Source organism: Triticum urartu, chromosome 1A (genome assembly GCF_056163025.1).
Source record: "Triticum urartu cultivar PI428250 chromosome 1A, HENAU_Tu73, whole genome shotgun sequence".
In the NCBI taxonomy this organism is placed as follows: domain Eukaryota; kingdom Viridiplantae; phylum Streptophyta; class Magnoliopsida; order Poales; family Poaceae; genus Triticum; species Triticum urartu.
The window spans coordinates 473,389,763-473,459,777 of record NC_141873.1 but is presented as its reverse complement, the minus strand read 5'-3'; the positions used below and the strand labels follow the sequence as shown (position 1 = coordinate 473,459,777).

At 46.1% G+C, this 70,015-nt stretch overlaps 5 protein-coding genes across 14 annotated transcripts; 4 read left to right on the top strand and 1 right to left on the bottom strand.

The window, feature by feature from the left end:
• Positions 1 to 3,872: 3,872 nt before the first annotated feature.
• LOC125519996 (transcription factor TGAL5) lies at positions 3,873 to 12,228 on the bottom strand. Of its 9 annotated transcripts, XM_087525988.1 has the most exons (15): positions 12,009 to 12,228; positions 10,360 to 10,479; positions 9,602 to 9,723; positions 9,341 to 9,487; positions 8,710 to 8,825; positions 8,275 to 8,357; positions 7,863 to 8,090; positions 7,169 to 7,216; positions 7,015 to 7,074; positions 6,853 to 6,930; positions 6,727 to 6,772; positions 6,365 to 6,636; positions 6,013 to 6,252; positions 4,437 to 4,579; positions 3,873 to 4,350 (listed from the first exon to the last, which is right to left on the bottom strand). In XM_087525988.1, exons 1-15 carry the CDS (start codon positions 12,138 to 12,140, stop codon positions 4,257 to 4,259), a joined length of 1,929 nt encoding a protein of 642 aa, XP_087382114.1. In that variant the 5' UTR covers positions 12,141 to 12,228; the 3' UTR covers positions 3,873 to 4,256. The 9 variants fall into 9 exon arrangements, with proteins under 9 accessions (XP_087382114.1, XP_087382106.1, XP_087382109.1 ...); XM_087525980.1 differs by lacking the exon at positions 9,602 to 9,723 and having other exon boundaries at positions 7,863 to 8,045; positions 8,275 to 8,372; positions 8,710 to 8,828; positions 9,341 to 9,489; positions 12,009 to 12,227; XM_087525983.1 differs by lacking the exon at positions 9,602 to 9,723 and having other exon boundaries at positions 7,863 to 8,045; positions 8,275 to 8,360; positions 8,710 to 8,828; positions 9,341 to 9,489; positions 12,009 to 12,227.
• A 24,768-nt stretch (positions 12,229 to 36,996) lies between these two features.
• On the top strand, positions 36,997 to 40,569 carry LOC125519969 (cell division protein FtsZ homolog 2-2, chloroplastic). The gene is made up of 7 exons (XM_048684749.2): positions 36,997 to 37,850; positions 38,127 to 38,426; positions 38,996 to 39,086; positions 39,422 to 39,546; positions 39,803 to 39,895; positions 40,071 to 40,136; positions 40,216 to 40,569. Exons 1-7 carry the CDS (start codon positions 37,230 to 37,232, stop codon positions 40,339 to 40,341), a joined length of 1,422 nt encoding a protein of 473 aa, XP_048540706.1. The 5' UTR covers positions 36,997 to 37,229; the 3' UTR covers positions 40,342 to 40,569.
• Positions 40,570 to 40,844: 275 nt separating this feature from the next.
• LOC125519980 (uncharacterized) lies at positions 40,845 to 45,342 on the top strand. The gene is made up of 5 exons (XM_048684760.2): positions 40,845 to 41,203; positions 42,365 to 42,497; positions 42,610 to 43,260; positions 43,396 to 43,516; positions 44,800 to 45,342. The coding sequence occupies exons 1-5, from the start codon at positions 41,127 to 41,129 to the stop codon at positions 44,823 to 44,825; spliced, it is 1,008 nt and encodes a 335-aa protein (XP_048540717.1). The 5' UTR covers positions 40,845 to 41,126; the 3' UTR covers positions 44,826 to 45,342.
• A 482-nt stretch (positions 45,343 to 45,824) lies between these two features.
• On the top strand, positions 45,825 to 47,339 carry LOC125519989 (ferredoxin-6, chloroplastic). Its single transcript, XM_048684769.2, has 2 exons — positions 45,825 to 46,039; positions 46,651 to 47,339. Exon 2 carries the CDS (start codon positions 46,661 to 46,663, stop codon positions 47,114 to 47,116), a length of 456 nt encoding a protein of 151 aa, XP_048540726.1. The 5' UTR covers positions 45,825 to 46,039; positions 46,651 to 46,660; the 3' UTR covers positions 47,117 to 47,339.
• Positions 47,340 to 52,268: 4,929 nt separating this feature from the next.
• On the top strand, positions 52,269 to 54,855 carry LOC125519960 (glucan endo-1,3-beta-glucosidase 14). Of its 2 annotated transcripts, none has more exons than XM_048684744.1 (3): positions 52,269 to 52,537; positions 53,258 to 54,312; positions 54,581 to 54,855. In XM_048684744.1, the coding sequence occupies exons 1-3, from the start codon at positions 52,417 to 52,419 to the stop codon at positions 54,635 to 54,637; spliced, it is 1,233 nt and encodes a 410-aa protein (XP_048540701.1). In that variant the 5' UTR covers positions 52,269 to 52,416; the 3' UTR covers positions 54,638 to 54,855. The 2 variants fall into 2 exon arrangements, with proteins under 2 accessions (XP_048540701.1, XP_087382083.1); XM_087525957.1 differs by having other exon boundaries at positions 52,295 to 52,537; positions 53,189 to 54,312.
• The last annotated feature ends 15,160 nt before the right edge of the window (positions 54,856 to 70,015 follow it).

The following is a 70,015-nucleotide window of genomic DNA, read 5'->3' as shown; positions in this document are numbered from 1 at the left end:
ACAATGTCTCCTCCCCCCAGTATCCAATACCAAGGGAGCATGATCACTTCCTACCCTAGGGAGGGCAACCAGGGAAGACATGATCACTGCCTTTTCTCTTATACATTGTCAGAAATTTGTTTTTTTTCTATAGCCCAAAACAAAGCGAGATTTCTATCAAAACTTGCCACGGGTATTCAGAATGTGTATATGTAACCCCAGAAAAAAATCATATTTTTTTAAACTTCCAAAACACAAATTTCAAAAATGTTTAAATATAGAGAGCAGTGGAGCTCGGGTGCTGCAATCCCTCTCTCCATGCTTGTCCTCCTTTCCCCGCAGGTTCGCACCAAGTGCCCCCATGCCGGGAGTGAGCTTTTTCTGTTCTGTTCTAGGCCCCGGTCTGTGTGGTCACCATCCGTCAGGTGCAGCACGTACGCTACATTACATCTATCAGATGGGGCGAACAAGCGTGCAAACAGTAGCTGCACTAGTCTGTTCCATTCGCACAATGCCTTTGTTGAATAAAGCTCTCATGATTTCCCTAAAAAAAGCAATGTTTTATAGCACCTTTAAAGAAAAGGCCCAACTGGTTTTAGGCGTAAGTGTAGCTCTAGCTGATTCCTCCACATTTAGCCCCTCGAAAGCCTCTTCAAATTTGAACTCCTCGATTTTGACTTTTTGATGAGGAGTTAGCAAAAGGCGGTTCCTAGACAAACTCCTAAATTTACAACTTCCTAAATTACGCAAAATTTCATTGCAAACACAAATTGTAACTACTCAATCAAACAAAAATATCACATCATACATAGCATTACACAAATTTAGATTTTTTGAACAACACAAAACTACTTTTGAAACTAGATAGCGGCGTCGCCTCTGGCGCACGGGGGAAACCCTAAATGCGCCGCCAGCCGCCCCTTCCCGCTCCTCCCCCGCTTTGCCGCCGGAGGGGACACCGGCGAAGCCCGCGTGGTCCCCAGGGAAGGTGGCGGCAGGGCATCCTCGTCGTTCTCACGCAGATCTCACGGCGGCCGGTGGAGCGCGGCGCTATTCCGCCGGTGGCTGGCGCCTGCTGCCCGTGGGGCGGCGTCCCTCACGGCGGCGGGGCTGCCCCTGAACGACGCTTGGTGGTGGCCACGTGGCGGCGCGCGGGTGGGCCGGATTTGGGCTTCTGGTCTGCGTCCTCGTCGTGGCAGCGCTTGCAGTTGCCCTCGGCCATGAGGCGTGGTCCGGGACGGGCCGAGCGCCGGTGGTGCTGGCCAAGACGCACGCTGGCAGCGCCCTACTTCATCTCGCGTCATCTCACTGGCCAATGGTGGTGGTCATCTTCTTCGTCAGAGATGGCCGGCCAGAGGCTTGCTGATCGGATCTCGAGATCCATCATCTAGTCCCGGCTGTGAGTTGGGGAGACATGGTTGCCGGTGAAAACCGAGCCGTTCGCAGGCGATGGCGGCGTTCTACACCGTTACCTTGATGGAGGCATCGTCGTGTAACTACTGTTGACCTACTCGTGCTGCTCTAGGGGAAACTCTAGGATCTGGTGTTCCAGATCGGAGATGGCGGCACTGCGGTGTCGTTTATCTCTTGGGAGCATCATTTGTGAAGCAGCGCTAGAAGTCACAGGCAGGAGGTGGAGCGGCTTCGTCTTGCACGGAGCTTCGGTGGAGATGTTAAGTCATGCCTGACCGACAGGTGCTACGCTTTGTCATGCCTGGTCGGCAGGTGCTACGCACGACAGATCTTTCAAAGACTTCAAGCTGTGTCGGCTGGTGGTACTTGGCAGCATGGTGCTGAGGTGTATCAGTGGCGACCGCGACGTGCACAGCTGTTTGCGCGCAGGGAGGAGGTGCCGTTGGGCGCCGTGGTGGCGTCGACGATAGCTAGACCGAGCAAGGTTGATGCATCGGTACAGTTCTGAAGATGGAGCGGTGACAGTTGGCGCCGGCGGCCTCTGAGAGCACGCAGGACCGGCGAGACCCATGCCCGGCAGGCGTCCTGGATGGGTCCTCAGGTCTTAGATGTTAAGTTTGGCTGCAATGTCTGTTTGGTATTAGGCCCAGGCTATCTACGCCCCTTCATCAACTGGATAGGTGTAGCGACAGTTTGTTGCTTAGACGGCGGTTTCAGTCTTACTGTGGTATTACTTGTAAGGTCTTGTGAGAATAATTAATAAAATGACCATATGCATCGCTCAGATGCAGAGACCGGAGTCATCCTTCTTTTTCTTAAAAAAAATTGAAACTAGATAGCATGCTAAACTAATCAAATTCCTCCGCTAGCTTGTCCCAATCCACCTCATCGTCGCCAGAGCCGCCGGAGTTAGAGGAGACGGGTAGGCCTCGTACCATGCAAGTTCCTCAGCGACGTGCTCCATGTGCTTCGCTCTGAGCCCAGACATATAGGCCCCATCCATGCGCTCGCCTCAAGTTGCTCAAAGGCATCATGACTCTCCCTCACCTCGCGATAGGAGATCACTTGAGGATTGACGATGACGGTGTCCATGACGCCGCGACTGCCAAGGGGGGAGTTCACATTCGCCCGACTGCCGGCTCATTTACCTAACTGTGGTTTGGCGAACCTTCTAGAGGTTACGGTATGGTCTTTTTCGGTTTCGGCCATTTAGGTTACTGTATGGTCTTTTATCAGTTATCGCAAATTCCATCTTTTTTTTATCTCTTTTGGCTTTTTTGTTTTTCTTGTTTTCTACCCCCTCCGTTCCTAAATATTTGACTTTTTAGAGATTTCAACAAGTGACTACATATAGAGCAAAATGGGTGAATCTACATTCTAAAATATGTCTATATACATCCGTATATGATAGTCCATTTAAAATATCTAAAAAGACAAATATTTAGGTACGGAGGAAGTAGTTTTTAGTTTTAATTAAAAAATTAAATGTTCATGTTTTTCATAAAAAAATAGAAATCTAGAACTTAAAAAAATCAGTACTTTTAAAAATATTCACATTTATGAAACATTTCACAATTATTTTAAAAAATTGTTGCTTTAAAAAATGTTCGCTATTCCAAAAATAGTTAAAATCTCAAAAAATGCTCATTTTTTTAATAAATGTTCAAATAAATGAATTATTGGAATTCAAAAAATGTTCAATTTATTTTATTAAATACTCAAGTTTTTTTAAATAGTACCTGTAATGTTTGCGAGTATGAATGAAATTGCGGGCGTTTCTGAAGAATAAAGAAGGAGCTGTCACTATTTTTGGTAGGTTCTCTCTTCTCGGGTTGGTGACTGTTAAGGCCGTTTAGGGTATTTTTTTAGGCAATTCAGGCCGTTTAGGTAGTTAGATTAGACTCGGCCAGCAAGGCAAGCCCATGAGTTCTCACCTTTGTGGAGTCCGGGTGCAGGAGGGGAAAAAATTCTGATCTGAAAAAGGCTTTTCTGTGTCTTTTTAGCGGGGTTTGTTCTCCGGATCTGAACTTGACGCGAGTTTCAGCATGCCGCGCCTTTCCCCGCAGGTTCACATCGAGCGCCCCCCTGGATCAAGACCATGCCGGGAGTAAGCCCCTAAGCTTTGTTCTGCCCTTGTGGGTGGTTACCATCCGTCGGGTCGGGTGCAGCACGCCTAGCTACATCCATCAGGTGGGCCGAACGAGCGTGCAAACAGTAGCTGCACTTGATACAGACACTGAGACACAGCACAGAGCTGGCATGCACGGCCAAGGGTTCTTATTGAGCAATGTTTTCTAGCACCTTTACAGAAAAGGAGCAGCTCATTTTTCAGGCATAACCATAATCCCCGGATAATTTTGTCCTGGCCTCAACGCAAGTTGCAATATCGGGAAGAAAAAGTTGCAACATCGTAAATCAGGTAATGGTTTATTTTAGTGAGGGGACAAATTAGGTAACGGCTGGTTTATCTGACCGTGTCGTTTTGGCAAATGATCGGATCAGATTACTTGTTTATTCCTCCGCCCATTTCTCAAATGGAATGGCCTACTCTACTGATAATCATACAAACTTAACCCACGTCCACGTCCCTCACACCGGCCCTTGCCTTTTCCTAATCCCCCTCTACGCTTTGCACCAAATTTCCTGCAAAGGTGCTAACCCCTCCCTTGGTGCAGTTCAAGAGCCATAGGAACATCACAGGCGATGAGCCAGGCCAGTTAGTTTCTTGCCCTTGGCCGGCCTACTTTCTGCTCCTTTTCCCTAGCTAGTGATATGATATTCCCCTTTCCCAATATCTTAACGACGACGATGGAACAATGCTGCAGCCTCCTCGCGTTTTTTGTTGGCGGAATTTGTGCGATGCTTCAGAGGCCGGAGAACTGGTTTTGCTGAGGCTGCTGGTGAACGGACTGGAACTCTGTTGCTGTAGAGCTGACATTCTCTGGCATCATGAAGTTCCTGCAATTGAGAGAGTGTACGCCGAGGGTGAGATGTGATTCTGAGTATTATGCTGTTGCTGAGCGAGATCGTCGTGTTTGTCTTACTCGCGAGGGCGTGAAGCCCAGATGGAGCTGAGGGCGCGGAGGCGGCGATGGTACTCTCCGAGGGAGACGAAGCACCGGGCCGTCTGCCTGGTGGTGAGGATCCGCCGCATGTGATGCAGGGTCTGCTGTCTCAGATTGTCGGCCTTCACTTGCAATGCCATGTTGAGATATTAGGCCAGTGAAACGGGTTAACTGGCAACCGAGCTGACAGGAAATCTAACGTTTGTTGCACTATCTACATGATAATACACTTCAGAATGCAATGATTGGTGGCGGCAGCATCAGATGACAATGAAAGATGATGCAAAGCCAATGTTCCTGCTTGAGACATGGGCTAGTTGGAAGCTTCCTGCCGGTTGCATATTCTACAACTCTAGGGTGTGTGATGCCATTTCTCTCCGTGATCTACAATCTATGCTATGTAGTAGGATCTTAACGCAGATTATAATAAGAATATATAAAGGTAGTTTCGTGTTTCTTTTTAAAGCCTTTGGATGTCTAAACTGCTCCAAATATCTACTCCACCAAAGTAAAGTTTATCCACAAACCCCGGCCTAGATATCTCAAGTGGAGCAATTGGATGTCTCGATCTCCTTTTATTCAGATACGGGGGGAGAAGAGAACCTACAGAACGACAACGCCACTTATTTTTCTACTATCTCGTGGAGCAGCATGATCCTACTTTAATTCAAGGCTCCTCTGCTTCATCTCTAAGTGCTCAAGTTTAGGTTGTTGTGTCTCTTTCTCTATTACAACTCATGGACTGAACCCTTGCGATTTTACAAGTGCAACAAACATATATGGCATGCATGATCCAAACTGTTCTATATATATTTGTGCATCTGTTGAACAACCAGCAAAGATAGGTCGGGCCGGAGTGGATGCACAGACGTGGCCAGAAATGGGAGTAGGACACACGGAATAATTTATACAAGGCAAGAAGGTGAACGTCATATTCTGATATTCCTACTTGGGCTTTATGAAGAAAGTGATAGGTGTTTATGTCTCTTAAGACATTCGGTTTATATGTAATAATAAATAAAGAACCTTGTCCAAGACTCAACCAATTGCTCAAAATATTGGTCCACAAACATCAGTCAATATACTAGTTTATAAGAGACTAATTATGCAATCTGAAAAGTGCTAATGATGTTTATCTGCATGATCTAGCCAGTTGCTCAAACAAAGTTGACCATGGTGCACAACCACATCTTATATATCATTAGTACTCCCTCCGTTCCAAAATAGATGACTCAACTTTGTATTAACTTTAGTACAAAGTTGAGTCATCTATTCTGGAACAGAGGGAGTACCTTTTATTTATCCGAAAAGTTAGACAACATTCTGTAGGACCAGAATTTCAACAATAATAAATTAAGTGATTCAGCTTAATGGTAAATATACTTCCCATATTCAGTTTTCAGTTCCAACTATTTTAGTTTGCTCTGTTGAATTATTGTTCAGAAAATCAAAGGAATGTATTTCTCTTTGTAAGTTCAGCAAATGGTTAATCATGCAAGAACATGGGATTTTAACGGCAGAGTGCATGAACTGCAACGAAGAGAAAAATACTGACCTGACGATAAAAGCTCTCAAGGTTGTCGAGCCTGTCAAGAGCTAGAGCCATGAGACCGGTATAGTTGGCAACATCTGCACCGTCATTGAGAGGGCCAGCGCCCACCGCGTCGGCCAGTGACTGGTGCAGCTGCTTTAGCCCCTGCTCGAGCGCCTCCTCGGCCTGCTCTGATGACTGCTGCAGGTTGCACATCCCCAGCAGCTGCTGCTTCGTCGACGGATCAAGCTGAGGTATCAGCATCTGATGAAAAGAAAAGGCAAGACTCAGCATGTAACATTGCCTTAATCATCAAACAAAGGTCAGATAAATTAAAAGCACTACTGTGCATTCTTGTAACAACTTCGCGCTAGACCTTGAGGATTTCAGAAGGCCGGAAGCCGGCCATCCAGAGGAAGCACCGCTCGGACTGCGTCGCCCACATGCCGGTCATGAGGTGGAAGACGTCGGACCTGGCGAGCACGGCCCTCAGGTGGAACAGCTCGTCGTGGTGCCGCATGCAGTCTTCGACAATGGTGCCGAGGTTCGCGTCGAGGACCTGGGCCTGCAGAGCGCCCTGAATCTCCGCCATGTACTTGTTGTCTTCGTCTAACCATCGGGCGTACTCCATGTCGAACATCACAGCGGCTGTAATAGCAAATCAAGAAGTTGTTGAACCTGACGTGATAACGTTGTAAAGCTTGTAAATTGTAATGCTGCAAGGGATGAGATGCTTACCGGAACTCATCTCTCCGGGCGCGCTACATCCTCCCGTGAGCAGACCCTGAAACGATATATTAAAAGCGTTACAGCATATGGCAACGATAGTGGTGAATACTGTTAGCGGTTCTAGAGAAATGGAACCTGTGAGCGCCCTCTCTGAATCTCTTGCTCGATCTGCTGAAGCCTAATCCGGCCTGTTTCTAACTGCTGAACATAAGCCTGCAAAATAAGTGCAACTGTTTTTGTGAGAATGTGTTTTTTTTTCATCCAGTGATTTTTTCACTGATCGTAACTGTTTTGCACCTTTTTTCTCAGCCTGCTCTTCCTCGCAGCTTCTCTGTTCTGCGCCAATCGCCTTTCAGTCTAAGAAATAATAGATGTGCAAGTAAGAAGAGTATGGCACAATAATGAAATGCGGGGCCATGCAAGCAACAAACTGAAACCAAATGAATCTCACCTTGGGATCTACCAACTTGCCATCTTTTCTTGTGGATCCATGCTTTCTCTGCATCAGAGTGGTAGACTTGGAAGTTAGAACAGTGTGCAATGCTAGGTAGTTAACTAGTTATACAGTAAGATACCTGGAGCTAAAATTCCTGTAGGGTGTTGCTGCCCACCTATAATATAACCTATTCACTAGGAGCTTTTTTACCTGCACGTCTCTCTCTTAAAACAGTAGCAGTGTCTATAATAGTTCATCTTTGTGAACTATTGAAAGAGAATGTGCTACTACTATTGTGGTTGTTTTATGTTCCAAGGAACAGTTCAGGTGGTTATCATGTTGCTTCTATCCATCAAAAGGAGGGACATAAGATCACTATGATGTCGCCAATCATCTTTTTGGCGACTTATTTTTTTTGTCTTGGACCAGCCTTGACCATATGATATTGCCTACTCTCCAGCGCTTCTAGAAATATGCCATTTCCCAGTGCCCACCCAACGACCACCATGAACTCGGTTTTTCTATTCAAAGGCATATCTAGAACTGAAAGGATGCTCAAGCTCAAAGCACAGACTGAAGTTTATGCTTCTGAAAGCAAACCGCTTGAGGATGCATTGAAACGCTTAACGAAGAACTTGTCCAAAAACGTAAACAACCATAATGAAGACGACAAAGTATTGCATATATCAACGTTGACACTGTTACGTACCTTATCTTGGGCTCCTGCATGTTGCTGAAAGCTTGGTGCAGTGGCTGGTGCAGCCCCAAGTCCTTGACTGTAGTTGTAATCATCAATGGTCACCATCAACGCCTCCTGCTGGTCCTGCTGCTGCTGCCCAGAGTCGGTCCTCATGCTCACTGGGGACACCAACTCGGCCTGTGACATTGTGTTCTGCGCGGAGCTGGAGTCAGTGCTCCCTACTGACTGCGAGTTCCCCTGTGAAGCAATTAATCCAAGAAACAAGAGGAGGCCGGCAGGCAGACGAAGACAGTGAGCTAGCATGCAAGCAGTTAATTAACCAAGAGCAACTTCCCCCCCCCCCCCCCCCCCCCCCCCCCCGCTGCTGCGGTCAGAAAGGAACTGTAGGAGCCTGCGAATGATCTAGAGAAGCAGTGCTTACACTGTATGGCTGCTGTAGATGACTCATTGGCCAAGAAGGGAAGATCTCCAGCGTGGGGGGCCTAGCCGCGAGATATCCTGCCGCTGCTGCTACTGCCGCTGCTGCATACATACAAACGGAATTAAAGGCCTTGTCAATCGCCCTCTCCCACAAGAGGTTGCGAAAATGTAGGCAAAGAGAGGAGAGAGAGAGGCGAGGCGTGGGGGGTCGCGGGATCACACCATTTTTGCTGTTGCCGCACCTTGCCCAAATTACATGTGGTTAGGGCTCATGGCTGTGTTTGGCAAGGCAAAAGCCAGGGCGTGGTGTGCCTATCTATCTATGCCGTGTGCTGTGGGAAGGGAGAGGGGGGCAAGCCTTTCTCGCATGCAGGCGGTTAAGGTTCAGAGAAAGGGGGAGAAGAGATCGATCGGAAAGGCAGTTATAGTCTCTTACACTTGGTGTGGGCATCACTTTCGATCATGACAGGATCGATACCGGCAGCGCAGGTGCCATGGATAAGGGCCTCCTCCAACTCGCCAAAGTAAGCAGCGGCTGCCGGTTGCAACTCCCTCCTGGATCACAAAGCAGCAGGCGCACAGAATTTAGAGCCAGTGATACGGTGGTATATAGATAGGCATATGCAATATATGACAGAGCAGATAAAAACTAGTGAAGCTTTTTCAAGAATGTAAAGGCAACATGAAAGATTAGAGAGGTGGATAGATAAGGATGAGAGCCAAAAAAGAGGGAGGGTAAGAGGAAATCACTCACAGGATCCAGGCCTTAGGCATTAAGAAACTATTTGGTTCGTGGGAAGAGGTGTAACCCAATAAGCACAAGAGTTGGATATATATAGCAGCAGAGTTGGTTATAAAGGTGGTTAAAAAGAGGTGATGGGGGGGGGGGGGGGGGGGGGGGGAGAGGAGGCCTATATTTTATAGCAAGCAAGAGCCGGAGTTGAAAACTAGTAGATGCAAAAAGGAGCAACTTTAGCTTGTGTGTTGTCTTCGCAAGTACACTAGCGGTTGAAGAAACAGCAGAGAGAGAGAGAGAGATAGACTAGAGAGCGAAGGAGGAGCAGTACAGGAAGTTGGCAGGGGGAGGAGCATGGCCTTGGATTCCATATCCAAGAGCTTGGCCGAGTGGTACAGCTCTACCACGATCACTGGCCATCCCCCAAGAACTCTCTCCTTCACCCTGCTGCAGCATGGCAATGAGTGGAAGAACTCTACTCTGCAACAAGTGAACAGTAGGCCAGTGAGAGCTATGCATGTACGTAGGAAGTACGATGTATTCAAGTATACAGCGAAACTATAGATAGATTGGAGAAAGAAGAGGAGCATACTATATGATAGGATGTTGCCTCCTCTCCTGTCTGTCTTCTCCCACACTGTCAAATCGAATCGCCCTTGGAGTTTCACCTACCACTGTACCGCGAAGAAGATATTGTGTCCTTTTGAACATGCCCTACGAGCATGTGTCTCTTTTCAGATTCCACAGGCTAGAGAGAGACGGTGAGAGGAGAGTGGAGATAGGGGAAGGATGTGGTGGGGCTTTCTCTGTCAGGAGACCTGTCTCCTACTATACTGCCCCGTAACTGTAACAGCACTTCATCTCTCATTGGGCGCCCTCTGGCCTCGCTGCTGCGACGGCAAGTACTCCCAGCAAAAAGATCATTGAGGAGAGAGAAACAGAGAGACAGAGAGATAAGAGGAGGGAGTACACAAGACTTCTTTTTCTAAGTGCAAAGTAGGGGGTTTGAGCAGTTCTACAAATGCGTAAAAAGAATGTATATTTTGGGGGCGCATGAAATGTGCTCATTTGAGATTATCCTTACTTCCAGCTAACAGGTCAGCATCACTGCCTTGTCACGCGCCAAATACTAAAAGGATTTCCCCCTTGAATAGAAATTTAGTTTTAACGTTGCCGTTTTGCTCTGTTTGCAAATGCTTATGGATCGCTATCGATTACGAGAATATGTTTTATTGAGAAAGTTGCCCCTTAATTAATACTGCCTATTAGTGCTTAACCCTTTGGATAAAGTAGGGGCCACGAGTATATATGAAAGCAAGTGCGGTGAAGCGAAAGTGCATTTATACTCACTGGAAAGCTCTTGGCGTCTGAGTTCTGCGCAGATTTGCTTAATCCTTTGGCCACGGAGAGGCCGGGAAGATCATTTTGCGTGCCTTCCACCCCCTCAACCTCCGAGGACACGGTTCCTGTCTGATGCACTTGGGGCAGAAGAGAGAAATTTGCAAAGAACAATCAAGTTAGGAACAGATTGCTTGAAGCGCAAAGATGAAAAGAAATGGCAAATTCATGGCACAATCCTTGACCATTAACTTTATACTGTTCACTTCCACAATATGTTCTGTAACCAGGAACCATAGGCATCACATCACAGGAACAGAGCAAGTGATCCACACTTGATTTATATGGATATTACTGGTTATCTGGTCACGAATGTATACAAAAAGAATATCTGAATACCTATTTTCCATGAACAATCAACCAGTCATTTCTGTAAATGTGCAGCAGCCCTCTCCTTTTGGGGGGTCAAATACAGCAAATGCAACAGTCAGTTTGCAACTTTTCAAAAAAAAAGGCTCAGAATTTTTTTGCACAAAAGGTCAAACCTTGGAAGTGCATTTGGTTCTGAAATCATGGTACAAAGTACAAACAGAAATCACTGGTAGGTTAAATAATGGTAGCTGAACCGTGAGCACTGTGGCAGGCAACTGGAAGCAACCACAGTCCTCATCAAATCACAGGTTCAGATTTCAGAACTGCAAGTTGGGTATCATCATTAATAACAACATAAAACAAGACAGATAAAGGGATTGAACACAAAATTAAGAAGAAAATGGAGAATTTCAACTGCTTGCAACTTGTTGATGCCAATTCAGATTTCCTTCTTTTAGGAATCCAATTCAGATTTCTTATGCCAATAACATTTTCCTCAAAAGGACCGTTAAAAGTAAAGCCAGAGAAATCACGGCTACATGAGAATCGTCCTAGTGGAGGCTCATGTGGCTGGGTTAATAAACTCAACTAAGGTCGCAGTGATGATTTACTTTAAACATTCCGTTATGTTAGATAATTATAACCTTTTATGTGCTGACTTCTGGATGTATATTACTCCCTCTGTAAACAAATACTTGTATTTGTTTATGGAGGGAGTATACTAATTAAGATTGCTCCAGTGTTCCAGACTCTGTATCTGTAGCTCAGCTCGACACCTGTGATCATGTTATTAATAGACATATAAGACAAATCCAACATCTCCAGCTTCTGCCTCCTGTTATGCAAACTGCCGAGGCCACCATCGCATCATGTCATGTGCAGCATCTTGATGTGACTATGTGAGAGTAACACAGAGACAGACGATACCTATACGATTTTGTCATGTCACCCAATTCTGCATCACCGAACTTGTGCGGTTCTTCAGGTAAGTCAAACAGACAAACAGTTACGGTGCGATTTCCACGGTACTAAGAGGCCCAATGCATGCATCAACATTTGGTTCTACCCATTCGTTCACGGCCAATAAACCTAGTTCATCGGCTCATCCACCAGCCCGGCACTACGGATTCCGCACAAATAATTCGAAATTAAACAGCGGACACGCGGACAAAACGTGTGAGCCGCGCTGGCTACAAATCAGAGTATGGGAACCACGCTGATCCGCCTTCGACCAGGGCACCCCAGAAAAAATTGCTGCGCCGTGGGGAGTAGGAGGAGGAAGCCAATACCTTCCCGGGTGGGCGATGTGACGCGATCGGCGGCGAGATTATGGCTCGCATGCGGCGAGGAGCGGAAGCGCGATGATGAGGCAGACGATTTTTGCGGGGCTCGGCTATGCTGCGGGGCTGGCGGAGGCGCATACCGGCGTGTGGCTTTTGCGGGCGGCGCGGGGAGGGGGAGGCGGGGAGGAGAGAGACGCCGCCTACGGGGACAGTTGGCGGAGAGCCGGAGACGGAGCAGAGAGACATGTTTGGGCGGCGCCGTTTGGCCGTAGTGGTTTGTGGCTGCAATCTTGGGCCTCTTTGTTTCGTACGGCGTTGCTGTACTGGGCTCTTGGGGCACAACCGAGCCGCTATATCGGCCGCAAATTTTAACTTGTTATTACTTCTTTGAATTCAGATGTCTCAGAAAAAAAACTTCTTTGAATTCATTCTAAAAAAAACTTATTTGAATTCAATCTCTCTCCTTCTTCCTGTTCTCACAAAAAAAATACCCACCTTCCACTTTGCTGACTGCTCCAGCAACCATGTATTTTCCCTTAAAAAACTTTTTGATAGAAACACCAATATAGCATAGCCACACACCATCACACGCACGGACTCCGCAACACCTATTGAATAATGAAATCACAAAGCTTCAAGATTGAGATTTTGACCTCCTTTTAATCGCAATTGCAAAGGAGTACTTCGTTGTTACTTGATACCAGGTTTGAAAGGATTGATATAGTTGACTAAAGGGAGGGAGGGGGGTGAATAGGCAACTAACAATTTTTAGCTTTTCTTTACCAATTTAAACTTTGCATCAAAGTAGGTTGTCTAGGTATGCAACTAGGTGAGCAACCTATATGATGCAACAATAACGAGCACTCAAGAAAGCAAGAGATGCAACACAATATAAGCTTGCACAAGTAACGGTACAAGATAACTAAGAATGGAGCCGGTGAAGACGAGGATGTGTTACCGAAATTCCTTTCTTTTGAGGGGAAGTACGTCTCCGTTGGAGTGGTGTGGAGGCACAATGCTCCCCAAGAATCCACTAGAGCCACCGTATTCTCCTCACGCCCTCATACAATGCGAGATGGCGTGATTCCACTATTGGTGTCCATGGAGGCGGTGACCGGATCTTTACAAACAAGGTTGAGGCTCTCTCCACAACTGAATTGGAGGCTCCCAACGAAACCATGGAGCTTCACCACAACGGAATGTGGCTCTGAGGTGACCTCAACCGTCTAGGGTGTTCAAACACCCAAGAGTAACAAAATCCACATGAGAAAGTATGGGGGTAGCAAATATCCTTTGGTGGAAGTGTAGATCTAGGTATCCTCCTTCAATCCCTAGCAAATCAACAAGTTTGAGTGGCTAGAGAGAGATCGGGCAAGAGAGCTTGAGTGTCATTAATGGTGGAGTGAGAGAGGCAAGAGGTAAATGTGGTAGGTGGAAGAACCACCCTTATATACCAAACCCTAAAATCCAACTGTTACTGCGAAAACAGCCCCGCAGCGGTACAACCGCTCCTTGTCCTGGTACAACCGGGACTCACGGGTATGCTGCAGAAACCCTATCAAGCGGTATAACCGGGTAGACGAGCGATAGTACCGGTTGTGGAGAACAACCGGAACAACCGCCCAGCCACTGCTCAACCACCACTTTGAAACAGTAGGGTGTCACCCCTGTGTGTGGTGATCGAGCGGTATAGCACCGGTGCAACCACCTGGCCCTGGTCACTTGGGTGGCTAAGTCCCAAGCGGTAGAACCGCTTGGGGCACCGGTGGTACCGGTGTGCGGGGCACAACCGAGCCACTATCGCCCAAGTACCGCATCAAAACAAGAACCAGACCAGTTGTTGGGCGGTACTTGGCCTGTACAACCGCCAGAGACACGCCCCAGTCAAATTTAAGCACGGTGGCGGTACCACCGCCCGGGAGCAGCGGCACAACCGCTTGGTCATGACTGATGTCGTGGAATTGTCACGGCAGATGTCCTAGTGAAAGGACTTAGTCATGGAGCCATCGCAACTAGGTTAGCTTAAAGGGGTTAAACGGGATAAAGGACACAGGAGTTTATGCTTATAATATTATCAATTTGAGTTTATTCCTGCATACAAAGAAATCACAAGTGCCATGGCGGTTTACCGCAGGACAGGTCATAATATCCCATATAATACCACTGGTGACTAAAACAGTCCATAACCAGGGTCGGTTTAATCATAACCATATATAATCATAATAAAAATAGAATACCTGTGATATTTGCTCACACTATCGGCTTATCATACCAGCGCAATAAGGGTGACAACCCAAAAGATTGAGCATATAATACCTTGCTCAATTATCATATATTGTCGGCTTACAACGCCATGTACAGCAAGAGGTAATATCCCAAAACTTGGAGCACAGTGCTTCCAGGTATATAAGATCTTTATATACTGGCGACTTATAGTTCAAAGCCAGGCCGGGTAAATAAACACCGGATAATGTCATCATAAGGCATCATAACCTTCATTGATTTTCAACCATGTATTAACATGTCACAAGAGATGAACCTCAAAAAACTTTTCAAATATAAATAAAAAAACAAGGCTTTTCATAGGCTGCCAAGCCTAAAAATCAAGTGCTTTCAAAGGGCCGCACAGCCGCTGAGTTAAACCTTCATGCAAACCTTATAAGCCTGTCCTCACATGACCAATCATCGTTTTAACTTTGACAAGTTCAGGGTCTGTATAAGATTGACTTGTCAAAAGTATGGCGAGTCATTCCAGTCAATCTGGGCGGAGTGACATACTTAAAAAAGGCAGGTCAACCCGGGTTTTTAGGTGAATACACCTGGCTTCCAAGCCTATTACAAGGGTCATAAAAACTCTTGTCCGTTGAACAAAGAGCCCCCAAGTAACAATTTATTCCAGGTATATAAGCCGGATCCACAAGGATAGTCATAGCTATACTCAATGAGTAGGAAGCCCCCAAGTGTTTTATAATCATGGCATACAAGCCGGACCAAAAGGGTAGTCATAGCTATGCTCCATGAGAAGGAAGCCCCCAAGTGTTTTATAATCATGGCATACAAGCCGGACCAAAAGGGTAGTCATAGCTATGCTCCATGAGCAGGAAGCTCCCAAGTGATCATGACAATAAAGACTCATTATTCTCAAGAATGAAACAATAGAGGCCCTGAATTATCAGGGATGTCGGCTTTATTATATTCATCATAATATATACATTATCATAATATGTGCATCATAAGAGCCAGTGGCTCATGTGTAGTAAGGCCGAAGATGAGCAACATTCCATGGCCGGCGGGTCTCCTCCTCCGACGTGCGTGAGTCCTTGTGGTCTCGAACATCGATAAGGTAATATGACCCATTGTTCAGATTTTTGCTGACCACAAAGGGCCCTTCCCAAGATGGGGATAGCTTGTGCATATCAAATTGATCCTAGATAAGCCGGAGCACCAAGTCACCTTCCTGAAAGGTTCTTGTTTTAACCCGGCGGCTGTGATAACGGCGCAGATCTTGTTGGTAAATCGCCGAACGAGCCGCCGCAAGGTCACGCTCCTTATCTAACAGGTCAAGTGCATCCTGAAGTGCTTTTTCATTGTCAGCTTCAACATAAGCCGCCACATGGGGCGAGTCGTGACGGATGTCACTAGGGAGAACCGCCTCTGCTTCGTAAACCATGAAGAAAGTCGTGTAACCCATAGATCTGTTGGGGGTAGTATTGATACTCCATAACACTGAGGGTAACTCCTCCACCCAACAACCCGGCGTCCTCTACAAAGGAACCATAAGCCGGGGCTTGATGTCTCTCAGGATCTCTTGATTGGCTCTCTCAGCTTAACCATTAGACTGGGGGTGAGCCACTGATGATATGTCAAGCCGGATATGCTCACGTTGACAAAATTCTTTCATAACACCCTTGGATAAATTAGGGCCATTATTAGTTATAATGCTATGGGGAAAGCCAAAACGGAAAATCACCTTTTTGATGAATTGAACCGTCGTCTCCACGTCACACTTGATAACCGGCTTTGCTTCAACCCATTTTGTAAACTTGTCAGCCGCCACCAAAAGGTGAGTCTTTTTATCTTTGGACCTCTTGAAAGGCCCAACCATATCAAGCCCCCAGACTGCAAATGACCAAGCAATCGGAATCATCCTCAATTCTTGAGCCGGCACATGAGCTCGTCGTGAAAACTTCTGACAACCATCACATTTACCACTAGATGCTCAGCATCAGTATGAGCCGTCAACCAATAAAACCCATGACGGAAAGCCTTGGCTACGAGAGACTTAGAACCGGCATGATGACCGCAATCTCCTTCATGAATCTCTCGTAAAATTTCACAGCCTTCTTCATGGGAAACACAACGTTGAAACGCCCCTGTGACACTGCGGTGATGCAACTCTTCATTTACAATAGTCATTGACTTAGACCGTCGGGTAATCTGACTGGCAAAAGTTTCATCCTCAGGTAACTCGCCCCGGGTCATATAAGAAAAATATGGAACCGTCCCAGTCGGGAATAGCATGGAGAGCCGCCACCAATTGCGCTTCTGGGTCAGGAATAGCAAGATCCTCTTCTGTAGGCAATTTGACAGAAGGGTTATGCAGAATATCCAAGAAAGTATTAGGTGGCACCGGCTTATGCTGAGACCCTAACCAGCTTAAAGTGTTATCCGCCTCATTTTTCCTGCGATCAACATGTTCAACTTGATAACCCTTGAAGTGACCTGCGACAGCTTCAACCTCTCGACGATAAGCCGCCATGAGTGGATCCTTGGAGTCCCACGTGCTAGAAACTTGCTGAGCTACAAGATCTGAGTCGTCGAAACACCTCACCCGGCTCAAGTTCATCTCCTTAGTCATCCGAAGACCATGGAGCAAAGCCTCGTACTCAGTTGCGTTGTTAGTACAAGGGAACATCAACCGGAGAACATAAGAAAACTTATCACCTCATGGGGAAGTCAAGACAACTCCAGCCCCCGAGCCCTCCAATTGCCTAGATCCATCAAAGTGAATAGTCCAATATGTGTTATCCAGATTCTCTTCAGGCATCTGCAACTCTGTCCAATCATTTATGAAACCGCAAGTGCTTGAGACTTAATGGTTGTTTGAGGCATATACTTCAAACCATGAGGTCCAAGCTCAATGGCCCACTTGGCTACCCGACATGTGGCTTCCCTGTTCTGAATAATATCCCCTAAAGGAGCAAAACTAACCACAGTGATAGGATGGCCCAAAAAATATTGCTTGAGTTTTCGACTAGCCATGAACACCCCATACACAAGCTTCTGCCAATGTGGATACCTCTGCTTGGACTCAATAAGCACCTCACTGATGTAGTAAACCGGCCGCTGAACCGGATGCTCCTTGCCTAATTCCTTCCTTTCCACCACAATGGCTACACTAACAACTCTTCTATTGGCAGCCACATATAACAACAAAGGCTCCTTATCAATGGGAGCAGCAAGAACCAGCGGCTCAACCAATTGTTTCTTCAAGGCCTCAAATACTTGATCAGCAGCATCACTCACTACTAGAAAAAAGCCCTATTAGTGGTGCACCTATTTTCGTTAGTAATGGCGCACTATAGGTGTGCCACTATTAACACGCCACTAGTAACAGATAGTAATGGCGCACCTCTTGTGCCCCACTACTAACCCTTACGTGCTCCACTGGTATTCCCTCTAGGTGCGCCACTAATAGCCTTATAGGTGCGCCACTAGTAATAAAGAAAGGTGCGCCACTAATAAGGGCTGAAATGCGCCACTAGTAATGTATTTGGAAAACAAAAAAATCCAAATTTACAGAAAACAACCTATAAGGAAAAATAATTTAAAACAAAAAATGAAATAGAATCATAATTTTTATTATAGTAAGAATATTACAATGTCTTTACAAGTATCCAATAAAAGAAAATTTACAAGGAAATAAAAGAAATTCTAAAATTAATCTTCTAGTAATCTTTTCTTCTTTTTCTTTACTTTATCCCTGCAAAGAATGATAGAAATATGTGAGAATGAACATTGCAGAGAAGTGAAATTGAGCAATTATTTGCATTCGACATCGAAGATCTAAGATACCTTGAATCATAGACATGGGTCATTTCATGAAGCCAAGAGTCTTCCATTCAGGATGCATAGTTCCCTGTCAGAAGAACTTAATTATTCAGTAAACACAGTCCTAAGCTTTTTACATGAGACAAAACATAAGGTACATGCTTGACCTAAGCTACGACCACGCTAATCCTGCTAACAACACAAATGCAACTAGCTAATCAAGATTACTACTAACATAATTCACCGAAAAGAGTAACAGGTGATGCATCAAAAGGAATCTGGCCAGATCCGATCACATTAGACAAGCCTAGGTATGTGGATCCAAAACAAAGTGTGCGGATCTTTGATAAATGAAAGTTAAGGTTAATAATCTAAACTTTAATATTCTGAACTTTGTTATAGTTTAGCCCAAGGAGACATGTTCTATTCCTAAGAAATTAACTATTTAGTGACATAAACGTTGTGATTGATGTGACGATGAAGGTGAAGGAAATATGCCCTAGAGGCAATAATAAAGTTATTATTTATTTCCTTATATCATGATAAATGTTTATTATTCATGCTAGAATTGTATTAACCGGAAACGCAATACTTGTGTGAATACATAGACAAAGAAAGTGTCACTAGTATGCCTCTACTTGACTAGCTCGTTAATCGAAGATGGTTATGTTTCCTAACCATAGACATGAGTTGTCATTTGATTAATGGGATCACATCATTAGGAGAATGATGTGATTGACATGACCCATTCCATTAGCTTAGCACCCGATCGTTTAGTATGTTGCTATTGCTTTCTTCATGACTTATACATGTTCCTATGACTATGAGATTATGCAACTCCCGTTTACCGGAGGAACACTTTGTGTGCTACCAAACGTCACAACATAACTGGGTGATTATAAAGGTGCTCTACAGGTGTCTCCAAAGGTACATGTTGGGTTGGCGTATTTCGAGATTAGGATTTGTCGCTCCGATTGTCGGAGAGGTATCTCTGGGCCCTCTCGGTAATACACATCACTTAAGCCTTGCAAGCAATGCAACTAATAAGTTAGTTGCAAGATGATGTATTACGAAACGAGTAAAGGGACTTGCCGGTAACGAGATTGAACTAGGTATTGAGATACCGACGATCGAATCTCAGGCAAGTAACATACCGATGACAAAGGGAACAACGTATGTTGTTATGCGGTCTGACCGATAAAGATCTTCATAGAATATGTAGGAGCCAATATGAGCATCCAGGTTCCGCTATTGGTTATTGACCGGAGACGTGTCTCGGTCATGTCTACATTGTTCTCGAACCCGTAGGGTCCGCACGCTTAATGTTACGATGACAGTTTCATTATGAGTTTATATATTTTGATGTACCGAAGGTTGTTCGGAGTCCCGGATGTGATCACGGACTTGATGAGGAGTCTTGAAATGGTCGAGACATAAAGATCGATATATTGGACGACTATATTTGGACACCGAAAAGGTTCCGGGTAAGATTGGGACAATACCGAATCACCGGGAGGTTATCGGAATCCCCCGGGAGATATATGGGCCTTATTGGGCCTTAGTGGAAAGGAGGGGAAAGGAGCAAGGGAGGGGGCGCCCCCCCCAAGCCCAATCCGAATTGGGAGGGGGGCCGGGCCCCCCTTTCCTTCCTCCCTCCTTCCTCTTCCTTCCCTCTCCTACTCCTAATAGGAAAAAGGGGAGTCCTACTCCCGGTGGGAGTTGGACTTCCCCCCTTGGGCGCGCCACCCTCCTTGGCCGGCCCCCTCCTCCACTCCTTTATATACGGGGGCAGGGGGCATCCCAGAGACACAACAATTGATCATTGATCTCTTAGCCGTGTGCGGTGCCCCCCTCCACCATAATCCTCGATAATATTGTAGCGGTGCTTAGGCGAAGCCCTGCGACGGTAGAACATCAAGATCGTCACCACGCCGTCGTGCTGACGGAACTCATCCCCGACACTTTGCTGGATCGGAGTCCAGGGATCGTCATCGAGCTGAACGTGTGCAAAAACCCGGAGGTGCCGTAGTTTCGGTGCTTGATCGGTCGGGCCATGAAGACGTATGACTACATCAACCGCGTTGTTATAACGCTTCCGCTTCCGGTCTACGAGGGTACGTAGACAACACTCTCCCCTCTCGTTGTTGTGCATCACCATGATCTTGCGTGTGCGTATGAATTTTTTTTGAAATTACTACGTTCCCCAACAGTGGCATCCGAGCCTAGGTTTTATGTGTTGATGTTATATGCACGAGTAGAACACAAGTGAGTTGTGGGCGATATAAGTCATACTGCTTACCAGCATGTCATACTTTGGTTCAACGGTATTGTTGGATGAAGCGGCCCGACCGACATTACGCATACGCTTACGCAAGACTGGTTCTACCGACGTGCTTTGCACATAGGTGGCTGGCGGGTGTCAGTTTCTCCAACTTTAGTTGAACCGAGTGTGGCTATGCCCAGTCCTTGCGAAGGTTAAAACAGCACCAACTTGACAAACTATCGTTGTGGTTTTTGATGCATAGGTAAGATTGGTTCTTGCTAAGCCCGTAGCAGCCACGTAAAACTTGCAACAAACAAAGTAGAGGACGTCTTACTTGTTTTTGCAGGGCATGTTGTGATGTGATATGGTCAAGGCATGATGCTAAATTTTATTGTATGAGATGATCATGTTTCGTAACCAAGTTATCGGCAACTGGCAGGAGCCATATGGTTGTCGCTTTATTGTATGCAATGCAATCGCCCTGTAATGCTTTACTTTATCACTAAGCGGTAGCGATAGTCGTAGAAGCATAAGATTGGCGAGACGACAACGATGCTACGATGGAGATCAAGGTGTCGCGCCGGTGACGATGGTGATCATGACGATGCTTCGGAGATGGAGATCACAAGCACAAGATGATGATGGCCATATCATATCACTTATATTTATTGCATGTGATGTTTATCTTTTATGCATCTTATCTTGCTTTGATTGATGGTAGCATTATAAGATGATCTCTCACTAAATTTGAAGATAAAAGTGTTCTCCCTGAGTATGCACCGTTGCCAAAGTTCGTCGTGCCCAGACACCACATGATGATCGGGTGTGATAAGCTCTACGTTCATCTACAACGGGTGCAAGCCAGTTTTGCACACGCAAAATACTCAGGTTAAACTTGACGAGCCTAGCATATGCAGATATGGCCTCGGAACACTGAGACCGAAAGGTCGAGCGTGAATCATATAGTAGATATGATCAACATAGTGATGTTCACCATTGAAAACTACTCCATTTCACGTGATGATCGGTTATGGTTTAGTTGATTTGGATCACGTGATCACTTAAAAGATTAGATGGATGTATTTCTAAGTGGGAGTTCTTAAGTAATATGATTAATTGAACTTAAATTTATCATGAACTTAGTACCTGATAGTATCTTGCTTGTTTATGTTTGATTGTAGATAGATGGCCCGTGCTGTTGTTCCGTTGAATTTTAATGCGTTCCTTGAGAAAGCAAAGTTGAAAGATGATGGTAGCAATTATACGGACTGGGTCCGTAACTTGAGGATTATCCTCATTGCTGCACAGAAGAATTACGTCCCAGAAGCACCGCTGGGTGCTAGGCCTGCTGCTGATGCAACTGACGACGTTAAGAACGTCTGGCAGAGCAAAGCTGATGACTACTCGATAGTTCAATGTGCCATGCTTTACGGCTTAGAACCGGGTCTTCAACGACGTTTTAAACGTCATGGAGCATATGAGATGTTCCAGGAGTTGAAGTTAATATTTCAAGAAAATGCCCGGATTGAGAGATATGAAGTCTCCAATAAGTTCTATAGCTGCAAGATGGAGGAGAACAGTTCTGTCAGTGAGCATATACTCAAAATGTCTGGGTATAATAATCACTTGATTCAACTGGGAGTTAATCTTCCGGATGATTGCGTCATTGACAGAATTCTCCAATCACTTCCACCTAGCTACAAGAGCTTCGTGATGAACTATAATATGCAAGGGATGGATAAGACAATTCCCGAGCTCTTTGCAATGCTAAAAGCTGCGGAGGTAGAAATCAAGAAGGAGCATCAAGTGTTGATGGTCAACAAGTCCACTAGTTTCAAGAAAAAGGGCAAGGGGAAGAAGAAGGGGAACTTCAAGAAGAACAGCAAGCAAGTTGCTGCTCAGGAGAAGAAACCCAAGTCTGGACCTAAGCCTGAAACTGAGTGCTTCTACTGCAAGCAGACTGGTCACTGGAAGCGGAACTGCCCCAAGTATTTGGCGGATAAGAAGGATGGCAAGGTGAACAAAGGTATATGTGATATACATGTTATTGATGTGTACCTTACTAGAGCTCGCAGTAGCACCTGGGTATTTGATACTGGTTCTGTTGCTAATATTTGCAACTCGAAACAGGGACTACGGATTAAGCGAACACTGGCGAAGGACGAGGTGACGATGTGCGTGGGAAATGGTTCCAAAGTCGATGTGATCGAGGTCGGCACACTACCTCTACATCTACCATCGGGATTAGTATTAGACCTAAATAATTGTTATTTGGTGCCAGCGTTGAGCATGAACATTATATCTGGATCTTGTTTGATGCGAGACGGTTATTCATTTAAATCAGAGAATAATGGTTGTTCTATTTATATGAGTAATATCTTTTATGGTCATGCACCCTTGAAGAGTGGTCTATTTTTTATGAATCTCGATAGTAGTGATACACATATTCATAATGTTGAAGCCAAAAGATGCAGAGTTGATAATGATAGTGCAACTTATTTATGGCACTGCCGTTTAGGTCATATCGGTGTAAAGCGCATGAAGAAACTCCATACTGATGGACTTTTGGAACCACTTGATTATGAATCACTTGGTACTTGCGAACCGTGCCTCATGGGCAAGATGACTAAAACGCCGTTCTCCGGTACTATGGAGAGAGCAACAGATTTGTTGGAAATCATACATACAGATGTTTGTAGTCCAATGAATGTTGAAGCTTGTGGTGGATATCGTTATTTTCTCACCTTCACAGATGATTTAAGCAGATATGGGTATATCTACTTGATGAAACATAAGTCTGAAACATTTGAAAAGTTTAGAGAATTTCAGAGTGAAGTTGAAAATCATCGTAACAAGAAAATAAAGTTTCTACGATCTGATCGTGGAAGAGAATATTTGAGTTACGAGTTTGGTTTACATTTGAAACAATGCGGAATAGTTTCGCAACTCACGCCACCCGGAACACCACAGCGTAATGGTGTGTCCGAACGTCGTAATCGTACTTTACTTGATATGGTGCGATCTATGATGTCTCTTACTGATTTACCGCTATCGTTTTGGGGTTATGCTTTAGAGACGACCGCATTCACGTTAAATAGGGCACCATCAAAATCCGTTGAGACGACGTCTTATGAACTATGGTTTGGCAAGAAACCAAAGTTGTCGTTTCTGAAAGTTTGGGGCTGCGATGCTTATGTGAAAAAGCTTCAACCTGATAAGCTCGAACCCAAATCGGAGAAATGTGTCTTCATAGGATACCCGAAGGAGACTGTTGGGTAAACCTTCTATCACAGATCCGATGGCAAGACATTTGTTGCTAAGAATGGATCCTTTCTAGAGAAGGAGTTTCTCTCGAAAGAAGTGAGTGGGAGGAAAGTAGAACTTGATGAGGTAATTGTACCTGCTCCCTTATTGGGAAGTAGTACATCACAGAAACCAGTTTCTATGACACCTACACCAATTAGTGAGGAAGCTAATGATGATGATCATGAAACTTCAGAACAAGTTACTACTGAACCTCGTAGATCAACCAGAGTAAGATCCGCACCAGAGTGGTACAGTAATCCTGTTCTGGAATTCATGCTACTAGATCATGATGAACCTACGAACTATGAAGAAGCAATGGTGAGCCCAGATTCCGCAAAATGATGTTTTGGACCAAAGAGATCCATGTGAAGTAGCTCGAGTGGTCTTCTTGTGGTCATGATGTTCTTCGCGCGGTGACTTCCTCCAACTTGTTTCCCTGCTTGACAAGCACTACAAAGTCTATCCTTGTCAAATATGACATCTTTTATTCTAAGGATATGATCACCTTTAATAAGCTTATCAAGATTTCGCATACCAACATGACCTAGTCTTCTATGCCACAACCAGCCTTTAGAAGATTTGGTAATTAAGCAAGTTCTAGGTTGAGCCTTTTTAGTGAAATCAACAATGTAAAGATCTCCTCTACGTATACCGGTAAAGACCATTTTATGATTGTCTCTACGAAACACTTGGCAATCTACTTCAGTGAATAAGACATTGGAACCGAAATCCACAAGTCTAGAAACTGAAAGTAAATTGTATCCAAGGGATTCAACGAGCATGACATTTTGTATGGAGCTATCATGTGAGATGGCCACCTTACCAAGGCCAACCACCTTACCCTTTGAATTATCACCAAAAGTGACATATTTTCGAGGGCCGTCGTTTTCAGCAAGCTCACGGAACATATCTTTATCTCCGGTCATATGATCAGTACATCCACTATCAAGGACCCATTCCTTTCCTCCAGCCATGTAGCCACGAAGATTTGCCATAAGACCAAAATGCCTCATTGCATCATCAAGATCATAGTCACTATCATCATCTTCATCATAGTATCCATGTTCAGCATCATCTTGTGATTGATTAATTCCTAGAGAGGGTAATTCATTAGATAAATGATCATCACAATGGTTACCTTTATGAATTCTAATAGCTTCGGATATGATATCGCTAATGATTCCAACATTTCCTTTAGCACGCATGAGATTGGTAAGCTCAAATAGACAATCACCAAAGCTAGGATCACTAGAGTTCATCTTACTCAAGGCAATAGACTTATGGAGAATTTCGTCTAAATTTTTCAAGGAATAATCTGGAAATCGTTCCTCAAGAAATCTCCATATGGTGTAGGCACACTTGAGAGTAGGCAAACATCTAATCAAGTTTCTAGGCAAGCCTCTAATGATGAGCTCAACAGTTCTAAGATTGCGAATCATGTCAATATCTTCATCTAGGGTAGGGTGCAAAGGATCAACATGAGGTGCACAAGGGCTAGTAATGTACTTATTCAAATGATATTCATTGAAAATCTCAAGCATTTCATTTTTCCACTCATGAAAATACTCTCCATCAAGAATAAACACTCTATGTCTAAGACTCCCCAAAGTAGACACATCCATCTTCCTCCAATGGTGTTTAAACCAAGGCAATGGAGTCCAAAGCTCTGATACCAATTGAAAGGATCGAGAAGAGGTGTCTAGAAGGGGGTGATTAGACACTAAGTGCCAAAAGTTGCAGTTTTTAATATTCTTAATTTTAAGTGGAGTTTAAGCACAAGTTTAACAAACACAATACATATCAAGCAAGCATGCAATGAGTATATGAGCAGCAAAAAGTAAAGCATGCAACTTGCAAGAATGTAAAGAGAAGGGTTTGGAGTATTCAAACGCAATTGGAGACACGGATGTTTTTGTCGTGGTTCCGATAGGTGGTGCTATCGTACATCCACGTTGATGGAGACTTCAACCCACGGAGGGTAACGGTTGCGCGAGTCCATGGAGGGCTCCACCCACGAAGGGTCCACGAAGAAGCAACCTTGTCTATTCCATCACGGCCGTCGCCCACGAAGGACTTGCCTCACTAGCGGTAGATCTTCACGAAGTAGGCGATCTCCTTGCCCTTACAAACTCATTGGTTCAACTCCACAATCTTGTTGGAGGCTCCCAAGTGACACCTATCCAATCTAGGAGACACCACTCTCCAAGAGGTAACAAATGGTGTGTTGATGATGAACCCCTTGCTCTTGTGCTTCAAATGATAGTCTCCCCAACACTCAACTCTCTCTCACAGGATTTGAATTTGGTGGAAAGCAACTTGGGAAAGGTTAGAGATCAAGATTCATATGGTTGGAATGGAATATCTTGACCTCAACACAAGTGTAGGTGGTTCTCTCTCAGAAAATGTGTATTGGAAGTGTAGGTATGTTCTGATGGCTCTCTCCACGAATGAAGAGTGGGTGGAGGGGTATATATAGCCGCCACACAAAATCTAACCGTTACCCACAATTTGCCAAACTCGGTGGGACCGAATGGTTAAACTCGGTCGGACCGATTCATCAAACCTAGTGACCGTTAGGATTTTCGATGGGACTGAGATGCAACTCGGTAGGACCGATATGGTTAGGGTTAGGGCATAACGTAATCTCGGTGTGACCGATTACACAAACTCGGTGGGACCGATTTTGGTAATAAGCTAACCAGAGAGTTGGTCTGGCAAACTCGGTGAGACCGATTACACAAACTCGGTGGGACCGATTTTGGTAATAAGCTAACCAGAGGGTTTGCATTGTAATCTCGGTAGTACCGATTGCTCAAACTCGGTGAGACCGATTTTGGTAATGGACATACACAGAGAGATTACAATCCCATCTCGGTGAGACCGAGATCCCTATCGGTGAAACCGATTTGCTAGGGTTTGTGGCAGTGGCTATGACATCTGAAACTCGGTGGCGCCGGATAGATAGAATCGGTGGGGCCGAGTTTGACTTTTGGTTTAGGTCATATGTGGATGTGGGAAGGTAGTTGAGGGTTTTGGAGCATATCACTAAGCACTTTGAGCAAGCAAGCCATTGAGCAACACCTCATCCCCTCTTGATAGTATTGGCTTTTCCTATAGACTCAATGTGATCTTGGATCACTAAAATAGAAAATGTAGAGTCTTGATCTTGAAGCTTGAGCCAATCCTTTGTCCTTAGCATCTTGAAGGGGTTCCACATCCTCTAGTCCATGCCACTCCATTGTTGAACTTATCTGAAACATACTAGGTAAAATTGTTAGTCCAACAAGAGATATGTTGACATTAATTTCCAAAACCACCCAGGGAGCACTTGTGCTTTCAGCCACCTTCCTAGCTATTCTGGTATCAGATACAATATTGATCTTGGTTGCTCTGAGCCCTTTTCACACTCTGGTTTAGACATCGAACGATTACTTACCCATTCGAAACTTTTTGTACCATCTTATATTGCTCTCGACGATTTCCCCGAGTTTCAACTAGAGAGATACCTTGTGCCTTATTTCCTGAGATAACTACCGAAGATCAGTACTTGCAGACATCCTCCCTATAGTTTTCCCAATATGCATTTTGTAAGTATGATGGAGTTCCCGAAGAAAAGATGATGGCTTCATCATAATGACCTGGAGTAGAGAAATGAATCCATCAACGTAATGGATCAACCTCTTCGAGAAGAGCAACCAATAAAGAGAAGATCCATTAGAATTTCACAACCAAAACTTTCCCCCTTGCTCCCCCTCTTAAATCTCGGGACGAGATTTCTTGTAGTAGAGGAGACTTGTAACACCCCGAGAATCATGCTACAGTAACTCCACACTAATGATGCCAAGTCATCGTCATCATGCCCTCAGAAAAAAAATTAAGAATACTTCAACATCAATTTAAAATTTAAAATGCAAGTCAAATATTTATTTCTTCAAGTAGTAAAACAAAAATGTTCACATTGTCCTATAAATTCCCCTGACCATTTTCATGTTGGAACCAGCCTCATTTGAATTCCCAAAATCCCCCTGGGAATTAATTCAGTGCTTCAGCAACAATTCAATTGGCCTTTTCAATTTCTAAAAACGGTTAGACAACTCCTTTTGACTCCAAACTTTTTGTTCCATATCAAGATATTGTGCTAGAATTATGTGTCAAGTTTTGTTCAAAAAACAACTCAATTGAAAAAGAAAACAAAAAGAAAAGGGAAAATGCAGAGGAGAGAGAGAGAGAGAGAGAGAGAGAGAGAAGCCCTCCTGTCCCCTTTGGGCCTCGTCCCACATCCATCAGCCGGCCCGCCCCCCGCACCGGACACCCCCGCCTCCCTATTCCTTGGTTGCGCATCGCTACAGGCGCGGTTGCCACCAGACTCCCTCACCGGTGATGCCCCGGCGCGGATAAGGTAGCCCCCGCGCCCCCTCGAGCTCCCCCTCCCGATCTCATCCACTCGCCCACTCGTCCCCACGCCGTCTCCTCTCCGCCCTCGCCCCAGATCCCCTTCTTCCCCCCTCACCTGAACGCCGCCATTGCCACGGCCTCGCCGTGCGCGTGGCTACCGGCCGCCGCCCTTCATTCGACCGCGTCCGGGAGCTTCCTTATCGTCGCCTACGCCGACTGCGTACACTTCCCTGAGCTCGGAGCCCCTACCCCGTCTGCTTCGCGGTCATCTTCAACCTCCGCCCGCCTCGGGCCACCGCACGCCGACGCCGTCCGAGCCACCTCGACTCTTCCCCGGGCCTTCCCTACAACGACAGTGAGCCACCTCCCCTCCTCCTCCCCTTTAGCTCTCCCGCACGCTGTAGGTCGCTCCCACCATGGCGCCCGAGCTCCCGAGGAGCTCGCGGTTTGCCGCGCCCTGCCTTCCCTGCGCTGCTGCTGGCCCTCCGTGCGCGCTCTCCCAGACCCGCGCGCCCGAGGCCGCGCCTCGCCTGCAGTCGCTGTGCCCGGGCGCCGCCTCGCTCGCAGCCGCCGCGCTCTGCTACTTTGCTAGTTGTTGTTGCGCGGCCATAGCTGCTGCTGCTCCCTTCTCTCATTCCCCGCTTCTGCTCCCGATGTGCACCGCTAGCCCTGCCACCCCAGCGACCGCTCCTCGCTGTGCCGACGAGGGCCCGCTTGCAAATGGCCTCGCCTGCTGTCTGCCAGGGCCGCTGCTGCTCCCCCCGGCTACGCCTGCCCGCGCGAGCCCCACGTGCATGACGCGCCCTGCGCCGCCGCTCGCCGGCCATCCGTGCTGCGGCTTGTGCTGGCCGCCGGCGCCTGTGTGCGCTCGTGCGTGCCCGAGCACAGCCGTGGCTACAGTGGCTTAGCCTACTACCATATGGGGCCGACCCCATTTAGTTTAGGTTAGGTTTTAATTAGAGGCTAATTGTTAGGTGTATCCATGACAGGTGGACCCCACATATTTGGGTTAGGGAAAATATTTTTTGGAAAATAACAAAATGCTGACATGTGGGACCAGTGGCTGGTTTGACTTAGTCAGCCATGCTGACATCATCTTTGACTCTGCTGATGCAGTAATAGGAATTATGTATGTTAAATGATTCTAGAAATTCAGAAAATGTTTTAAACTTTAGAAATTCATAGAAAATAAACCGTAACTCGGATGAAAATATTTTCTACATGAAAGTTGCTCAGAAAAACGAGACGAATCTGAATATGCGGTCTGTTTACCTGTTGGATGCCACTAACTATCTGAACATGGAGCATTCCCCCTCCGGTCATCTGTTTGACACAGGTCTGGAACCGGGAATATATTCCCGGTTGAATTCCCCATTCACCTATTTCATGCAGCACTATGTTAGGTCGACCCTAGTTATGCATATCGTCTTGTTATGCTTTATGATGCTCTGCTTGCTTATATTTACTGTTTCTTCCCCCTCTTCTCTCTGGTAGACCCCGAGACCGATGCTACCCCTGTGACCAACTACGTCTCCGACGACCCTTCTTCCTTTACAGCAGAGCTTCCAGGCAAGCAAACCCCCCTTGAGCATTCCTATATCGCCCATTTCTTTCCCTCTCATGCTTGCATTAGAACTACTACTGCTTTCTGTATGATCCTATTCTGATGCATAGCCTGTTTTGTTACCTGCTTTCATACTTTACCTGCTTATTCTAAACTGCTTAGTATAGGTTGGTTAGAGATCCATCAGTGACCCCCACCTTGTCCCAGTTGCCCCTGCTTTTATGTTCCATGACTCGATCAACGTGATCGACGTCCAGGCCCCGACACTGCACATCACCCCCTTAGTTGTACGACTCTGCAGAGTTACTATCGAGTGCCGAGGGTGATACCTCATCAGCACTTCTGATGTTAACCCTGTAGTGTAGCTATTCGGTTGTGGTAATCGAGGGTGATTCCTCCTTCACCACTCCTGAAAATGACTCTGTCGTGCAACCCCTCAAGTGTGGACCTCGAGTGTGATTCTTCGATAACATCAGGTGGAATTCCATCGAGGGTGATTCCTCAGGGTTCCCCTTGGTGTTAGACACACGGTTACTATGGTTACTATGACTTTACACTGAACCATGTTACTAAAGACGGGTCGACCCCGAGAGGTACCCGCGCGAGCTTAATTGCGAGTGATGTGGAGTCGGGTTGACCTAGAAGGTGCCCGCGAGATAATTATGAGGTGTGGCCAGGCATTCTTAGCCCTTGGCGCGAGTCCTCGAGACGGGGCGACGGGGTCACATGTTTCGTGAGTCTCTGCTTGTTACCACGCATTCATAATCCACTATGATTTGGATATTTGATCCGAGGGGCCTCTGGCCTGATAGCACTAACCATCACGTGGGCATAGTATGAGCGTTCTGCGTCGTATTCATCAGCCGAAGCTTAATAGACGTCATGCGACTGAGCGGCACGCGCCGGGTTGGACTACGTAAGCACCTGCCTTTTTAAGGAGGTAGCTAGGTCTGCTCACCGGCCGCCCAGGCAACGTGCAGGAGTTCTCGGGGCGATGGCCCAAGACCCCTGGGGGCATAGGTTTAGTCCGGCGTGCTGGCCTCTCTATTAAGCCTAGGTCGGGTTGCGACGTATTGTTTGGCCAAGGCCGGGCATGACCCAGGAAAGTGTTGGGGATCGTAGCAGAAATTTAAAATTTTCTACGCATCACCAAGATCAATCTATGGAGTAATCTAGCAACGAGGGGAAGTAGAGTGCATCTACATACCCTTGTAGATCGCTAAGCGGAAGCGTTCAAGTGAACGGGGTTGATGGAGTCGTACTCGTCGTGATCCAAATCACCGATGATCCTAGCGCCGAACGGACGGCACCTCCGTGTTCAACACACGTACGGAACGGAGACGTCTCCCACGCCTTGATCCAGCAAGGAGGAGGGAGAGGTTGAGGAAGAGAGTCCAACAGCAGCACGACGACGTGGTGGTGATGGACCTCATGGTTCTCCAGCAGGGCTTCGCCAAGCACTATGGAGGAGGAGGAGGTGTAGGAGGAGGGAGGGCTGTGCCAGAACTTGGGTGCGGCTGACCTCCCACCTCCCACATATATATAGGGGCAAGGGAGAGGGGGGCCGGCCCCCTCAAATCCAATCTGAGGAGGGGGCGGCGGCCAAGGGGGGTTGCCTTGCCCCCCAGGGCAAGGGGGCGCCCCCCCGTTTAGGGTTCCCCCAAACCCTAGGCGCATGGGCCCTAGGGGGGAGGCACCCAGCCCACTAAGGGGCTGGTCCCTTCTCCACACACAGCCCATAAGGCCCTCCGGGGCAGGTGGACCCTCCCGGTGGACCCCCGGAACCCCTCCAGTGGTCCCGGTACAATACCGGTAACCCCCGAATTATTCCGGTGACCGTATGATGACTTCCCATATATAAATCTTTACCTCCGGACCATTCCGGAACTCCTCGTGCCGTCCGGGATCTCATCCGGGACTCCGAACAACATTCGGTAACCACGTATATCTATTCCCTATAACCCTAGCGTCATCGAACCTTAAGTGTGTAGACCCTACGGGCTCGGGAGTCATGCAGACATGGCCGAGACAACTCTCCGGTCAATAACCAACAGCGGGATCTGGATACCCATGTTGGCTCCCACATGCTCCACGATGATCTCATCGGATGAACCACGATGTCAAGGATTCAATCAATCTCGTATACAATTCCCTTTGTCCATCGGTATGATACTTGCCCGAGATTCGATCGTCGGTATCCCGATACCTTGTTCAATCTCGTTACCGGCAAGTCTCTTTACTCGTTCCGTAACACATCATCCCGTGATCAACTCCTTGATCACATTGTGCACATTATGATGATGTCCTACCGAGTGGGCCCAGAGATACCTCTCCGTTTACACAGAGTGACAAATCCCAGTCTCGATTCGTGCCAGCCCAACAGACACTTTCGGAGATACCTGTAGTGAACCTTTATAGCCACCCAGTTACGTTGTGACGTTTGGTACACCCAAAGCATTCCTACGGTATCCTGGAGTTGCACAATCTCATGGTCTAAGGAAATGGTACTTGACATTAGAAAAGCTTTAGCATACGAACTACACGATCTTTGTGCTAGGCTTAGGATTGGGTCTTGTCCATCACATCATTCTCCTAATGATGTGATCCTGTTATCAACGACATCCAATGTCCATGGTCAGGAAATCGTAACCATCTATTGATCAACGAGCTAGTCAACTAGAGGCTTACTAGGGACATGGTGTTGTCTATGTATCCACACATGTATCTGAGTTTCCTATCAATACAATTCTAGCATGGATAATAAACGATTATCATGAACAAGGAAATATAATAATAACCAATTTATTATTGCCTCCAGGGCATATTTCCAACAGAAAGTGTGTCCGGACGGAGCTAATTGAGCGTGGTGGGTAAGTTGGTGCACCCCTGTAGGGAAGAAAACATCTATCGATAGCTTGTCTACGGTAAAGGACGCTCATAGTTGTATCCCGATCGATACAACTAGACTGGATACTTGTGATGAGAAATGGATAGTATGGCTCTGGGATTGCTTTCTCGCAGGGGGTCGAGGAAGGATCTCTGGGCGAGGTTGATAACACTACTACTACTTTACATTATGTTGATCTGTACTCTTCTAAATGCTGCAAGATGCTTGAAGATGCTAGTCTTTCCCCTTCTCTTCTGGCATTCTATAGCTTAGTCCACAGATACAACCCATTCCTTTGATACAGATGCATACTTAGTTTAGATCTGATGTAAGTCTTGCGAGTACTTTGGATGGGTACTCACGGTTGCTTTGCTGCCTCCTTTTCCCCCATATCCGATTGTTGCGACCAGATGACGGATCCCAGGAGCCAGACAACACCACTGATGACTACTACTACCCTGAGGGTGCCTACTACTACGTGACAGCCGCTGACGACCTGGAGTAGTTAGGTGGCTCCCAGGCAGGAGGCCTTGCCTTTTCGATCAATGTTGCTTTTGTGCTAGCCTTCTTAAGGCAGACTTGTTTAACTTATGTCTGTACTCAGATATTGTTGCTTCCGCTGACTCTTGTGTATTCGAGCTTATGTATTCGAGCCCTCGAGGCCCCTGGCTTGTAATAGAAAGCTTGTATTATTTTAATTTGTGTCTAGAGTTGTGTTGTGATATCTTCCCGTGAGTCCTTGATCTTGATCGTACACATTTGCGTGTATGATTAGTGTACGATTGAATCGAGGGCGTCACAAGTTGATCAGAGCCGACTGCTTGGAAAACTTTTACTAACTTTGTTGTGTGGCTTACGAGCCCACATCACATTGGGGTGGTATTAGGATCTTTTTTTCCTTGTCTTTACTCTGGGAATCTGATCCCTCTTCTATTCAGGTTAAATCATTTTGCTAAACTCTAACTCTAGGTTCTCGTAAATACTTTCTCCCGGAGAGCCCCTTGCTTCAGATGATTGCTTGGTGTACCAGAAGATTCTGAAGATACTCTCTGGTGTTTTCCTGAGACCCTTGTACCCTTCGCCATTGCGATCCCTACCACCGATAAATCCTTATGGGTAACTACCTACATTTTCGTTCATACCTTCATCCCTAGTTGCTCTTGTTATTACAAGATGTCCTAAAATACTCTCTACCAAGTGTTTTTGGGCCCTAGGGCCCGATAACACTCCACCACTTGGCCTTTTTAGAACCTATTATTATTAAGTTCAAAGCTATTATTATTAATTTAACATATTCGAAAACATTTTTCACCTATATATCAATTCCTGGTATTACCCAGTAAGCCCCAAAACTCTTTCGATAACCGTGGACGTCCATATTGATCTCTTTGAATACACGAATGATATTCGAGTGAACATTTGATTAGCATGTGATATTCTCTTTGCTTCATGGCACTTTACAAAACCCGAGGTGAGATATATCGGTATCCTCTTGAGTCATTCTCATGCTCACTATACCGGTCTCCTCGTTACCTTTTGTTCTTCTTTCTCGTTGACATGTTTCGTCATCCCTGTGACCTAGCCACCTGTGTCTGGAAAGACGATGATGGACGTCCTCACACCGAGAGGGCCCTAAGAATGTATCTTCATCGTCGGAGAAGAAAATCCCACTCTTAAGCTATCTAGCGCCTTGTCAAACTTTCTGATGTACCTGTAAGTTGCCATTATAATCACCATGTTACAGGTGATGTTTGAGAAACCCCAAAGTCCATCATATAGTATGAAGTGACTACGATACTCTCATGGGCTAAGGAATTAAAGCATATGTTAACTCTCTGTGTTATAACAATTGGCTTGTGATGATAGTATCTCAAAGTATAACAAACAAGTTGGGTCAATTCAATATGATTGTTCTTCCAACGTCATATTCTCAAAGTTGTTTTGGGAGCCAGAAAACATGGTCACAAACAACACTTGAGCTAGTCCTAGAGGCAAGACTATGAATCAGGTTTTGTCGTTTATCACTCCACATGTGCATATGAGTTTCCACTGAATCGCATATCCCAGGATCATAGCAGTTATAACATATAATATAAACTCTTAATTATAAACGCGGAAGTAAATAATGCAATATTATTGCATCTAGGGCATATTTCCAACACTCCCTTACTATTCGCTCTAGTAGCTTTACTCCCCACTTTAGCTCCATTTGATCGTCCTTTTTGTATGTAGAATCGACCAAGAAAGTTTTTATAATAAGTACCTTGTAATAGGCAGTTTGAACTATTGCTTGGAGACTTTATATTTTGGTAGCATGTTAGCTTGATAGCTTTGCCAGATTTCGCTACAAGTAGTGCCAGTAGGCGCTCGTTTCTAGAACTCAAATTAGTGGTTGAAAGTGCAATCATGCCCTTAATTATATTCTGATGTTGATGAAAATAATATACATACATGACACTAATCATGTTTGTTAAGTATATCACATGTTTTAGTCCCTGTGGAAACATATTTGTGTGGATCATGGCCCCACTTGATTTGATATTGCTCAAGAACAGAGAAACAAATATATGAAACAGAGGCTTTTTGGTGTGTTCTTGGTGATAGAGATCCCGCACTATTAAGAGAGAATCATCGGGGCTTGTGAAAGATTTGCTCAAACCCATGGTTCCTTGCAAATATTCTCCACGCACATCATACACTTGTAACACACGGACACATGCATGCAATAGTGCCCTAGGATAGATGTTTACAATATACACTCATAAGGTTGCTTACAAAATATACTGGTCTTCACTGCTTCACCGGATATCCGATACCCACCAGACATCTGATATACCTACACATAACCAAAATCAATAAATATTACCGGACTTTTGGTGACTGCCGGATGTTCGGTGGCACCATACCACCAGATGTCCGATCAGTACCGGATGTCCAGTATACCAATACAAAGCCAAAACCCATGGACTTCTTGTAACCACCGAACATCTGGTACTCCTTGAGCCACCGGATGTCCGTTGGATCTATACATAAGCTTTTAAATTGAATATTACTGAACTTCTGGCATCTACGGGATGTTCGATGCTCTATGAGTCACCGGATGTCTGGTATGTACCAGATGTCCGGTACATCTCACACTTGGCCATTTGCTCTAGTTTCTTCATGGTGCACTTGCTTCAGCAACCGGGTGTCTGGTACTTGCAGTACACTGATAGTTCCAACAATACTCCCATCCCACTCCGGGAGAGGGTTGACCACTTCATTTGAAAACACCCAAGAACCCTGAAGTGCTCCCTCTCACTCTCCTCTACACCAAATCCTAGATCTCAGAGGCGTTTGTAAGAGTTCTTGAGAGAAACTCCGCTAAGTGATAGATCCACTCCCTTTCCCTCTTTTGACCAAAGAAAATCATGATTTGAGCAAGTCTTGATCATTTTCCCCTTGATCTTGCTACTCTTGGAGGTTGGACACTCCTAGGTGGTAGGAGTTCTTTAGAGATAAATCATTCATTGTGATTACCCTTGGAAAGTTTGTGAAGGTTTGGAGACCACCTCAAGGTCTGCCACTTAACGCCTTCGTGGTGTTGCCTCAAGAAGAATAGAGTGAGCCTTCGTGGCATCGATGTGCCTTCGTGGTAACATTCGCCCCTCCAACGGTGACTAACGGTGACTAGCTGCCCTCCAAGAAAGTGAACATGGGGATACATTATTCTCTTTGGAGTTTAGGTTATCCTTAACCCTAACTCTGTACTCATGGTTATTTGTCTATTGTCTTTACTTATATGATTTGTGCTTGCTATCAACTACTTCCGTAGGAGTTGTTGGTTTTTTCCGAAGAGAAATGGTGATGTAGCACAACACCACAAAAAAACATCCCTCAATTAAGAATCAATGTTTAATCGAACCAGTAAAGCCTTGAACGGAAATTAACCACACCCATGATAATCAATCACATAACGTAAGTTTTCTCAAAAGAAATGATGCATGAAAAATATCTTTTTTGAACACAATACAATTGGAGACACTCATATATACTAATCCTTATGAATGCACGCACGCACATCCATCCCTATGAGCACCTTCGAAATACTGAGACGACACAACATTTTAAGATTGAAGAAGTCATCATAGGCTTCTCGTAGTCGACAAAAAAACCTCCTCCCATCGAACGAACATCACAGGAAAGTCTGAAATAAATCCAAAAAATATGCACAACAGTGTCAAATCTAGTCTAGAATTTAAACTCTGGTGGCATGGTTCCATCACAAGGAACCTATTCATTCATCTCAGCTAGTACGAGCTATGCTCAGTTCGCATCAAAAACATCTCTTGACATCGATTCGTTTTAGATGTCTTTGAATCGGATTTGGTATGCTGTTAGGGCATCCATCCCCATGGACTCGGTAATCACGTTTTTCCTTGGTTCCATCCGAAATCATCAAATCTGCGCCCTCCGTTCACCCAGCCAACGAATCCGAACCATCAAAACCTATCGCTTCCGCCGGCCACCCTCTCCATTTTTTTCGCTGAAAACAGCAGAGGGTTTTCCGCCCCCACCACCATCACCTTTGCTCCTCTGACCTACCCAAAGCTGCCGGCCGACCCAAAGGCGGCCCGTGCCCTAGAGCCGCCGGCCTACCACAGCACCGCCCCCTTACCCCCCGCGCCGCCGCCTCCATCGCCGTCCGCGTTCCACCTCTCCGCGTCCCCGCGTCCCCGCCGTCTCCACCCCGTCCGCAATCTCGGACATCCGTTCCGAGGTATGAGCTTCTCCACAAGTTTCGGGTGTGCCGGTGCACACCCCGCACGCCATCTGGATCCGCCGCCGGCCGGGAAGACATTTCGCGGTGTCAATGCGACGCACTTCCTGAGGAAGAGGCGGTTCGCTGGTCGCCCTAGTCGATTCGAATGCTCCGCAAACTCGCGCCAATCTGGGCCCCGGCGCACCCCCAAGGACACCATGTACGACCTCCACCCCGAGATCTCGATGCTCTACGGAGAGGATAATGGCGCAGTTGCTGCCCCCAGCAAGGAGCAGGGTATCGGGAAAGCAATTGAGACCTTACCACTAGCAGACGCTTCCATCGCGTACCGCTACAATGAGCCCCGGATTAAAGTCATTGGGGTTGGAGGTGCCGGCTCCAACGCCGTGAACAGGATGATTGAGAGCTCCATGAAGGGGGTGGAGTTCTGGATCGTGAACACTGATTTCCAGGCTATGAGGATGTCGCCCATTGACCCGGCAAACAGGCTGCCGATTGGCCAGGAACTGACAAGAGGTCTTGGTGCTGGTGGGAACCCAGAAATCGGCATGAACGCAGCCAAGGAAAGCCAGGAGTTGGTAGAAAAGGCAGTGTCTGGAGCTGATATGGTTTTTGTCACGGTACGTCCAGCTGCTTGTGCAAGTTGCGCTTTTGCTGTTGCTTAATTGATGTACAATTTGTGAATTGCAACACCTTGCTTGTCACCCAATATAGAGATTTTAGAACACATCAGGAATTGATCATATTTGAGAGTAACAATATCCTAGATAGACATGTTAAGTTAAGAGTACTTATTCATTTACCCAAATATAATCATTTATGTGCTTTGACTGAAAGGAATATGATAATTGATATGCTCTATTGGTCGCCTTTGAACCTTCAAATTCATTTTACAGGCTGGAATGGGAGGTGGAACAGGCACTGGCGGGGCGCCCGTTATAGCAGGGATCGCAAAGTCTATGGGTATATTAACTGTTGGAATCGTGACGACCCCGTTTTCATTTGAGGGAAGAAGGCGGGCACTCCAGGCACAAGAAGGAATTGCGGCCTTGAGGAGCAATGTTGATACACTGATCGTAATCCCAAATGATAAGTTACTGACTGCTGTTTCTCCAAATACTCCTGTGACAGAAGCCTTTAATTTGGCAGATGATATTCTCCGGCAGGGTGTCCGTGGAATCTCAGATATCATCACTGTAAGATAATATGCTGCTATGCTATACCTTGTGTTAGCTATTTTATTACATTTGCCAAGTATGATTTCAAAGAAGTGGCATGCGATGTGTTCAGAAAACCAAGTTCGGTTTACAGTTTACACACTCATGTAACTATGGATCAACAATCTCCTCTGACCATTTCCTTGTTTAGCCTTTTTTTATGTTCCAAAATCATCACCTTCACACTATGCAGCGGGTTTAAATTGTTACTGATTCCTAGTTCTTTCCTGATCCAACATTGTATACACTTCTTTGGAATATCCAAACTACATCATTGTATCTTAATTTTTACCATTATGTATACCCAGTTAGCTGGAACAGGATAAAAATAGAATCCCATTGTCAACTATTGCACTTCGTTCCTCCATTGTTTCTAGCTATTATCTTTACACAACATTCACGGCCTGTCTGCTTGTTATGCCATTTGCACGAGTCTGAAAGTTCATATATCTTTAGCCCATGTTTTTGTCAACATATTTACTCTGACTACAGTTGGCTGATATATGCAGCTAAACATGTGATTTGCTGCTACCTTTTTTTGCTTGCAGGTGCCAGGTTTGGTCAATGTTGACTTTGCTGATGTACGATCAGTTATGTCAGATGCAGGTTCATCCTTGATGGGAATTGGAACAGCAACAGGTTAAATTTCAGGGAACCTTATTTGTTCAACATCAAATGCCGCATGCACATGTATACTGCCTTGCATTCATATAGAGTTAATGCTTGTTGTGAAACTCCTAAGGATATTGTGCTAATAATATAAATGGAATGTAGTTAATTACTTGATTTTCTCCGTCGAAAGTCATGTAACTAACCACAAGTTTCACTATTACTTCTGTGTGGCTTTATGCAGTTATATTGACTCCTAATCATGCTTAGATTGCATTTCTGGACATCATAGCATGCCAACAGCCACACCAACAACCGCTTACCCTCTCTCTTTTGTCTTGCTGTTTCTGTTGGCCTATCTGCAGGTAAGACACGAGCAAGAGATGCTGCACTCAATGCCATTCAGTCTCCTCTACTTGATATTGGTATTGAAAGAGCAACAGGAATTGTGTGGAATATCACCGGAGGGAGTGACCTAACATTGACAGAGGTATCATATACACAATCTCTGTTAGACAGAACGGCTCGTAAAAGTTATATGCATTCTAGTTTATATCGTGACCAACATAGCAAGCTAATCAAATTTATTTGGTTTTTAGTGGACAACTTTGGCAGCTAAGTTAGTTTAGAAGGCCTCATTCATTTGTAACTTTGAGCTTGCACTGAGCCTGCTGCTAACATGCAAGAACGTCACTAAATTTTTGAACTACTTTTGGCCTGAACCCCACTGGTCATCCTCTTTGTAGGTGAATGCAGCAGCTGAAGTGATATATGATCTCGTCGATCCTGGTGCAAATCTAATATTTGGGTCTGTCATAGACCCATCATATACTGGTCAGGTAAGTAATCAACGCCTGTCACAAGAGTCTTCTTGCCCAGAGAAATATATATAAATTGCATTTACTTTTAATCAAGTAAACCATATTTTATACAATTTAAAGACCATTAAAACCCACCCTGGTAAACAAACGCATGGCATCAGCGCACATGCTAATAACATGGAGCCCCTTTCAGGTGAGCATAACCTTGATTGCAACTGGATTCAAGCGCCAGGAGGAAAGTGAAGTCCGACCCGCGCAGGTACACCCTCTTGCATTCCACCGACTACTTTCTGCTCACTTCCGCGCCCAGTGTTCTAATGTAAATCCTGGATGCTCAGGCTGGAGGCGATGTGAACCGCGGCCGCAGCTCCCGGTTCTCTTCATCCTCCCAGGACGAAGGCCCGAAGCTGCAGATTCCCGAGTTCCTACAGCGGAAAGGGCGTTCGGGGTTTTCCAGAGGCTGAAGGCCCCCCAAGTAGTCTAGCTCATCTTTGCAGTGTCATAAGCTTCCCAGTTCTTGCAGTAGACTCTTAGTTATGCCTTTCTGCTTTGTTTCCTTCCGTTGCAAAAGCTTTAGGTGATAGACCGTGTGTGTGATAGCATTAGAGTGCATATGAAATCGTATCTTTTCATAGTGTAAACCATTCATGGCGGTCTCTTCTCAGCCATCATATGGCCCTGTTTGGTGCTTTGCTCGTTCCTGCGGGAAATAAGCCGATTCTTGTGAAATTCTCGTGTTCGCCCGGATGGCTGGGTTACATCGAGCCTTGATCTCGTGTTGTGTTCAAATAAGATCAGATGAAGAATTCAGGACAAGAGGTTCGTCTTGAACCACTGTATGTAGCATTGTCTCGACATTTTCTCTTGCTTTGTCACGGCCCAAGTGTGCCTGAATCGTGAATCACATGGAAGGTGGTCGAGGCAGCTCAGCCCAGGCCAGGTGCCTATTTTAAGCCGCAACTGACGCGCACGCAACACGCGCAACTCATTGGTCCTTGCAAACGCGCAATTTTGCGCTGTCACGGGGGCTCATCCGCAAAGCGGCCACCCGTTAGACGGCGCACGAAAGAGGAAAAGGGGAAGGGGGGAGCAGGAGGAACGCTACAGAAAACCAGTCCAGAGCCAGAAATCCACCAACCGGAGAAGAGAATCTCTCCCTCCCCTCGCGCTCCAGCGCCCGCGTCGTCGTCCCCTTCCCCGCTCCAGCGGATTCGAATCCGCTCGGGGCCGGCCGGATCCCGCTCGCCCCATGGCGGAGGGCTTCGGGCGCTGGGAGTCGGATCCGCTCTTCCCCGCGGCCGAGTGCGTGCAGGACTCCGCCGACAGGTTCGGCTCCTTCTCCTTGTCTCCTTTCGTGATCTGCTGCCCGCTGGTGGAAATTCCGCGCGTAGGAGCTTCGGTTGCTTGTCTCGCGGGATTCGCCGCCGCATTGCGGAGAATTCGGTGCGTGTTCAGAGCTCGTGGCGCCAGTTCCCGAGCTTGGGAACCTCTCGGCGTGATTGTTTCTGCCTGGATTGGCATTTGCGACCAATAGGCTAGGTCCATGTTTTTGGTGAATTCCCAAAGTGTCATGGCTGCCTTCGATGAGGAAATTACTGTCAGGTTTCTGTAGGCTGTAGCTTATCTATTGAGTTAGATGCGCCTGCAGAAGTTTATTGCTGTCAAATTAGGCTTTGGGGTGCGCCTTCTGTTCGATAGTATATATAGCTTACCTTATTATAACAGAAAGCGAAACAGCTTTGCTACTTTGCTAATGTGGTACGAACTAGCCATCAGCATGTATCTCCACGTTTACAGAGGTTCAGTAATGTTCTCTAGTATCTTTAGGATTTCTCTTGATAAGTACTCCCTTTGTAAGGTCTTATATTCCTGTTCAGAGGAAGTACTTCTTTCTCCATAATTCATATGCTTCTTGTACCCTGCAATTACTGTATATCGCACCGATCTAAAGGAATTAATAATAAACTAGTACGTAGTTACATTTTTCTTGTTATTCTCCCAACTAACATGATATTTTAAGTACGGACTCTTCAAATACAATCTCTGAATTTCCATGGATGGTCTGTTCCAGTTAGCATGAGAGCAGCTGGCAATCCTACAATTAGCATGGATGGTCTGTTCCACTTAGCATGGGAGCAGCCGGCAATCCTACAATTAGAAATCTCTTGTGAGAAAAGGTTATAGCAGTAAGTATAAGCACAGAAAAACACCAAGCCTTGACCCAGTCATCATACCTGAGAATATTATGTTTTCTTATAAAGATGTACTTATATTTTTTTTAATGCTGCCTCAGAATTATGTACTAGTATGCAAGCACGTACAGTATTAAGAGTTCCCCCAGTTTCCTAGAAGTTATGTAGTATGCAAGCACGTACAGCGTTAAGAGTTCCTCCAGTGTACTTATATTTTTTAATTAGGATGGAGCGTGTGTTGTGCAGTTTGCTGACTGTACTTGTTGGATTTAATTTTGGGTGGGTTGCTGTACAGGATGGACGGTGTCTACCGCTTGCTTTTGCATGAAAAGAAAGTTATACAAGATGACACTTCAGATGCAAAACTTCATGCACCGATACAGTATGAGAGAGATGTGGCTACTGCTCTCGGAACTACCAAGTGGCAGGTTCAAACAATCAAGCTTTCCATTGACCATGCTAGTCCATTTATCCATGTTTCTGAGTTATCTGCTTCTTTCTGGATTTCTTCTAAGACTTTTATTTTCCTAACTCTGGCAGTTAGAGCAATTTGAGAGGGAGGTGAATGCAGCTGCATTCTCTGATAAGTCAACTTCAAGGGAAAATGCAATCTTAAAGTTCAGGCAATTCATTAGAGCTATAGCTGAGCAAATTTCTGAGGTGGAAGAAAGCTTGAAGACTCTTAGGACAGATTTCAGTAGAACTCCGAAATCTCCATACTCCTCAAGTGAACAGGATGGAGATGGGCTGGCATCTTTCCTTTCTGGTGGCAACAGTCATAGTCATGCATACTACTCCACTGATACAAATGAAATTACTGAACTTAAGCTCGACAGTGCACCTATGGTAAATGGTTATCATTCTGCCCAAGAACATACAACACGTGAACTCAGGTATTCAGGAAATGATGTGGAAGGGGCATCAAAATTGCAATGTTCACGTGGAGAAAGTGCATCCGAAGGAGATCATAACGGTAGCACTTTGTGTAGTTTGGATGCTGATGATTCGTTAGGTACAAGCCATCATTACAAGAACAAACTGAGCAGTCAGTACCGCAGTTTTATGAGAAACTTATGGTTTACGAATAGAGACCATCAGAGCTTTACAAAGAGGAGGAAAGATGGAGAAGTTGTTGATGGCTTGAGAAATGGAAATATATTACCTCCCTTCAACCTACGTACATCAGGAAGGGTATGCTATGATCTACTATATTCTCTGTTTGTTTGCATATTACAATCCAGGCATTGTTTCAGGTTCTTAGTTCTTTGAATATGATCTTGCAGATTAAATTCCCCAGTAATGACCTTCTATTGTTACTCCTTGCAGACTACGTATTGCTGGCCTGAACTTATCAAGAGAACATTAAGTAGATCTGAATATTCTACATGCTACAATCACCCTCAACTTTTTGTAGCAACATCACTACTAGTTGCACTTGCTGTCCTTGGTGAGTATTTCTGTGCATGCTGCTATGTTTCATATATCTTTTTACACGTTCAGAACTTCAGATCAATCGACCATATCCCTTAGGAACAAGCAGATATTTGATTCATGTAAGCATACTATATTTGCAGCTGTCACATCAAAGACTTGTGTAGGAATGAAACAGTTTTTTAGTTTGTGTATTCTTCTTCTGTTGGCATCCATTATGTTCCATCACAAATAATACCTCCGTTCCTAAATATGAGTCTTTTTAGAGATTTCAACATGGATCACATACAAATGTATATGGACCTAGTTTAGAGTGTAGATTCACTCATTTTGCTCCGTATGTAGCCCATATTGGAATATCTAAAAAGACCTATATTTAGAAACAGAGGGAGTACTTGACTAGTGTTAAAAAACACCTGTGAAAGCACCAAGGTTGTATACTCTTTAATAGTTTAATATCCTTAACATTCACTCTCCTTTTTATTTACCATTGCATTATGTCAATTAAGACAACACAGAAGATAAGCTGCATTATACAAACTAAAAAAACTCGACCAATAGGCATTAGCACCCAGGGTGTTTTTTAATAGAAGCAAAGCACCCTGTGAAGGCTGCACCTCAAACGTGGGTGGGCAAGTTTTTTTTGTTTTGAGAAAACGCAAAGACTTTGCGTTTCATTCATTGAACAGAAAGAGAGTTTAGCAGTTCAGTTCTCCGAGCAGGAGAATTACAGGGAAATGGTGCAATGAATTAGTGGACGTCCCATGTCCTTTGGAGGATCAGTCCCAGGCCGGTGGCGCCTGCCCTGACCCAGAGCGCCGCCTCATCTTTGATTCTTGCCATGAGCTGGGTGGCGGAGGGTTGCGCGCCGTCAAACACGCAGGCGTTCCGTTCCTTCCAGATCATCCAGGCCGTCAAGTGGATCACCGATGCCAGCCCTTTTCGCATTGGTTGAGGCGTGGCTTGCTTGGCTTGGGTGGGCAAGCTCACAAACGCGCGCTCTCGCTCTATGTGAATCAAGACAATAGAAAAGATTGGACCAAAGCATCCATGATGATGGCAACGTTCTTTTTTAGGCGACGCATGTTGTTGCTCACAGACTGTTGATCGGTCAAGTTTATCAATTTAACGTTCTTTGGTAGGCAACATACATTGTTGTTAGCTGTTACTACTGTTCTCATATCTTATATATATTTACATAACCTAACGGGCAGCAGTTCTTTAACTGCATCAAACCAAGCTAGTATTGACGTGTCTCTCTAAACTTCTTCAGCTGATATGATTTCGTCCATGTTGCAGGCTTGCTGGTTTTGCATGTCAAGTGAGGTGAATGCTGCGACATGTATCTAATTTTGGTCCCTGTGTATGTAACAATCACTGCGCTCGGAGTACCCTCATGTATGTATGTATCAGCCGCTGCGTTGCATCGCACAAAGCAGTCTGTCTGATGGATGGTTCCCTATGAAGAAGGATCCATAGGCTTCTGATCGCCAGACGATGCAGACAGAGGTTTGCCTACGTTTTTGCGCAGTTGATAACTGTGGTTGGCTCCTCGGTGGCGCGACCCAGCACCGGAGGAGGCTGTGATACTCCCGCTAATTGTCATTTTCTGGGTCCAAAACCACTGTACCATGCTGATGCCATTGTGCTAATCAACGATTGCCAGATCGGTGAGATGAACAGTTACTGCAGATTTTGATTGATTGTGGCAACCTCAATGTTAATATATTTCTCGCGAAATGAAAAGTCCGCTTGAACCGAGCTGATTCATTGTACCATATGCTGAGTTGTAAACTGCCTGTCTCTACCTGGTGATTGAATAAAATAAATCTGCTTTGCTCATGGTGCCCAATCTCTGTTGTGCTATGTTATTATTCCTGGTTTGCGTGATTTGACCCGGATCAGATGCTGCATGCACCGAACACAAGCCTGATGTGCGGCGGCACTGCGCTAGACCGCTAGTCCGCTTTGAGTTTGTCTGCTGGATGCGCCTTTGCTTCTCCTTTTTTACTGGAAGCGGCTGGTGGGTCCGCGGTGTCAGTAGGGGCTGCGTGCTCGTGCCCTGCCCACCTACCCGCTTGCCCGATCCGGCCCCTGAGCCCTGCAAGCGGCGCGCCTGATCTAATCAGAGCCGTGAACTAAACTACTCCAGCGATGATCCCTCTCGAAATAAGAAGCAGAGGAAAATTTGGCCTAGGTCGCCCTGGCGCGATGCTTTGGCACTCCACACCGGTCAGCCGCGGCCTTTCGCCCAAGCCGCCAGCCGGGGCGAGGCGACCCACGGCCCACCCAGCGCGAGGGCGGAAGAGGCGCGTGCCCCGGCAGCCAGGGCCAGCGGGCAGACTGGCAGAGCCGAGCACTGCAGCAGAGAGTCTGCCTCCCCTCCCCTATTAATAAGGCGCCGTGCGCGTGCTGGCCACCTCACCACCCCCGCACACACCGCACCAACCCGCGATCCCAAAGTCCAACCGGCCGCCGCCGCCTCTCCTCGCCTGCGAGATCAGCGCCGCCTTCTCCCCCGTCTGTTTCGTCGGAGGAGGTACGCGCCCCGCCCGTCGATCCGCCACCCTCTTCGCTTCCCTGATTATTGGTCGATCGCACGCCGCGCCCCCCGGTCGGCTGCCCCGTTGTTTGTAGCCGTAGATCGCCGCCTTGGTTGTGATGCGCCCGGCTCCAGTGTCATCCTGTCATGTCGCGGCGAGCCGGCGACCGGCGAGTCCATGCGCTCGCCGGATCTGTGCCCGGTCGATAGGTTTTTGGCCCGTGGCGCTATACCACTGTCCATATCATGGTGGACTGTGGGGAGTGGGGACAGAACTGGCTTTTGTACAAGAAATCCACCTGCTAAGTTGTTAGGGGCTTCTAATTTGAACTGGTTTCAATTGGGACAGTGATTTGGTGTTGGTGTTGGTCTACCAGAGTACCAGACAATGACATCTGTACTGCCTGTGGGTGTTCCATACGGGAAATGGATCACTCTTAAGCTTTGCAGATAGGACTATTGTTGATCATACGCATGATTACGAGCTAAAAGTTTTGCAGCGAGGAATTTTGGTGACCATAATATATGATTACAAATTTAAAAAGTTGTGATACTTTTAATTTTGCTGTTGTACTGTATTTTGACACATAATTTTGTTCTTTCTTCAGCATCAGCAAAATGTCAACTGCCACTGCTCCAGGAGTGTCCTTTGCTAAATCCGGGGCTGGTTCCCGGGCCGTTGCTCCGGCGATCAGGAGCGCTTTCTTCGTTGGTTACACCAAGCAAACACCAAACTTGTCAGGCCTAAGGATGTCAAACAAGTTCAGGGTGTCTGCCACGGCCGTGCACAAGGTGAAGCTCATAGGCCCGGACGGAGAAGAGCACGAGTTTGAGGCCCCTGAAGACACCTACATTCTCGAGGCAGCTGAAACTGCCGGAGTGGAGCTGCCATTCTCTTGCCGCGCCGGATCGTGCTCCACATGCGCGGGCAAGATGACGACCGGGGAGGTCGATCAGTCGGAGGGCTCCTTCCTCGATGAGAGCCAGATGGGTGAGGGATACCTTCTGACCTGCATTTCATACCCCAAGGCGGATTGCGTCATTCAAACCCACCAAGAGGAGGAACTCTACTAATTGGCTCACATGTGCTTGTGTGGCGCAATTGTTGAAGTTCATGGTGAATTCGTTGTTCGGTTGCCTTCTGTTATTATCTAGAGAGATGGCTAGGTGGGTGCATCTTCCTGGCAATCAGTCCGGTCTTTTGATGAGATCGTTCTATATGAGTTGTGACAATAATTGATGTAAAATGGTTTGTCAATCCAAACTGCATCTGTTCAGATTGCAGCAATTCGAACTACCATACACTGTTGGAAGTCTTGAAAACATGTTGTACTTGTGGGCCACTTCCTTTCAGAATTATTTGGCCACTCCCCTGTTTGCATTTTGTTTTGGTTACTTGAATGGATGTCAGGAGTTCAGAAGTCTGAACTTTTTAGTCTTTGCATTTTACTCCCTCCGTTCCTAAATATTTGTCTTTCTAGACATTTCAAATGACTACTACATACAGATGTATGTAGACATATTTTAGAGTGTAGATTCACTCATTTTGCTCCGTATGTAGTCACTTGTTGAAATGCCTAGAAAGACAAGTATTTAGGAACGGAGGGAGTAGATAACTAAATAGCTTGGTCCTAGAGCGGGAAACCATGAGACAATACTCCATAAGAAGGCATCTTATGAATTTTGATATTGTATTACCTCGTTAAAATGGAAAATGGTACGAGTAGCATTGTTTTATTAGCCTTTCTCTGGCCTCTGCCCCACCTCATTGTTCTTTAGCTTGTCTTTGCCAATTCTGACTTTCCAAGTCAGGTTGGTCAGTTCAGTTAACACAGTGATTCAGGCTAAGGTGGCTCTGCTCATGCTCTATCTTTCAGTATAAACTACTACTAACTGAAACGGTTTGATGAAGGTTCCTTCCAGTAATCCAGCTCACATAATTTATACTAGAGGCTAACTCGTGCTTTGTCACGCCGTTCCTCATTCATGGGATCAACTCTTTTTTCTCTAGCAGGTTATTTTGTTGGTTGTTACATTTTGGTTTATCTATGCTAGCTTGGGTTTTATTATGTTTTGACGATGTCTTCTTTTCATTCGTATACCAAGCTGGGCTTCTGAGAGAAGAGTGGAGTAATTAGGTGCATGGTTGTGGATTCCTTACATGTGTTCGGCCTTGATGTGAGTCGTTATTGATTATGTGAGCCACTTGGGAGCTCTTATTTCACGTTGAAACCATGAAACCATGGTCGGCACATGAAGCTCTCGCTTCTCAGCTCAACTGCCTCCCCACTCACTCGCTTAGCTTTTTTTTTGCTTGCTTCACTGCTGGCTCAGACAAAATTGGCTATGGTATTTTTATAAAATGACGTGTGCATTAATTGGTGCAGACGCGGGGTTCCAACCTCCTTTTTGGAAAAGAAAAAGGAAACAAAACAGCATGGATTATCTTTTTTTGGGGGGGTCATGCACTATCTTAGACTCTCTCCGACCAAAATAAGTATCTCAACTTTAGTGTAACTTCAAAATAAGTATCTCAACTCTAGTATAACTTTGTGTTAAAATTAGTACTTCCTCTGTTCCATAATGTATAACATTGTGGGACGGAGGAAGTATAAAGTTGAGAACTTATTTTGAAACGGAGGGAGTACAAGAGACCGGAAACTCAAAAGGGAGGAGCGGATGATTGTTGCTGCTCCCAATTTTTTGTAAGCTCTAAATAAATGGAACAACGTCCGTTGATGCAGAACAAACGAAGACCAACGGTCAGGAGCGCGTAACCTGAAGCCGGAGAGAGCAAGGGTACTTGCTGCTATTTGTTTTTTCTTGAGAAAACATTTTATTTGATAGGGGTTATTTGTTTTAGAAATTTTTAACAGAGGTTTTTAGGGGTATTTTTGACAGAGATAGCTTTTTTTAAGGGGAAAACTAAGTTTTTATTCAGCAAAATCCACAGTTTGTGGGATACATCTCTGGTCGTAGGGTTGGCTCAACCAAATGTGCCGACCAGGACCTAAAGAGAAAGCAAACTTGGCTAATCTATGTGCATCGACATTGGCTGCACGATCTTCAAAAGTAAATTTACAGTTTAGGGTATTAGCTATACTGTTGATCTCCATGACGATGGCGCCATTAGCTCCTCTGCTGCTGTTGTTGATAGCCCCAACAACGCCCTTCGAGTCGGAAGCCACGACAAAGTTGAGAGCGTTAAGATCTTGCGCCAAAGCCAGTGCCTCCCTGCATGCTATCGTTTCAAGAATATCAGGATCATCCACTCCTTGGATCACAAGAGCTGAACTACCCAGGAAATTACCATTAGCATCTCGACACACAGTAGCCGAAGCACCCCCCCCCCCCCCCCGTCCCTTGCGACATGCTGCATCGACGTGGATTTTTACATGCCCGGGGGGAGGCGCTTTTGGGCGCGTGGCGTGCATATCGCTGCTCGTTCTGGGGCCGAGCAGGCTCAGCTATCATCTTTAGTTCTTGCAGGTATCTATTGATAAAACCGTTGATGGTTTGAGGACTCTGGAAAACCCTCATGAATAGCTTTCCTTTTCGCTGCCCAGATGGCCCATAAGGTAACTGAGAGCTTCACAAATAGATCATGTGATAACGTGCTCATGAGAGTGAATAGCCACTGTTTAGCTTTCGCTTCAGTGATGGTTGCTAAGTTTTGCGCCAATTCCTCATCCACAAGGGCCCAGGTGCACCTTGACATGGTGCATTCTAGTAGTGAATATATGTCTCCATGAATCCGGGGAGCCGCAGATACCACACGCGCTAGATGTCGCCATATGTCTGTGTGCTCTTACATCATTTGTCGGAATGGACTGCTTAGATAATCTTCATAGGAACATTCGGACCTTCCCTGGCACTTCTGTCTTCCATAATCTTTTCCACTCCCCTTCTTTTGTATTTGAGCTGGAAGGACCGGGCCTATTTTCGAGCCAAGCCTCTCTTCTCTGGCGTGTGCTTACAAGCATACGGTAAGCGGATTTGACTGAGAATACCCCATTCTTTTCCTGGCTCCAACTCCAGAAATCTTCAACATTCATCGTACACAACGGAATGCCCAGTATGACATTTGACAGAGGTTTTTTTTTTTGAGGATCAACATTTGACACAGGTAACTGAACACAATTCGCAAGGGTCTAAAACAGCCCATTAAGCCCGATCAACAGAAGCCCATAAAAAAAGCCCGATCAACAGATGCATCCCAAGGCAGTCTGTTCTCACCGTCGGATGGCCCAGAATAGTCCAGTCAACCAGGAAAAAAAAATATGCAGATTTGCTAATTGGGCTGGGAGAAAAAGGCCTAGTTAACCAGACGGCTCAGATTTTTCTCCAGGAGTAGCGGCCCTATAGGACATTCGGCCCATGCGGAAGTGCACTCAGATCTGATGGTCTAGGACGGCCAACCAGGAGATCAGACGGCTAGCGTGAGAGGGTTGCGTTTAGGTTCAGTTTTATTGTCGTAAATATTAAAGAAGTTCATTAAATTAAAAGAGTTCATGTATTTTAATAACTCCTGAATTTTAAAAAATGATGTGAAAACACGAATTTTGAAAAAATGCTCATGAATTTAAAATATGTTCATGGATTTGAAACAATGTTTGTGAATTAGATTTTTTATTAAAAAATGTTCATAGATTTTTAAAAATCTTCATTAATTTTAAATATTAATGAATTTTACAAATATCCTGGATTCAAAAAAAATTCATGATTTCCAAAAAAACATAGTATTTTAAAATGGTTGAAACTTTAATAAATATTCATGAATTAGCATGTGAAAAAATAAAATAAAAAATAAAAAGAGAAGAAAAAAAATACCATGAAGAACATTGCCATAACCATATTGCATAGATCAAATATCTTATTGCACTATGTTCATAGAAATACTAGGGTTCCTCAATATCACCGAGAACTAAAAAACTACTCAGGCATGGGGACACTAGACATCATCAAGGTGTTCATATTAATAGCAGATGAACGATTTATAGTGATACATGTATGAATCCACAATAGGTTTTTGGATTACAGTGATATTGATGGAAGAGTCGATGATGAGCGTGGATGGTGACATGAGGATGGATGTCGGTGTCGTGGCCCCGTGATCGAAGCAATGGCGAGTTGGATGCCCTTCTATCGATTCCACTGTTGGATCACTTTCAGAGATGATCTCAGACGACCACTACTACCACCAGAACGAGCCGCCGATGTGCCGCTGTCGTCACTCCCTTACCGGAGCCGACTTGACCTGTCGATGACAGTCTGAAAGTCTTCGTGCACATGTCCCTGACAGCGGGACACTTGATAGGCTCACTATTAAAGTCCATGAAAATTATACGTCTATAAGGCAAAACCAATAAGTAAAATATGATGCATGATGCACTCATCACCGAACAGTGGGACTGCTCAATGCCGACCGGCCCGAGCAACCACGTTGGAGTTGTCCCAATCAAGCTAGTAGAGTTTTTTCCTCTTATGTAGCATAAAATGGCATGGTTATTAAAGATTAAAAAAACATTGAGAGCATCAAGGGCACTCCAATTTTGTCTCCTCATATCAAATTTTTAGAAAACAAATCAAACTCAGAAATTCCTTCGCCAACGAAGGAATCCAATGAACCTTTCCATGTATGGAGTTCTTTTTTTTTCAAAACGGAGGCAAAAGATTTGCCTTATCCATTAAATAAGAGGAGAATAGAGTTCTCATCCAAGAAAATCATGCCACTATTCCGGCTCTGAACTTTCTGCAAGAGGCAAGTGATCAAACTCAATATGAAAAGATAGTTAGGTCGGTTTGGTTCCATCCAAAACTGTAGTCTCATTGACGACCGATCTCTCCTACCTTCTGGGGCCATGAAGCTCCCAGCCCCCTACCTGGTGTGACGTGCTGACGCGCAAGTTTTAATACTGTTCAGCGACTTTCACCGGCCGACTTGTTTCTGTCGCCAGCTCCAGCGAGGCTGCCGTGCGATCGACGAGCGGCCGCAGCACGAACGGCGGTTCTCACATAAGTTAGGGGAGTTTCTGCACTTCAAAAATATTCAGACATCACTTGGAGCATATTTGTTTTGAAAGAGAAAAACTGGATTTTGCCCGTCTATAACCTTACCTTGTCTGGCTAGTAGTCGTTTGGGAAGGAGTGGCCGTCTGAGAGACGGATGTTTCGTTGGCCTATCGCGATTTGGACTTTGGAAGCTAGCGCTTGCAGGAGGATAGTACGTCGCGTGCGTAATCTGACCTGCCGCCCCGAGCCTGCAACTGCTCCCATATAAACGCGCGGGGAAACGGGGGCGGCCGGAGGCCTTCCTTCCCTTCTTCCTTCCGTGTCGCTCTGAAGGACAGAGCGGACACGAAGGAGAGAAAGAGATGCGAGCAAGGGACGACGCGCCAATGGAGAGGAGGATGATCGCTGCCGCCCGTCGCTTCTTATTCTTCGACCCGTCTTCTTCCTCGCTTCTGCTCTGCCTCCTGCTCTCGCTCCTCTCAGGTACGGCCGGCGATGCCTCCGTCTCTCGCTTCCCTTCCATCTTTCGCGCGTGATTAACTGCATGTGATTGCATGGTAGCTTCTGTTTTTTTAGTTGTGCTTCTGTTTTTTTTTCTTTCGGTACGCTTAAGCCCTTGAAAGCTGTTTCTCAAATTTTTGTGTTTCCAGTTTTGAACATTGATGCGGAAAACATACTTCATCCGATCCAAATTAACTGACGCTGCTGTAGTACAAATTTGCGAGCAAGAGCATGGAGAAAATGAGACACGTTGACCGTATATACCGTATCATGCAAAACAGCTGTCTTGGTATTATTCAAAATGAATTGTGGCTAGCGATAGTTCTTCACTTCTTCTTTGAGGTCGGCTGTCCAATGTGTCTTTGATAGGGAAGACGGCGAGTTTTCCACGTTGTCCTGTGCAAACAATAAATTTTCCACATCATCCTTGTGACCCTTCTGTTGAAAGCATGCACATTGTATCGATATTGACACTCCGTTTAATATTTTTCATCAAATTGTGTTGCGTGCATCGCTATTTTTGTGTGTTTGGTCGAGTACGACCTCTTAGCCGAAAGCATTGTTACGAGCCAGTTTACATGACAAAGGAACTTGTTTCAGTTTTCTATATAACTTTTTTTATGTTGTCATCAGTGGATATTTTCTTGCCAATCATATTGACCTTCTCTTTTGGACGTGTCGCCGCACCTACGCTGACGGCAGCCAACAATGGCATTGTATCGGCGGCGAATGCGCCACTCAAGTTCGGCATCAATTACGGCCAGATAGCGAACAACCTCCCGCACCCGGCGCAGGTGTCCGGCCTCATCCGGTCGCTCAACGTCAATAGGGTCAAGCTCTATGACGCCGACCCGGCCGTCCTCACGGCCTTCGCCGGCACAGGCGTCGAGTTCACCATCAGCAACGGGGACCTCCTCAACATGTCCGACGCCGGCAACGCGCGCGCATGGGTGGCGCAGAACGTCCAGCCCTTCCTCCCGGACACCCGCATCACCTGCGTCATCCTCGGCAACGAGGTGCTCTCCGGCACAGACGCGGCCGCCATGCAGAGCCTCCTCCCCGCCATGCAGGCCGTGCACCAGGCGCTGGTGGACCTGGGCCTCGACGGCCAGGTGAACGTGTCGACGTCCCAGTCCGTCAACGTGCTCGCCAGCAGCTACCCGCCGTCGGCCGGCGCGTTCCGGGAGGAGGTCGTGCAGTACATGCGGCCGCTGCTGGACTTCCTCGCCGAGGTCGGCTCGCCGTTCCTGATCAACGCGTACCCGTTCTTCGCCTACAAGGCCAGCCCCGGGAGCGTGTCGCTGCCGTATGTGCTGTTCGAGCCCAACCCCGGTGCGCACGACCCCGGCACCAACCTCACCTACGACAACATGCTCTACGCCCAGATCGACGCCGTGTACGCGGCCATGGAGGCCATGGGGCACAAGGACATCGCCGTGAGGATCTCCGAGACCGGGTGGCCGTCCGCCGGGGACGCCGACGAGGTGGGCGCCACCGTGCAGAACGCCGCCACGTACAACGGGAACCTCATGAAGAGGGTCGCGGCGGGCCAGGGGACGCCGCTGAGGCCGGACGTGCCCGTGGACGTGCTCGTCTTCGCCCTGTTCAACGAGAACATGAAGCACGGGCAGGCGTCCGAGAGGAACTACGGGCTGTTCTACCCCAACGGCACGTCGGTGTACGACCTCGGGTTCGACACGGCGTCGTTCAGCCCGTCGCCGAGGGCATCGGGGTTTTCCTCTTCTTCCAAGCCGACGGTAAGTATGAAAGCTCTGGACCGATTATCTTACTTACGCTTGAATGCAAATTTCACTTGCAAATCGATCGGGACTAAAACTGTTCCAAAAAGACATTATTTTCTCAACTACATTGATGTCGAAAAAGAAAACTTTACAAAACCTAACAAGGTGGAAAAACTGCAAGTACTTTGAGCTGTTGAGAAGAACTGTAGGTACATCACCGTGACCTTGGTTCTGTCGCTGTTTCTAAGCTCACAATTTTCTTTGCGTCTGTTTGCTGTTGCAGATGCAGATGTCTTTTCCGGTGGGGGTGGTTGTCCTGCTTGCAGCATTTCTCTTGTAATCACCATCGACAAGTATATTTAGGCATTTAGCTATTGTGATTGGTCACTAACCGATAGTTCAGTTTGTGCCAACATGCATGGCACATGAGATCAGCTGATCGTACATTGTTCTCGCACTAGGTAAGCTTATCTTGATTCTTGACCATACCACTGTTTGTAATTCAGCTGTTCTAGTTCTTTTTTCAAGGGGGAAACCAGTTTTCTTTGCGGATAAAAACACATTTTTTAGAAGTACCGTATAAACGCATGCATCCACAACATGCAACACACTCATCCGCTATGAAAGCGCACATGAACACACTATCCCTATAAGCACCTTCAAGAAATTGAGCCGACATGATCTTGTTATTGACGAAGTCGACACAGACATCTCGAAGCCGATGAACATGTCATACAAGTGAATGAATAGTGCCGAAAACCTTGAAAATATGCGACCACATGTGCCAAGTCTCAAACTTGAATCCTGGTGTGCTGATTTCACCACAAGAAATCTAACCATGTACATAAAGAATTTTCATTCAATCGTCATATCAAAGTGATACAACCGCACTGAGTGAAACTGTCGTTAGCATAACTAGAAGTGCACAAACATACTTATACAGACAAAAATAGGATGAGATCACTATTCTGACCTTGTTAAAAAACTATAACACAAAATAAACTCTTCACGAAAATATTTCGCAATCTGATCCTTTTTGCAACATCACAAACCGTGGCGATGCTAATGACCATCGAAACGCCAAACCAGCCAGCGTTGCAGCCCTGACCACACCGACGTCATTGATGTGACAGGCTCAAAACGCCAAGGGCCATGTCGTTTCTAAATGGAAACGCCAAAGGCCGCGTTGCTGCCCATTAAGCTATGGGGGAATATAATGAGTACTGGTAGCACTGCTCTACTTAACGTGATGATTGCGTGCCCGGTCGGCCCTTGAGTGGTCGACGAACATCGAGCATCCATGGCCGAAAAGATAGAGGAATAACGAGCTGTGGAGCTGCTAAACAGTGGTGCTTGCATGGATGATTGATATGAGCATGAGAGACGACGTGACAAGGCCATGCTGCTGGTATGTTTAGCAGCCAATCAGTGGTACGGTGACGAACCCAGCCGTAGTACGTAGCAGCACTCTCCTAGTCCAAGGCATCAGGCTGGTCACAGGAGGGAGTAACTTATACTAATATTATGCATATGACATTAGTCCAAGTTACTATCTTTATAGTGTAAAGTAATATAGTAGTAGTGTCATAGATGACTTTATTTATTAGTTCGTAGACTCATCATTTCTCGGTAAGCGCTATGTTACAGTAATATATTAGACTAGCCACAATGAAGAGTAACATACACTAGTAACATACACGTATTTCTAGACTATGTTATTATCTTCATAATGAATAGTAACATAAGTGTGGTAACATGCATAGCTTCATTTATTAGGTTATAGACTCATGTTGCATTGGGACATGTGATGTTACAGTAACTAGCTAAGTTACTACTACTACCTCTTTTCTCATTAACTCATTGCCACATAAGCAAATTTGCTGAGTTGGACTCAATGTTACTGCTGAAGTTACTCCCACTGTGGCTAGTTTTAGGCCTCTCCCAACGCTCCAGTCTGTATCGGTGCTTAGCCGTCCACGTAAGCCAAAATCTGACGTGGTGTCTTAGTTAAAGAGGAGAGAGAAGAAACCGGTAACCCCACGAAGAAACGGCACCAAGCGCACGTACCTAGGCAGAAACGCACTTAATCGGATCCCGTATGCAGCGCCGAGCCGTTCCATCTCTTCTCCTTTTCCCCTTTCGTCCCAGTGACCTTCATCTCATCTTCTCCGTCGCCATGCGCCGCCGCTCCCAGCGCAACAGCCACTCCGTCCTCGCCCCGCCCCGCCGCACCTAGCGGACGACTACTCCGTCGTCGCCCTGCGCCGTCGCCCCCAGCGGAACGGCCACTCCGTCGTCGCCCTGCGCCTCTGCCCCAGTACAGCAGCAGCCATCCCGTCTGGTTGTGGAAGCCCAGCCCCGGCCGACCCTCCGGCCTGCATGGACCAGCGGCGGGAGATAGCTGCTCAATGATAAATCTAAGCCTTTCCCCCAAAATCGAGCTGCTAGTTTGTTTCAAAATCTGTCTTCTGTATTCAACTTCAGCTCGTGCTTGCTCCCTCCCAATCCATGCTTAGATGAGATTTTTGTCTGCAACTTTTTCTCTCATACTGAATTATATGTAATTTATAGATTGAATAGTATGTAATCTGAACCATAGGTAAATTGATGATAGTCTGAACTATGAATAGTGGAGACTCTGATATAAATATTATGTGATCTGAACCATATGCCCTGGTCCCAGGTTCTTGCTAAACTACAGTCCATGATTTGTTTTGCACATCGACTATCTAACTAGGTTACAGAAAGTACTACTAGTTGATTTTATTTTAGGCAACTGAAGCAATTTCAAAATTACCATGATTTTATTTTACTCAAGCACTCATGCAGAGTATCAGGGTCCAAACAAATTGCCACCACCACTACTGTTTTTCATTTTGGGTTTGATGGAACTGATTCGCAAAATTGTTGTCTCGTTTGTTACGTATTTGCCGAGGCGATTTTAGTAGCTACGACCATGCCACAAAGTTTACATACTACTAAGATCTCAGGACTAATTAAATGAAGAGTGCTTAGCTACAAGAAGCTAAGAACCTATGCATTGGGGATTTTGGTTGCTAAGCCCTTTAATATGCTTAGCACCTTTTCTAAGCACCCATGCATTGGAACCAGCCTTATGTTACTCTAAACACCTCTCTCCTCATTTATTAGTTCTTTTTTAAGGATAAAAACACGTTGCATGCACCCACAACATGAAACACATTCACACGCTATAAAAGCACACATGAACACCCTACCCTATGAGCACCTTTAAGAATTGAGCCGACGCGATCTTGTTATTGACGAAGTCGACGGGCACGTCATACAAGTGAATAAATAGCACCGAAAATCTTGAAAATATGCGACCACACGTGCCAAGTCTAAAACTTGAATCCTAGTGGGCTGATTTCAGCACAAGAAATCTAACCATGTGCATAAAGGATTTTCATTCAATTGTCCTATCAAAGTGAGAGCTGGTGATCCAGATTTTAGGAGTATTTAGACCTGAGAGCCAAAACAGATTTCCGCATTAAAAGTTAAGATACATTCAGTCTCTTGGGCTCTTGGCTCATAACTGGAGATTTGACTGCCAGCTCAGGTCTTGTCTATTAGAGAAAATACGTAATCCCAACCTATCTCTCTCTCTCTCTCTCTCTCTCTCTCTCCCTCTCCGTATCCTACTCAATCTCTTGTATATCTTCCTTGTACGCCAAGGCAGACTCCTGCCGATAGTCTCAATATATATCGATGCCTCTCCCCATCGAGGGAGCAGGGAGTTCGCACATAATCTTACATGGTCATTAGAGCCACCTCTTTCCATACATCTAGCCACAAACCAAAACCCTAGAATTCACATACTATCGTCTCCATGGCTTCCTCTGCCGGCGTCGCCCTTAACCTCGGTTCGCCGCCATCTGAGAAGCTCGCAAGAGGAAACTTCATCCTCTGGAAGACTCAGGTGCTTCCAGCCCTGCGAGGTGCGCAGGTGATTGGACTCCTCGACAACACAGACGCCGCTCCGCCCAGGATGGTGGAGGTCACGAAGGCGGACAAAACCACGGCCCTAGAGCCGAACCCTATGTATGGGCCTTGGATCGCCAAAGACCAGCAGGTCCTGTCTTATCTTCTGAATTCCATGTCGCCAGAGATCCTTGCGCAGGTCGTCGGGAAGGACTCCACTTTTGAACTCTGGACGACGGTGACAAACCTCTTCGCCTCGCAGTCGCAATCTCGGATCACCAATCTGAGAATCGCCATCACCAACACAAAGAAGGGCAGCATGTCAAGCTCGGCGTATATGGCAAAGATGAAAAGCCTCGGCGATGAACTAGCTGCTGCCGACCGTCCCGTCTCTGATCCGGAGATGGTGGACTACATCTTGGCCGGACTAGACCGCGACTACGACTCCGTGGTGGCGGCGATCGGCACTGTCAAGAACACCATCACCACCGATGATCTTTTTGCTCAGATCTCTGCCTTTGATCAAAGGATGGAGATGCTAGGCGACTCAGCTTCAGGCGGGTTCCACTCATCTGCTAATGTGGTCTACAGGGGCCGTGGACAGTCTCGCGGTAGATCCCGCGGGCGAGGAGGAAGGGGGCGTGGCCGCGGTGACCACGGTGACCGCCAGCCCTCGTCTTCCAATGGAGGCAGCGGCTTCAGAGGGCGCCCTCGACAGCAACAACAGCAGCAGCAGGTGCGTGAGCAACAACATGATTATCCTGAGTGCCAAATATGCTTCAAACATCATCCAGGAGGTGCTCGGGTCTGTTGGTGGCGCTATGAGGAGAACGACCCAGAAGAAAAAGAAGCGCATGTTGTCTCCTATGGCGTGGACACAAATTGGTATGCCGATAGTGCAGCAACAAACCACATTACAGGTGAACTTGACAAATTGACGATGCGGGAGAAGTACAATGGAGGCGACCAAATTCGCACGGCAAGCAGTTCTGGTATGGATATCACACACATTGGTAGTTCAATAGTTGAAAACCCCGTGAAAAATTTACATCTGAAAAATGTCTTGCATGCTCCTCAAACATCCAAAAATCTTGTTTCCGTTCATCGATTCACTCTTGATAATAATCTCCTTATAGAATTCTACCCTTATTTTTTCTTGGTCAAGGACTTGAGCACAAGGAGAATCATTCTTAGAGGACGGTGCGTGGGAGGCCTCTACCCACTCATATCATCATCATCATCATCATCATCATCATCTTCATGGTCAAATAAACAAGCAAATAGTGTCACCAAGCTTTCTTCATCAAGGTGGCATAGTCGCTTGGGTCATCCATCTTCAGTCATAGTTAGACATGTTCTTAGCAAAAATAAACTCTCTTATGAGCCTAGTGTTGAGTCAGTTTGTGATCCGTGTCAACAAGCAAAAAGTCATCAATTACCTTATCCTATTTCTACTAGTGTGTCCACTGCTCCCCTACAACTTATCTTTTTAGATGTATGGGGGCCAGCTCCTACTTCAGTTGGTAGATTTTCCTATTATGTAAGCTTTATTGATGACTATAGTAAATTTACTTGGATTTATTTACTAAAGAAACGATCTGATGTATTCCAAGTTTTTATCAATTTCCAAAACCTTGTTGAACGCAAACTGAACTCCAAAATCATTGCTATGCAAAGTGACTGGGGTGGTGAGTATGAAAAATTGAATTCTTTCTTCCAAAAACTTGGCATATCCCATCATGTCTCTTGCCCTCATGCTCACCAACAGAACGGGTCTGCTGAAAGAAAGCACCGTCACATAGTTGATATGGGGCTTGCATTATTAGCAAACGCATCCATGCCACTTAAATTTTGGGATGAAGTATTCTTAACTGCCACATATCTTATCAACTTGCTTCCAAGTAAAGTCATCAAATTTGAAACACCTATCACACGGCTTCTTGGTGTCACACTCAACTACACATCTCTTCGAATCTTTGGTTGTGCATGTTGGCCAAATCTTCGACCCTACAACACACGAAAACTCGCTTTCCGCTCAAAAAGGTGTGTCTTTTTAGGTTATAGCCCCATTCATAAAGGTGTCAAATGTCTTGATGTTCCCACTGGTCGGGTCTATATATCCAGAGATGTTGTCTTTGATGAGACAGTTTTTCCCTTTGCCTCGCTTCATCCAAATGCCGGTGCACTTCCGCAAAGAAATTCTCCTTCTTCCGTCACATCTACGGTCTTTTGATCATGGGGGCGACAACAATTGTACTAATCAATGTGATGATATTCCTGCTGGTACTTGTTCCTCTCTTATGCCTGTGCAGGTCCCTGGTCAAAACGGTGTTCAAAATGATCAAAATTTCGAAAATATGGCTCAATTTGACCCATTATTGCATGTGGAGGAAGAAGACGAACCTGGCACGAACAACGAAGGAGATCCGGTGGCGCCAGGAACTCCTGTGCGTGCGCAGTCCTCGGATCGCGTGAGCGGATCGTCCTCGGATCGCGCTCCAGTCGGCTCCACGCCTGACTCAAGGGGCGGCCACTCTCGTGCAGCCACGTCAACGACAAGCGCGACAGGCGGGTCCAGCGGCGGGACCGAATCCCCCTCGTCACGCGCGCGCGTCCAGCCGCGGTCGGGCGATGGATCTGCTGCATCGGGCCGCATGGGTGTCACCCGTGTGTCCGCGGGGGGTGCAGCCACACCTACAGCCACAGGATCTTCTGCGCACGTCGGGACAAATCTGTCTGGGTCAGCACATGCAGATTCGCCTGGATCTTCTGTGGCAAGTTTACCAGCGGTTCAGCCGGAGGTTTCTTCACGTGTTATGACACGGTTACAAAAAGGTATATGTCGTGGTTTTGTCATGGCAGATGTCCTAGAGAAAGGACTTAGTCGTGGAGCCATCGCGATGGGTTAGCTTGAAGGCGTTAAAGCGGACACAAGGACACAAGAGAGTTTATACTAGTTCGGCCCCTTCAATGAAGGTAAAAGCCTACGTCTAGTTGTGATGGAATTGTTGGGTGTTTCGATGACTAGGGAGCAATAAGCTTCGCCTATGTCTCGAGTTGTTGTCCGTTGTCCTTGAACCGCCGCCGGGTCGTCCCCTTATATACATGGGTGACGCCCATCGGTTTACAGAGTCCTAACACCGGCTCATGGATGTGTCCGGTTTGGTCTCTACTTATTCCAAATTTACAATACAAGTTACATATTGACGCCGGTTTACGGCTACGGGCTCTCAACCGATTATGGGTCTTGAGCCCTCATCTACCTTCATGGGCTTTAACATGCTTAACTACTGATGAAGCTAATCCGGCCCAGATAGGCCGGTTTACGCCCAGTAGTAATATCCCCAACATTAGGCCCCAGATTGATTTGAACAGGTTCATGTCAATCCTTAGCAAAAAACTTCATTTTCAACATCTTCTTGTAGTTTGGTGAACCGCCGTGATGTCATCTTCTCTGATTGCTGTAAATCGGCATGACGTCATCTTCATAAAGAAACTATCCGTGATACCTTCTTGTTTAATAGATCAACGATAATCGAGGCGACCGCTCTGTTTCCAAACTTGCGGCTCCTTGATTTTCGCGCCTGACCCATGTCCCTTGCTTTATAAATAGGACCGAAGGGTCATTCCTTTTTTCCCCTTCGTGCCCTTCTGCTTCCTCTTCCTCTCGTCGCCCAGTCTTCGGAGCTCCGCCGCCGTCGACCTCTGCACCAACCTTGGCCGCTGCATCACCCTGAACGCACCAGAGCACCGCGGCGACCTTCCGCTTCTTCCTCAGCCCCAGTAAGTCTTCTATCCTTTCCATCATAGATCTGTTCTAGGGTTTCCCTGTTCTTCCCGTGTTCATCGCTTGCTTCTTGTTCATATGATAGATCCTTAGACGAGTCTGTGTATCTTCGCTCTGTGTAGCGATAGTTTTTATCCTCCGTTTTCACTGTCCGGCATACTAAGAGCATAGATCTTATCCATACCTTTGCTTATTGATTCGGTACTGCTCCTTTTGGGCCTTGAATATTTATCTCCTTTATAAACATGTTCCAGATCCAAAGCTGTAGCATAATGTTGTGAAATCTGTTTTTGCGTACTTACTCATCTACAGTCTTGATTGTTCAATGCTTAGATCCGGCGGTTTAACTTTGTAGAAGAATTTTACAAACCGATATATACCATTAGTCCCCTTGTTGAACCGCCAGATATTGGTTGCTTCATGAAACTCCGGTTCAGATAGTTCTGCCTCCGGTTTAACAGTGCCCATACCAACATACCTTGATCAAATGTATTTTTGAACCGGGATCTTCTACCTTGTAGATTCCGTCATGGCCAAGCAAGTATATGAGTGCAATTGGGTCCCTTCCCGCGTCACAGAGGATCAACTAGAGGATTTAGTCCTTATTGGCGCCTTGGGCAGCAAAGACACCCTCCATTGGAGGGCTCCTGGCAAAGAATGCCCCCCACACCTCGAGAAGGAGAGGTTGTTGTTTTCATAGACCACTTAGCTCGGGGCTTTAAACCGCCTGGTTCTAAATTTTACCGGGATGTTCTGGCTGATTTTCAACTCCATCCGCAAGACACTGGCCCCAACTCTGTTACAAATATGTGCCACTTCCAAGTGCTCTGTGAGGTGTTCTTTCAAGAGGAGCCCACAGTAGAATTATTCAGAGATCTTTTCCATCTAAACCGCCGTACTGAGTTTACTGATGGCTCTAATACGGAATTGGGTGGCATGGCGATTCAAAAAAGGAAAGAGGTCACATACCCTCACGCCAAGCTGCACAGTCACCCCAAGGAGTGGAATCAGACATGGTTCTACTGCAAAGACACCTCCCCTGCTGGTGAGAATCCCTTGCCTGGGTTTCGTCCGGAGCGGCTCAGCAATGCCCATCCTTTTCCTCAAAGATTGACTGCTCACGAGAGAAGCAAATATGCTCCCCAGCTGTCAAAGCTTAGAGCCTTTATGGCCAACGGTTTAACAGGTGTTGACCTTGCCCACTGTTGGATATCATGGAGCATACTGCCCCTTAGTCAGCGCTCCGGTTTGATGTGCGAATATACTGATAGTGTGGATGACCCACTGCGACATTCAAGACTTCAGCTCTCCGGTGAAGAAATCACAGAGGCTGTGCGTAAGATACTGAATGAACCGGAACACATCTACGCTAGAACCGGCCTGCTTCCCTTCTGTGCCACCAACAAACCGCCAGCTGTAAGACTTTGATTTTTCTCTTTGCTGAACCTGTTATTGATATGTCTAGTCATTGTTTTTAATATCAGTGTCTGCATAATCAGGGCGATGATCCGTTTTGGAGCAAAAAGCTGCCACAGGAGAAACCAGAGAAAACAGATAAACCGGAAAGAGCAACCCGCAAAAAACTAAAGCTGTGAAGAAGACTGCCCACCGGAAAAGAACCACTGCATCTTCTAATCCGGCCCCTGATGACGAGGTGGATAATCCGTACCTTGAGGTAGAGCTTGACTCACTTGGTTTATTTTTCATGCATCTTATTGATGATGATATTTGTCAGGATGATGCCGAAGCCAGCCATGCGGATGTTGCAGAGGTAATTATTCTCTCTTCCAATTCAGAAACTTTCCCTTCACAAAAAATCCGTCAGGCAAACCGGAAAGTTAAATTTTCTCATCCTCTTGCTTATTTGGATCCTAAACTTCTTATGAAGACTCAACAACACGAGGCTCGCCGCACCACCCGGCACAGCGGCCAGGTAGTTACCTCCGCCGGTTTACCGAACAGTCCGGTTCGGAAACGTCATTCCGAGGTCTCTAATTCGCTTGTCAGTGCTTTTCCTAAAGCGGGCTGTTTTCGTCAACCTCTTAATCCGCCTGACTCCGATTATCAGGTTGTTTCCCACTCATCTTCTGGCGAGTCATCAGCTACTCAGCTCCCACCGCTCAAAACAGTGCTTGGGTAAGCTATATTTATCGTGATGTTTGCAGTATATTGCCTTAGAACATATGTTGTATTTAATTTTGTTATTCTTTTCAGGGCCAAACCTAGGCCGAGCAAGAAGGCCCGCCTGGATAAAGCGGCCGAAGAAGTTCTCATTCTTGAACCAGGCACGACACCCGATCTTGAAGCGGATGTCCCTGGAGATATTCCCAATGATCCACCGCAGCCAGATGATGATCTTACTGCTGAAGAGAGACCTACTGATACCTCAGGTCCTATCCACCAGCCCACAGGTTCTCTCCGGATTGAAAGCTCCACTGGTCCAGCAAAATCTACTGATTAGCCAACAGCTCCAGTGCAAATCGGCGGTACCAAGGATGATGAAGTTGTCATTACTGGCACTGGCCATACTGAGCCAAGCAATCCTGTGGCTTTATCCAAACATTCTGCCAAGGAAGAATTTGCTGCTTTTGGCAAAGGCAAGTGGAACGCTGATCTGACGGCTTACGCTGCTCTGAACGCCCAAGATATCCATTCTGGCTATCTAAACCGGCTGTATACTAGCCGAGACTACGAAGCCGGTCTGGTTAATATGATGAAAGATAAATATGAGGTAACTTCCATATGCTCCTTCCTGCTTGTATGCTTTCATTCTTGCTGACTCTCCTAGCCCCTAAGGGCCGATTTGAAATATTGTTTCAAACCGGGACTTAATAATATGAATCTTGATGCTTTGAAATTTGCTGATGTAGTCCCCAAGGGCCGGTTCAACTTAGCGTAGTTAAACCGATACTTTAAGTAATTGAAACTGCCGCATTAGAATACATATGATCAAATAGTCATTAGCCCCCAAGTGCCAAGTTGAATACTTGTATTGAGCTTGGGACTTTGTAAACAATTGAAAAGATGAAGATCGAATATGCATTAGCCCCCAAGTACCAAGTTGAATACTTGTATTGAGCTTGGGACTTTGTAAACAATTGAAAAGATGAAGATCGAATATGCATTAGCCCCCAAGTGCCAAGTTGAATACTTGTATTGAGCTTGGGACTTTGTAAACAATTGAAAGATGAAGATCGAATATGCATTAGCCCCCAAGTGCTAAGCACATAACTTGTTATGTGGTTGGCACTTGAATCCTTCTACCGACTTGTTGAAACATATATCTGTATGCCTGCAGGCGGAGCTGAAGGCGAAAGAAAACCAAGTCATTGATCTTCAAGAAAACTTGAAAACCCAATAGGCTGAAACCTCCAAAGCAAAAGAGGAATTGGCCAGTGCCTTAAGCACCATGGAACAACTTAAGGAGAACTTCAAGAAGAAACGGGTGGATTGGGCCACTGAAAAGTCCGCTTTGACCAAACGAGCAGAGGATGCCGAGGCTGCATTAAAACTAGTGACAGATGAACTGACGAGCATAAAGCGGCACGTTCATGCCATGACCACCGCTATCTTTGGTAAGCCAGCTTGCCTTCTGAATCGGTTCTGCCTTCTTACAGAGTCACCGGTTTATTAACCCTTTATGGTATTTCACGGACACGCATTGGTCACTTGGGGTCAGATGTGCGGAAGAAATTAAAGGCCGCATATACCTTAGTTGAACAATTGTATACTGGTGCCCAGCGGATCATCTGTACCGCGTCTCATAACAAACCGGCGCCCAGTTTGATTCAAGATACTCTGATGAAGCTGTCAGTGCTTCCTGCCCGGGTTGAAGAGCTGAAGAAATCCGCTGCTCGAACCGGTGCAATCAATGCTTTAATCCGGGCAAAAGCCTGGGTGCCGGATTTTGATCCTATTGAAGCGGCTCAGGGTTATCCCAGCTTGAAGGAAGACAGGTCAGAATTTGGTGAAGCGGATTTGCGAGCCATAAACCGGGAGGTACGTCCGCTAACTTGTCAACTGGCTGAGGAAGCAAATTTGTCTCATTATCAAGCCCGATATGACAGCCAGAACAAGCGAATAGCTGCACCAATCCATGAATCAGAAAACCTGATCCCTCCAATCCGTAAGCATACTTACGCTCCCGATATTGACCCGTCTTCGCTAATCCATGACGAAGCTGTTTTTAAGCACTAATGGGAATCGACTGGACAACTGTGGATTTCCAGCCATTGGGTAGAGAAACAGAAGCTGAAGCGGCGCAGGATGACCCACAACCATCAGGCCAGGCTGGTGGCCAATCTTAAACCGGAAGCCAGTTTTAAAACTGTCTCTCCTTTGTGAAAAACAATTATGTTATTATGGGCACCATGTTGCCTTGTAATAGGCTAGCTGATACCTTTGATGTTGATATGCCTTCGTGCATAACTTGTTCTTCCTGTGGTAATGAACTTTCCAAAATACTTTCTGAAATAAGAAATTCGTTAAGTGCCACCGCGGTTGTACCGTCAGGCGAAATATGATGTCTGTATGTATAAAGTCAAAACATCCAAAACAAAATTTTAAGTATATATGATCAAAAAATTTGCGATACATAATACCTGCCACCGTTGAGTGTGAAGTTGGCTTGGCCAATCTTGAAGCAGAGTTTTGCAAACCCACACTGTTGGAGGAAATAACGAGTCCTGTATATATGTATAATCAAATATGAAATATATCATACCTATGACATTGAATCACATCGTTGGCTTTACCAACTTTTTGTAGTAAGGGTGATAACCCAAATTTTGAGTGCTGATAACTCCTTCTATATTGTGCCGGTTTATAATAAAACCGTGCCGGGTTGTGATAAACATCGTGTTACTCCATAAGAGGATGTTAACAACAAGGATCAAACCGGGCAAATAGTCTCCGGATTGACGTGAACTGTGTTTCTTCAATTGATTGGTTAAAAAACTTTGTCGGTTTAAAAACACAATGAAAAGCAAAAAAAAACCTTCAAAGAAAAGTATGAAACACGACCAAAAAAGATTTATTTAAGCTGATCAAATGGTGTAACCATGGCCAAACACGACCAAGCTCCCGTTAGGTGTAACTATGGTTCTAGTTAGCCAGGTCCCCAAGTGATTCTTGTGGCATTTATGCTGACCAAATGGCGTGGTCATGGTTCGGGTTCGACCAAGCCCCCAAGTGATTCTGTGGCCTTAGGCCGATCAAGAGGCGTGACTGGTTCAGACATGACCAAGTCCCCAAGTGATCTGGTGTATTTCGCCTATCAAGAGGCATGGTATTGGTTCGGACACGACCAATCCTCCAAGTGATATAACACGATTCTTTTAGCAAAGTGAACTCAAGGGGTAAACCGGAGGCCGCTTTAGAGCAACTCCGTGTAACCTCACATGATGTAAAAGAACAGATACCCCGTTTTAGCCGAGGTTCCGGTTTATTAAAATATATACATTGTCGTAATATGTAAATAAGTATAGCCAATGGCTCAGGTATAGTAAGGCCGAAGATGAGCTATATTCCACGGCCTGTTAGTCTCCTCCTCTGATGTACGTGAGTCCTTATGCTCTCGAATATCAATCAGATAGTACGACCCATTGTGCAGATTCTTGCTGACCATGAAAGGCCCCTCCCAAGGTGGGGATAGCTTATGCATATCAGTCTGATCTTGGATGAGCTGAAGCACCAAATCTCCTTCCTGAAAGGTTCTGGTTCTGACTCGACGACTGTGATAACGACGAAGGTCCTGCTGGTAAATCACCGATCGGGCTGCTGCGATATCACGCTCTTCATCCAACAGGTCCAAAGCATCTTGCCGTGTTGTTTCGTTGTCCGCTTCAATATAAGCCGTGACACGAGGTGAATCATGACGGATGTCACTGGGGAGAACCGCCTCCGCTCCATAAACCATGAAGAACGGTGTGTATCCTGTTGATCTGTTGGGTGTTGTATTGATGCTCCATAACACAGATGGTAATTCTTCTACCCAACAACCCGGCGTTCTCTGCAAAGGAACCATGAGCCGGGGCTTGATGCCTCTCAAGATCTCTTGATTAGCTCTTTCTGCTTGACCATTGGACTGTGGATGTGCCACTGATGAAACGTCGAGCCGGATGTGCTCCCGTTCGCAGAACTCCTTCATAGCACCTTTGGACAAATTGGTACCGTTATCTGTGATAATACTGTGCGGAAAGCCAAAACCGGAAAATCACCTTTTTGATGAACTGAACCGCCGTGGCCGCATCACACTTGCTAACAGGTTCTGCCTCCACCCACTTTGTAAACTTGTCCACCGCCATCAGGAGGTGGGTCTTCTTGTTTTTGGACCTTTTGAAAGGCCCCACCATATCCAGCCCCCAAGTCGCAAACGGCCAAGTAATTGGAATCATCCTCAATTCTTGAGCCGGTACATGAGCACGTCTTGAAAATCTTTGGCAACCATCACATCGTCTGACTAGATCCTTTGCCTCAGCATGAGCAGTTAACCAATAGAAACCATGGCGAAACGCTTTAGCCACCAGAGACTTTGAACCGGCGTGGTGACCACAATCTCCTTCGTGGATCTCACGCAAAATTTCACGGCCTTCTTCAGGAGACACGCAACATTGAAAAGCTCCTGATACACTGCAATGATGCAACTCACCGTTGATGACAGCCATGGACTTGGATCACTGGATTATCTGCCGGGCCAGAATCTCATCTTCTGGCAACTCGCCCCGGTTCTTGTACGCCAGGTAAGGAAGCGTCCAATCCGGAATAACATGAAGAACTGCCACCAATTGAGCCTCCAGATCAGGAATGGCCAAATCCTCTTCACCAGGGATCTTCACCGACGGGTTGTGCAGCACATCCAGAAAAACATTGGGTGGGACCGGTTTGCGCTGAGAGCCCAGCCGGCTTAAAGCGTCCGCCGCTTCATTTTTTCGCCGGTCCACATGGTCCACCTGATAGCCTCTGAAATAACCTGCAACAATATCCACCTCATGACGATATGCTGCCATGAGTTGGTCCTTGGAGTCCCAAGTGCCAGACACTTGCTGAGCCACAAGGTCCGAATCACCGAAGCACTTAACTCGACTTAGATTCATCTCCTTAGCCATCCGAAGACCATGGAGCAAGGCTTCATACTCAGCTGCATTGTTAGTACAAGGGGACATTAAACGGAGAACATAACAAAACTTATCACCTCATGGGGAAGTTAATACGACTCCAGCCCCCGAGCCTTCCAACTGCCTGGATCCGTCAAAATGGATGGTCCAATACGTATGATCCGGCTTTTCTTCAGGTGCTTGCATTTCCGTCCAATGATTGATGAAATCAACAAGTGCTTGAGACTTAACCGCTGTCCGAGGCACATATTTCAAACCGTACGGCCCCAGCTCTATAGCCCACTTTGCAATCCGGCCAGTTGCTTCCCGGTTCTGGATGATATCTCCCAAAGGAGCAGAACTAACCACCGTAATTGGGTGCCCTTGGAAGTATTGCTTAAGCTTCCGGCTTGCCATAAAAACTCCGTACACCAGCTTCTACCAATGCGGATACCTTTGCTTGGACTCAATGAGTACCTCACTGATATAATAGATCGGACGTTGAACCGGATGCTCCTTACCTGCCTCCTTTCGTTCCACCACAATAGCCACGCTGACCGCACGAGCATTAGCAGCAACATATTGCAGTAACGGCTCCTTGTCAATGGGAGCGGCGAGCACAGGCGGATTGGCCAATTGCCGCTTTAAGTCCTCAAATGCTTCATCAGCAGCAGAACTCCAGACGAACTGATCCGTCTTCTTCAACATCTGATACAAAGGGATCGCCTTCTCACCAAGGTGGCTGATAAACCGGCTTAACGCGGCAATCCGGCCTGCCAGGCGTTGAACATCATTGATACACTTCGGTTTAGCCAGGGAGGTGATGGCTGTGATCTTCTCCGGATTAGCCTCAATTCCCCTGTTGGACACCAGAAAACCCAATAACTTGCCCGCCGGT

What these genes read in the sequence shown, in the direction of transcription:
- LOC125519980 (XM_048684760.2), top strand. Translation starts at nt 41,127, where the DNA reads ATGGCGGAGGGCTTCGGGCGCTGGGAGTCGGATCCGCTCTTCCCCGCG. An exon ending in ACCTACGTACATCAGGAAGG is followed by an intron (nt 43,261 to 43,395) that starts GTATGCTATGAT and finishes TACTCCTTGCAG; the next exon opens with ACTACGTATTGCTGGCCTGA. An exon ending in AGTTGCACTTGCTGTCCTTG is followed by an intron (nt 43,517 to 44,799) that starts GTGAGTATTTCT and finishes TCCATGTTGCAG; the next exon opens with GCTTGCTGGTTTTGCATGTC.
- LOC125519996 (XM_087525988.1), bottom strand. Translation starts at nt 12,140, where the DNA reads ATGCGCCTCCGCCAGCCCCGCAGCATAGCCGAGCCCCGCAAAAATCGT. An exon ending in CACATCGCCCACCCGGGAAG is followed by an intron (nt 10,480 to 12,008) that starts GTATTGGCTTCC and finishes CAAGTGCATCAG; the next exon opens with ACAGGAACCGTGTCCTCGGA. An exon ending in GCCCGGAGAGATGAGTTCCG is followed by an intron (nt 6,637 to 6,726) that starts GTAAGCATCTCA and finishes TTGCTATTACAG; the next exon opens with CCGCTGTGATGTTCGACATG.
- LOC125519989 (XM_048684769.2), top strand. Translation starts at nt 46,661, where the DNA reads ATGTCAACTGCCACTGCTCCAGGAGTGTCCTTTGCTAAATCCGGGGCT.
- LOC125519969 (XM_048684749.2), top strand. Translation starts at nt 37,230, where the DNA reads ATGAGCTTCTCCACAAGTTTCGGGTGTGCCGGTGCACACCCCGCACGC. An exon ending in GGGAATTGGAACAGCAACAG is followed by an intron (nt 39,087 to 39,421) that starts GTTAAATTTCAG and finishes GCCTATCTGCAG; the next exon opens with GTAAGACACGAGCAAGAGAT. An exon ending in GTGAAGTCCGACCCGCGCAG is followed by an intron (nt 40,137 to 40,215) that starts GTACACCCTCTT and finishes CTGGATGCTCAG; the next exon opens with GCTGGAGGCGATGTGAACCG.
- LOC125519960 (XM_087525957.1), top strand. Translation starts at nt 52,417, where the DNA reads ATGCGAGCAAGGGACGACGCGCCAATGGAGAGGAGGATGATCGCTGCC. An exon ending in CCTGCTCTCGCTCCTCTCAG is followed by an intron (nt 52,538 to 53,188) that starts GTACGGCCGGCG and finishes TGTTGTCATCAG; the next exon opens with TGGATATTTTCTTGCCAATC. An exon ending in CCTCTTCTTCCAAGCCGACG is followed by an intron (nt 54,313 to 54,580) that starts GTAAGTATGAAA and finishes TTGCTGTTGCAG; the next exon opens with ATGCAGATGTCTTTTCCGGT.